Source organism: Populus alba, chromosome 17 (assembly GCF_005239225.2).
Source record: "Populus alba chromosome 17, ASM523922v2, whole genome shotgun sequence".
NCBI classification, from domain to species: Eukaryota; Viridiplantae; Streptophyta; class Magnoliopsida; order Malpighiales; family Salicaceae; genus Populus; species Populus alba.
In genome coordinates, this window is record NC_133300.1 from 5902702 (window position 1) to 5973936 (window position 71235).

At 32.8% G+C, this 71235-nt stretch overlaps 7 protein-coding genes across 9 annotated transcripts in view; 4 read left to right on the top strand and 3 right to left on the bottom strand.

Moving 5' to 3' along the window:
- Nucleotides 1-1400, top strand: part of LOC118054967 (beta-amylase) — a 2873-nt gene extending 1473 nt beyond the window's left edge. Inside the window, exons 4-7 of the mRNA XM_035066735.2 lie at nt 1-233; nt 316-525; nt 718-957; nt 1046-1400. The exon at nt 1-233 is cut by the window's left edge and continues 31 nt beyond it. Of these exons, the coding sequence (XP_034922626.1) occupies nt 1-233; nt 316-525; nt 718-957; nt 1046-1258 (896 nt within the window). The 3' untranslated portion in view covers nt 1259-1400. The remainder of the gene's footprint in view (nt 234-315; nt 526-717; nt 958-1045) is intronic.
- A 2469-nt stretch (nt 1401-3869) lies between these two features.
- On the bottom strand, nt 3870-5344 carry LOC118054966 (protein VASCULATURE COMPLEXITY AND CONNECTIVITY). The gene is made up of 3 exons (XM_035066734.2): nt 5022-5344; nt 4706-4911; nt 3870-4544 (listed from the first exon to the last, which is right to left on the bottom strand). The coding sequence occupies exons 1-3, from the start codon at nt 5118-5120 to the stop codon at nt 4343-4345; spliced, it is 507 nt and encodes a 168-aa protein (XP_034922625.1). The 5' UTR covers nt 5121-5344; the 3' UTR covers nt 3870-4342.
- A 4530-nt stretch (nt 5345-9874) lies between these two features.
- LOC118054965 (histone-lysine N-methyltransferase ATXR3) lies at nt 9875-22797 on the bottom strand. 2 transcript variants are annotated; one of them, XM_035066733.2, is made up of 19 exons: nt 22535-22797; nt 19755-22395; nt 19555-19611; nt 18211-19392; nt 16975-17342; nt 16387-16890; nt 16199-16299; nt 14905-15925; nt 14715-14786; nt 14077-14187; nt 13880-13980; nt 13017-13116; nt 12842-12937; nt 12379-12672; nt 12203-12256; nt 11378-11625; nt 11152-11260; nt 10724-11026; nt 9875-10309 (listed from the first exon to the last, which is right to left on the bottom strand). In XM_035066733.2, the coding sequence occupies exons 2-19, from the start codon at nt 22282-22284 to the stop codon at nt 10133-10135; spliced, it is 7428 nt and encodes a 2475-aa protein (XP_034922624.1). In that variant the 5' UTR covers nt 22285-22395; nt 22535-22797; the 3' UTR covers nt 9875-10132. The 2 variants fall into 2 exon arrangements, with proteins under 2 accessions (XP_034922624.1, XP_034922623.1); XM_035066732.2 differs by having other exon boundaries at nt 18205-19392.
- A 5087-nt stretch (nt 22798-27884) lies between these two features.
- On the top strand, nt 27885-32385 carry LOC118054964 (uncharacterized). Its single transcript, XM_035066731.2, has 6 exons — nt 27885-28187; nt 28366-29233; nt 29328-29518; nt 31146-31182; nt 31457-31524; nt 31636-32385. The coding sequence occupies exons 1-6, from the start codon at nt 28093-28095 to the stop codon at nt 32123-32125; spliced, it is 1749 nt and encodes a 582-aa protein (XP_034922622.1). The 5' UTR covers nt 27885-28092; the 3' UTR covers nt 32126-32385.
- A 12005-nt stretch (nt 32386-44390) lies between these two features.
- Nucleotides 44391-46554, top strand: LOC118054963 (scarecrow-like protein 32). The gene has a single exon (XM_035066729.2). The coding sequence runs from the start codon at nt 44730-44732 to the stop codon at nt 46074-46076; it is 1347 nt and encodes a 448-aa protein (XP_034922620.1). The 5' UTR covers nt 44391-44729; the 3' UTR covers nt 46077-46554.
- Nucleotides 46555-56317: 9763 nt separating this feature from the next.
- Nucleotides 56318-59625, top strand: LOC118054962 (BTB/POZ domain-containing protein At3g22104). Of its 2 annotated transcripts, none has more exons than XM_073405740.1 (3): nt 56318-56730; nt 57851-58957; nt 59124-59625. In XM_073405740.1, the coding sequence occupies exons 1-3, from the start codon at nt 56668-56670 to the stop codon at nt 59550-59552; spliced, it is 1599 nt and encodes a 532-aa protein (XP_073261841.1). In that variant the 5' UTR covers nt 56318-56667; the 3' UTR covers nt 59553-59625. The 2 variants fall into 2 exon arrangements, with proteins under 2 accessions (XP_073261841.1, XP_034922619.1); XM_035066728.2 differs by having other exon boundaries at nt 56319-56730; nt 57848-58957.
- A 10117-nt stretch (nt 59626-69742) lies between these two features.
- LOC118054961 (isoprene synthase, chloroplastic-like) overlaps nt 69743-71235 on the bottom strand; it is a 3489-nt gene continuing 1996 nt past the window's right edge. The window contains exons 3-7 of the mRNA XM_035066727.2: nt 71234-71235; nt 70912-71130; nt 70675-70813; nt 70329-70577; nt 69743-70249 (exon numbers count right to left, since the gene is read on the bottom strand). The exon at nt 71234-71235 is cut by the window's right edge and continues 374 nt beyond it. Coding sequence (XP_034922618.1) covers nt 69947-70249; nt 70329-70577; nt 70675-70813; nt 70912-71130; nt 71234-71235 — 912 coding nt within the window. The 3' untranslated portion in view covers nt 69743-69946. The remainder of the gene's footprint in view (nt 70250-70328; nt 70578-70674; nt 70814-70911; nt 71131-71233) is intronic.

Here is a 71235-nt window from a genome sequence, read left to right on the forward strand (position 1 = left end):
AAGAGGCAGCAAAAAATGCAGGCCACCCTGAGTGGGAATTGCCAGATGATGCAGGGACATACAATGACAAACCTGACTCAACAGAGTTCTTTAAACAAAATGGAACATACCTTACTGAAAAGGGAAAGTTCTTTTTAACTTGGTATTCCAACAAGTTGCTGATGCATGGAGATAATATCCTCGATGAAGCCAATAAAGCTTTTGTGGGATGTAAAGTCAAATTAGCAGCTAAAGTATATTTCGTAACCTTGTTTCTTTTCTTAACTAATGAAGGAATAAAAAGAATAATAAAGCCACATTCTATTTTCAAAACAGGTATCTGGACTGCATTGGTGGTATAAACACCATAGTCATGCTGCGGAGCTCACTGCAGGATACTACAACCTGAAAGACAGAGATGGGTACCGACCAGCAGCAAGGATTCTATCAAGGCACCATGCTATTATGAATTTCACATGTCTTGAGATGAGGGACTCGGAACAATCAGCAGAAGCTAAAAGTGGACCTCAGGAACTCGTTCAGCAGGCAAGATCTATAAATCACAGTCCCTACTTGGACTGGTTAAGATGCCTGTCATTCATTTCTGACAACCTCTTAGAATACCATTGTTAACAACCCTGGTGAATATGATGTCAATTTAAGAATGACAAGTAGATAAAGGTGCACATTTCCGTACTGTATTCATGATTAGTTGATAATTTGCCTACGCAAGTGCAGGTCCTCAGTGGAGCATGGAGAGAGAAGATTGAAGTTGCAGGTGAGAACGCACTTTCAAGATACGATGCTGAAGGTTACAATCAGATCCTTCTAAATGCCAGGCCTAATGGTGTCAGCAAGTCGGGTCCTCCTAAACTGAGGATGTTTGGGGTGACATACCTTCGGTTATATGATGAACTATTTGAAGAAAAGAATTTCAACCTGTTCAAGACATTTGTCAGGAAAATGCATGCTGATCAAGTAAGCAGTGCCTACACAAAAAGAAAGAAAAGTGCTTAGTAATGAAGTCAAGTCCTTGTTTAATCCCAAAATTCCTATTTGTTTTCAGGATTACTGCCCAGACCCCAGCAAATATGGCCATGAAATAGGCCCGCTGGAACGATCAAACCCACAGATTCCGATGGACGATATCATAGATGCAACGAAGCCGATGAAGCCATTCCCATGGAATAATCAAACAGATATGCCGGTTGATGGAGCTGGACAATTTGGTCTGCTTGGTGGTCTGATAAACGGGATCAAATCCATTTTCTTCAAGTGAAAACATGGAAAAATGCAGAGAGAATAATGAGAGTGAAGGAATCAAATTAACTTTCAATGCTAATAAGGATTCCTTCTAGGGCTATGAGTGAGCTTTCAATGTATCTGCTGTTCGAATAAATAATACACATTAATTATCTATATATGGCTCGCATTATCCAAGTTTACTCACCAATAAAAACTGCAGAAACAAAATCCATCTTCAAAGCGGTGGAACCTGCACACATTCTGCACAATAAAACAACTGGTTAACACAAGAGCTTGGTTCTATTACAGAGTGGCTATCTCCACCTGCCCGAAGGTTTCTGGTGATGAACAGGCCAATTTCTTATAATGCTCTCAAAAGGATCTTCACCTTCGCCTCTTCAACATTGGACCACACTGAACTTGTCTTGGGCTTGATCCAGCCTTCTTAGCTGATGTAGTTAGCAAGCAGCCCATATATCACTGATGGGTGCGACTTCCATTTTCATGGTAAGTGTGCTTGCCTCCTCCTCCAGGTGCCCTGCTCATCCAGGAAGATCCGCCAAGCATGAATTTCTTGTCATTATGTGGAAAATTTCTTCACCCATAAAAGTTGTATTGAAATCGTGGCATGTTTAAATTTAACATGTTAAATTATTTTTAATGTAATATAGCATTGACTCGTCAAATTAACTAAATAATCCATAAATTTATCCAATAATTCAGATTATTTTCGAGCCAATTTTTAAATGGGGTGTGATAACAATGCTATTCTCCACTTTTGATTGAATAAAGAGAATTAGTAATGAAGATTAAGGATTCAAGGTTAACAATTTAACAAAAAAAAAAAACCCAGCATAAACAGAGTACATTTTTGCAAAGGGAAGCAGAAAAAGGGCTAAAGCCCAAGACCAATTACAAGGAAGAAGCCTTGTGACCAAGCCCATGACCGTTTTCCCATCACGGTTAGGGGTAAGTAAAAAAACAAAAAATTAATTAAACCAAAAAAATCAAGAAAAAATAACTGAAAAAACCGAACCGTGAAAAAAACCGATTAAACTAATTAAAATTTTGAAAAAACTGACCAGTTCGGTTTGATTTCGATTTTATAAGCATGAAACTAAAAAAAACCGAACTCAAACCGAAAAAAAAAAAACTAGAAAAAAAATCGAGTCAAGCCGGAGCCAAACTGATTTGAACCGGTTTTGTCCTAAAAATTCAAATCAAACCGAAACCAGTCGGTTTGAACCGGTTTTTGGTTTTTTTAAAAAAAAATTGGTTTGATTTTTTTTTTTTATAAAAATCAAATCAAACCGAAAATAATCACTCCTAGTTTAAATCCATCTATAAAAATAAATGATATGTCCTTGAAAAAAGTAGGAATGACATGTCATTCATCCAAACTAGGTTAGAGGCATTCATTAAATTAGAGATAAATTATTGTAATAAGGTATTTTTTGGGTGACACCTATTATAATTTATTATTTTATATGAATGAAAATTTTGATTTATAGATTAGTATTTCTTGCTTTTTTTAGCTTATTTTTTTCGTTCAAAGCATCCAAAAGAAAAATGACATTTCAAGAGAATTGCTTTGGACAGAAAATTAAAGGATTCCAAGGAAAAAAGAAACTCTCAAGCTTTAAGTACATATCATTCTTTAAAAGGACATGAATATAAAGGCAATAAGCACAAATAAAAAATAATAAACCTAATTAATAATATTTATAGAGACGTTTCAATAAATTTGCCAAAATCACGTTCTTGTGCCTCAATAGTCAGCTAGATGGCCACGGGCTAATTAATTTTTTCCTTGGGACATCAAAGAAGCAGGAAAAAATATAATATTTAGATAATTAAAAGATATTGCATGTGAAGTGACTTGAAAAGCCAAAAAAAATAATATAAAATAAGCAATCTATACTTATATTTAATTAATTAATTAATTAATTAAAAAATTTAAATTCTTTTAAAAATTCTAAATTTAACAAATTAAAACTAAAAAAAAAAAACCGAGCTATAACCCATGTCATTTCAAAACAACTAAAAACTTCAATAGTAAGCAAGAGAGAATAAACAGAAAAGGTGATTAAGAAAAGGTTGAAAAAAAAAAACAAGTAAATACATGTAAATCTCTTAAATCCTATGGAAATGACAATAATACCCTTCTAAGCTAGGCCATTGATTTTTAAAATGAGCTAGGGCCACAATGATAAAAATTTTATTTAAAAATAATTTGTGTATTGGAATACAATGTTTTCACAAACTATTATTAACTTTTTTTTTAATTATCTATTCACGTATCTTTAAAAGTAAACATTAAATATATCAAAAACTTGGATCTTCGATATTATTATATAAACATTGATTTATTTAATGATAGCATAGATATAAAGAGCTAAATCTTTGACATAACATCTAATCACAGATTCGATGTGTTAAATTATAAATTGAATGGTCAATTTAAGCTATAATTTATTATATTATTATTATTATTATTATTATTATTATTAAATATTCATTGAAACAATGTTTTTTAAGTATTTTATTTTTTAAATAACACATAAAACAATATTATTTTAATCTAAAACATGATTTAGCACAATAGAACCCGATTCGAACTAAATTTTGAGTTGTGGATCACCAAATTGACGTGATGAGCCTTGAACATGTTCTTTAACTATGAATGATAGGTGAGACCGCGACCTCCTGGATCGTGAGCTATGATTTGGTCAGCAACATACATAAACTGCCTAATTGCATGAAGAGCAAACAGCACAATGTTATCGCGTCTCTAAAACGTTAAATACATCCTTAAAATAAAATAAAAAATGATCATGTCTGCTCAAGGCATCTCCCGGCATGATGAACATGAGAGATGTTCCATCAATTAGCTAGGGTGAGGGTGACGATAAGTTAATAAAATTCAATGTGCACTAAAAGAAATTTTACAGCTTTACTAAGTAAGAAACCTTTTTTTTTTTTTTAATTTAACGTGGATGTTCGGGTCAGTTTGCGTGCATCTCGACTAATTCCACGGGCCCTAAAAGTTCACGATAAGTGAGAAACCTTCTTTATATCATGAAAGGCAAGAGTGATGGGACCCTGAAAAAAGAAAGACCTAAGCATGGCCTCCATGCTTTTCTTCACTAACAGCAGCAGTAGCAGAAACGTAGTAGGCAACGCAAAAAAGGCCATGGACAAAGCAAAGAACGCCTCCAATCGAAAAGAAATGATGATGTGTGAAACCACAAGAGGCTCTTGACTTGTTGTTTGACATTGTGCCAATCACTAGCATGGATAATCCAACAGCCAATATGATCCTGCCCAGATAATTAGATGTAGAAACTTCATTGCTTAATCACTAATACTAAACTAATCCACTAGTTGAAAGAAGCTGATTAGTTCAAGCAACACGATCAAGACGTAATTAGCTTGTTAACTCAGCTGGGAATCAAGAAAATGTTCAAGCAACTTCACTTACCAGGTAAAGAGGAAGCACGCCACAGACAGTTGTCTATTAGGAGATGCTCTTTGGAGCTCTTCTTGAGAACAAATGCACATGCACCCACCAAGCAAGTTAGCAATAACATGGGCTAGTCCTAGAACTCCTGCTGCAGCTAACCCTAGCTTGAAAGCATCCTGGCTTGGATCTCTACACTCAAATATCCAAAGCCTCAAGTGCTTAACCTGTAACAAAAATGAAATATGGCTACTATAAGATATAAGCATGTTCTTGAGGTGTGATATAAAGATAACTTATATATCAAAAAAACATGTTATGGCTTGGATTAACATGCCTTGTTTTGTGCAATATCAGCTTGGATGCCAAGAATACCAGCTACTACATCCATGGCAACAATCAACAGACAAACAAGAACACCTCCTATTTTAACCATTTTTTTCTCAGAAAGGAGGGAAAATGGAGCACACTCGCTAGATATATCTTGTTGAGACTAAGATTTAGATGATGAGAAACAGGATATGAACAAAGTCTAATATAAAGAGTGGTAAAGGGAGAAGAAAATGTGATTAGCTGGGATTATCAAAAGCTTCTTTTGTCCCAACAGTGGAAACTTTACCTTGTGTCTACTTTCTCCTCCTTTTCTTTCTCTCCTTGATTCTTTTGACGGGGGAGCAAGAAAAGAAGGGTATAAACCAGCTCATAGAGGAGCGTGCCTAGGCATCTAGCAAGCAAGCTAACAATGGCCCAGCGATCTTTGTGATTTCTGACTTTACAAGTATTTCTATTTCTTTGTGTGTAGATAGGCAAGAAGGGAACAATTGCTAGCTTTTTTTGCTTAAAATAATTGCCACCATTATCTCCTTACACTTGATTTAAATAGGTTGATTAAAGTAGTTTCAGATCAAGCCTTGCATATATGCTTGAGGTCAAATTAATGAGTATGCTTCCCAAGGTTATTATCTAATTGTGCTTCAATCTAAAATAAATTTATTAGATTTTTATTTTTTTCAATATATCATTTTATAAGATGTGTAAAAAACATGTCTTTAAATTTAAATCTCAAGTGAAAAGGAAGCTTTTTTTCATTTAAATCACAACGTTAAAATTAAGAGAAAAAAAGTTAATTGTTTTGGCAAATAAACACCAAATTGAAGTCCAAATATTATAAACAACTATTTGGTTTTTTGTCACTAAATAATTTTACTCGTAATTCTTAAATAGCTTCATAAATTAACTTTAAAAATCTCATAATTTGAGTTTAATACAAGGTAGATGTTTAGTTAAATTGAATAAAATCTAATTGATTCAGTTAAGTTTTAGTGATCTGATTAATTTAAGATAGTATTTATATTAAGAGATTTTTTATCAAAAAAAAAGAAATTATATTATTTTATGAAAAAAAATTAATCTAATTGATTTTTTTTTTCTAGATTTAGTTTCTTTAACTAGTCTGAAAAATCATGATTTGTTACATGGTGTCATCCTCATTCTTTACTTTTTGAGGAGAGGGAGGAAGCAAAATTCCTGAAAGAAATGGACTAGTCTTTCAAGCTCCAACAGAGGGCCTAGAGGGGGGCCTAGTGTTTGAGAAATAGTTCATGAAAAGACTACAAGTTGCGGCTCAAAACGATGGGATCTTCATCCTCTATCCCATTGTCAAACATAGTTTCTGTGATTATCTGCAACTTTTGTGACTAATCAGCAAAAAGGACCCCATTTTCATACCTCAATCCCAAGAACAACCAGGTATAAAATCCCTCTTTTTGACTCAAGAAACTGCGTGATTTAAAATCAATGCTGCCATGATATGCGTATTCAATAATCTAAGTGGGACACGCCTAAGTTCTTGGATTTTCTGCAACTTTTGGATTCCATGGGGTGGATTGGATTGGCCCTTCATTTTTATATGAACCAAGTAGGAAGGCCGTCGCAGACATGGGCACCTTAGAAGATTGCAGCTAGTTGCTCCAATGGAGGCCAGTAGCCCATCCCTTGCAATTTGTTCCTGACTTCTGCTCTACACTGCTAGTGCCTCTTTTATCAAGTTTTTTTAACTCGTGTTCATGCAAGCTTGGTTAATCGATATATTCGTTTTATATAACTCAAAAATAAAACTTTTTGAAAAATAATTTTTAACTTTTTTTATATTTATTTATCATAGAAAAGTTAGTTAAAAAAAAAAAAACGTTGTTTTATAGACTCTTCAAAAAAGCAATTTAGCTTATCTGTTTTCAGTCAAAAATTAAAAAAAAAATTTAGATGAAAAATTTCTTGTGTGTGTGTGTATATATATATATTCATTCATCATCTTGTTTCTATTCATTTCAAGTCCTAAAAAGAACAAAACTTGGAAGTAAACAAAGTTAAAACCTATCATTAGGCCCTAAAATGCTTTAGATTAGAAGATAATTAGAAGTCTAAAACGTTCCCTTCTTCCCCAAGCAACACGAAAATCATAAACTTGAATTTGAAAACCCACCATTCAGATCAAAAACCCACAAAGTTTTGATCCACATTTGCCTTCAGGACCATCTCCATAATCTGCTCCCTACTGACCATACCCTCCCCATAACCACCACCCCCATCAATAGCACCATGAACGAAGCTATTATAATGATCGAAAGAAGTGGCAGGCCTCGGCTGTACTAAAGCTCTAATCTGTTCTTGCAAGTTCATGATGTACCTACAGGCCTCTTCAAGTACGGTAGCAGTGTCCATCTTTGTAGTAATCCAAGGCATCACCTTTCTTAAACATTTCACCCTCTCAGCGATTCTCTGTTTCGCTAGAACCGATGCTGACGAAGAAGACGACCCGGTACCATAGTCAAAAGCAGACCGCTTCGGTTTCTTCATCTGGCCCGACCGTTTCGGCTTCTTGGTAACAGCATTGAACTTTCCAAGAACCGACTCCAGAGTCTGTGAGTCATTCAAAACGGAGCGAGTTGCTGACTCGTTCGGGACCGAAGAGAAAAGGTCGTGCGGCTGGGTTGGCTCCACTGGCTGCGACGGGATGGAAGAGAAGAAATCATAAGGTTGAGCTGACTCGTGAGGTGGACTGAGTTCAGGGGCCAAGACGAAAGAGTTGCCAAGACCGAGTTGTTCAGAGGCGGGAGGGGTGTAATAGTAGTAATTATCACCATCTTCGTGCAATAAGTTAGTGAAGTTTGATGTCGTCGTGCTCGGAGGAGGAGGCATTGAAGTTAACAGGTCGTTGCTGCTGTAGCAGTAACTGAGAAGTGACGGAGCTAACATGCCTGCGTCAGAGAAAACAGAGTTGAACATCGGTGTTGCAGTGGCCGGAGTTCCAACGTCAGAGAAAACAGAGGAGTTAAAGGTGGTGGCACGGTCGGCATGATCATGTCCGGAGATTAATGGGAATAACTGGATTGCTGGATCTCCATTGAAGACAAAGTCCGAATCAAAATCTTCGATCTCCATTTCCATAACCACAACGAATGTGTTGCCTAAGAGAAAACAACAACCAGACCCAAAGTGAAATGGAGAGGAACCGCAACAAAAGAAGGATGTTGCTGTTGCTGTTTCTCTCTGTGGGGTGGACACGTGTAGGATGATAATAAGTAGTTCGATCGTACACAGCTAGGCAGGTGGTGGCGACACTGGAATCAAGGATGATGCTATTGGAGGTCAGTACAGTAGGGTGTCAGGATACAGAGTACGGTAGGAAATAGCTGGCAGGGCAGGGCAGGGGTTTTAATTTGTTCTCTGCACAAAACGGTGGGATTGCCGTGGTACCTCAGATGGGCAGCGATGAGATGGTACAAGGGTAACGGCATGGAATTAGAATTCATAGTACCTTGTGTGCTTTTTTGGACGACTAGTAGAGGGTGGAACTAGGCTTAGTATTTTCGGTTCAGTTTGGTTTTGGACCAAAATAAACAACCAAATTATTTTTTTTTTTTTTAGTTTTTGAACCAAACCGAATCGAAAACCGGTTTAAACCGATTAATTTTAGTTCGGTTTGGTTCAATTTTTTTTCCCTTCCAAACCGATTGATTCGGTTCACTTTGAGCAACCCAATCCTTATCAAGAATCTGTACAAGCCAGCCAAAATAGGAGTTTGAATCCTTATCAAGAATCTATACAAGCCAAAACAAGGGTTTGCTTTTAACAATTCAATCTTTATCAAGCCAAAACAGGGGTTTATTTTTAGCAACCCAATCCTTATCAAGAATCTATACATCAGCCATAGCACAACCTTTTGCATGTAAAGGATTGTCTCGTTTTTTTTTTTTCTATCACATGAAAGCTTCAATAGCAACTAAAGAATCTGTACATCAGCCATGGCACAACTATATCTCGTTTGAGTTCAATGAAAAAGAAGAAAAAATCAAGGAAAAGTTTATTTGTGAGGTTTATCAAGTGAGTGTTTGTGTGTGTGCTTGTGGGGGAGTTGCTAGTTTAGATCTAGAGAAGGAGAGATGCAGAGAGCAAAGACAAAGGGAAGGCTTGCTGAAGATCCAAAGAAGGAGAGAATTGAGAGATGCAAAGACCAAAGGTAAAAGGAGGATTTGCTTAAGAGAGAACGAGAGAATGGAAAGGAGAGATGCAAAGAGAGGCGGCTAGTTTTGTGTTTAGAAATGCTATTTTAGGTTTAAAGTTAAAATATTTTCTATTTATACTTATATATATATATTTTAGTGTTGGCCTGGTTGAACCGGTTCGGTTCGGTTCAATTGATTTAAATTTAGAAACCAAACCGAACCGGAACTGTTTTGTATTTTTTAATCAATTTATTCAGGGTTTTTTTTTTCGGTTCGGTTTTTTCAGTTATTTTTTTCCTGGTTTTTTTTATTTAATTGGTTTATCGGTTTTTTTGATCACCCCTACTAGGAAGGTGAGAAACCTAGCTGTTCTTGCCTTTGCCATGAGTGATCCAGGTTTGATAAACTCCATTGTGTTTGAACTTGAAACCACAGATTTTACCAACACACAATACAATTTTTAGGAGCTCGGGAGTTCTTTTCGAGCTCGGCAAACAGACGGGCAAAATTGCAGAGTACCAACTGAGACATTCTGCCATCCAAGATTCATGATAAAAGGGTATTTCAAAGCAAATGGATCTTTACATTAGAATTGCAAGCACATTTGGAGGAGAGGTAGGAGAAAACAGAGACAGCAGGATTTGATGGGAAACTTTCTCTCTTTTTTTTTCTTCTTTACTTGAAGTAGAAGGAAAAAAAATGCTTTGCTACCAAATAATGAATTACAAAATCACAAGGAGGAAAGATTGAAAAGAAAGAAAAACTGTACACAAGAATGAGGAGAAAGCAGCTGAGGGAAAGATGTTTTGGAATGATGACCCAACTCCCATGCTAAAAGGGGTAGCTGTGAACTAAAATGCAGAGATCATTCCAGAACACTTACAAGCTGTTGTTGCCTAATTAATAACCCCCCCTGCAGCTTTACCCAATCTGGGGAAAGACCTCATCGATCCCACATCGCTTGATATACTGTAGGTCTGTGCTTCAACCAATGTACCATTTCTCTGTCTAGTGGGGACTTGTTCAATACAGCATCTAGCATTGGGCTCCCAAAAACTTTTGGAGAACTCTTAAATGACCATATTTGGTCCTTGGGCCACGGTTTCTGAGGGTACTTCTCCTGTAAATACGACATCAACAGATAAGACATTGCTTCAGGATTATCATCAGCCGACTTCAAATATTATAGGTCTCAGGCTCATTATCCTTAAAACAGCAAAGTTTCTTAGCTGAAAACATAGGGACAAAGCAGATAAGAATTGTCGGTTAAAAAATAGTTTGGCTAAACTAATTCTAGGTGAAATAATTGTAATTGGTAACTTTCGTTTACTGAAATCAATTTTAAACCATGAGCATCTTGGATTCAGCCTGAAACATTCTCAAACCAAAACATGAAGACACAAGTCTATCATCTCCAGAGTAAGAGAGAAGAAATCTTGGCAGGATCAGTTCAGGACAGGATGGGGCAAAAACAATCATCTTATGATACAAAGATATCAAACAACTAGCAGTATATAATTGTTATGAAACATACCATTCTTTCCAACATCATTTTCAGAGTCTTTGGGCCATAAATGCGCTGCTGTGATGGCTTCTGAACCTTTGAGTAGAAGGACCCGATATCAGGTAATGACAAGCAGCCCTTACTCGCTTTAGCAAGAGTAGAATCAGGCTCAGTGTTAGTCTGGATATGCCAAAATATCAACTGCCCCATACAATAGTTCTCGCCATAGGTCTTTTGATACTTGTGGGGAAGACCCCCTAACTTATCAGCACATTTGGGGCCCAAGTCAAGTGGACTAATGTAGACCGGTGGAGAAGTAAATGCATCATATTCCTGCAAGAAATTAATAGTGTTACTTGAAGATTAATGAAGATGAGCACACAATTGTTCCGGCAAAAGTACAAGGCAAAGAATATAGACATAACCAGTTGGAGGAGACTGGTTGGGGAGGGACTTACCCTAACTCTAAAGAAGCTCTTTGTATAAGCATAAACATGAATTAAGTCAGCTGCAGCATCATGCCGGCACTTGTATGTACATGGAAGACTGCGAACCTCATCCCTCAACCTTCAAAACAAAAAACAATTTCAATTGAATTTGCCTTTTCTTTTTTCCAAGAAATCAACATGAATAAAAAAAATTAAAAAAGAAGAAGAAGAAGAAGAAATATAAGACGCTGCTCACCACAATAATGATTTCTGGATTGCTTTCGGAATGTCATCAGAACCTGATGGATCATGTGCATAAATCTTGGACTTAAGGTCATTTAGCATTTCTCCATCCATATGAGGAGACATGCACTGCAGAAGTTCCTCAACAAGTGATCCCTCTTCTTTCCAGAGGAAGGAAACAGTTTCTTCCGGGGTAAGCTTCTCCAGTGGAGGTGGAGCCAGCTTTGGGTCACCAAATATACACCTCATTACATATCTCACCTGCATATAGAACTTAGAATATTTAAGAATTCACAAATTCCTATTGGTAGAAGAGATCCTAAATCAACATACTCAGACCTCAAGCCTCGAGCCTAGTTAGCCAGACTATATAATCATGTTCAATGAGTTGGAAACAAGGAATGCAGATAGAAAATTAAGGCACTTATTAAATCATTTCTACATGTTAGACTTCAGATTGAGACCTATAATTGTTAGCCCTTAGGCCTAAATATCAGAGATTGATATTTTGCACCAAAAAGTGTAGACTCTATAATCATGTTCAATGAGTTAAGACCAAGGTATGATGGATAAAACAAAGGCAATAATTAAATCAGTTCTAGTGGTTACTATGGGGTGATCTTGCCGGAGGTTCTATATCAGTTACATTTCAGACCAAAACCTAAAATGATTGGCCCTAAGACCTAAATATCAGAGGTATAAATTTTGTATAAAATGCTGTATAGTCCAAAGAACTACCAATCCCCATTGCCTCCAGAGGGTACAATTTAACTTAAGGAAGTAGACCAGTAGACCAAAAATATACCACTTAATGTACACAGTGGCAAGTGGTACTGACCTTGTCAAGTGTAACAGCCAAATTTTGAAGCCTCTGGTTGTAGACACCTTCAGCCTGCTCAGGCCAAAGAAATGAAAACATGAGTATCCAAAGAGTAACTATAAGCATATTCTCTCAAACAGAAACTTCGCAAGAGAATTTCACATGCACATCACAAGCATGCACTCTGCATTTACCTGAACCTCAGCATCACTTCTCTCAACCTCAATGCATATTTCTGCAAAATATTTCTTTTTCTCTTCCAAATTATGCCTTAGAATTTCCTCAGGAAGCTTTGTTCTTTCCAGATTTATAAATCTAACCAGACGAGCTGAATATGCAACCACCCAATCTGGCAACCCACCAAGTAAACAACTACCCAAACCAGCCCTACCCAAGTCCAGATAATCTTCTTCAGACACAGAATTTAATTCACAAGCTCTGAGCATCAAATAATGCCGATCCAGTAATCCATGACACTCCTTCAACACCTGATGATAAGTACAGTTCAGTTGACATCAAATAAAACACCTCAAAAACTTAGGTTAGGAAGTACAGTAATTATTCAACCTTTTGCAATAACAGCTATAAGATATTACAATAATTTTCCAAGATAAAAAAAGATATCAACTAAGAAGAGAATTCAATCCTAGACCATACCTTTTGAAAAGCCCCTTCACCAGTCAAATTTAAGTAGCTGCCCCTGCAAACTTGGCTACCACACAAACAGACAGATGCTTCATATTCTTCTTTACTCTGCAATATAAAAAGTCACCAATCATTCGATATGATCTATTCTACATTGCGAAAAGGCCAACAGGTAAATGATGTGCACCTCTGTCACAGAATTGTAATCAAAGGTTATCTCCTCGCCATGTTGGATTTCACGCACAGAGTAGATTCCAATCTGGTACTGACCACCTACAGCAGTAACTCTGCATTCACGAGATTATAATTAATAACTGAAATATTAAAAACTTGATAACATTGAGCAGCATTTTCCTTTTACAATAAGTCTTATATCTAGTTAAGATGTTTTTTTTTCTTTCATAATTTCTTCAAAATCAAGATCAAACTTCAATGGAACAATACTACATTGAACAGAAAATAAAAAGATGAAGCAGTATCTCAAACTCAACTCAGAAATAATCAAATTCCAGATTCCATACATTTTGATTCATACAAAAGTCAGTCAAGAAAAAAGAAAAAAAGTTAAGGAAAGACATCCAGCAAGCATTTAAATAACATATATATATATATATATAAGTGATACATGTATATAACACCATCCACCAGGTAACTAATTCTAAGATCTGAATATTTGCTTTTCACATATGATCATTCATGGCATGTTTCTGGCTGTAAGCATCTAATTCAATCATCTAACTTCCCAGGATGTAAAATAGAACATTCATATTTAACATCAGGAGAGCAAAAGGAAATACATTAAGATGCATTTTAGCAGTGCCATACAACAGTGAATTAATTCCATTAACTCATTATTAAATACTACTATAAATACAATCATGACACATTTCCATAAACAGAAAAGGATTACGAGTCGCATAGAGATAATATCACTGCACCACTGTCTACTTTATATTCTATAACTGGCAAAGCTTTCCAGACTGCAAGGACAATGCTTTACACCTCTGCACATTAATCAGAAACAGCAAATAAAAGGCAGGAAAAACTCACTTTGCTTCACAATTAGGTTTGCATGAGTGACAGATTCGACTTGCATAGTTTGCCTTGTGCATGGCATCAACAACAACCAAATCATAACCATCAGCATCACCCTGAAAAACAGCAACAAGATATCAGGGAATTTGATGAAACAAGAGGAGAAAATATAAGACAAACCCATATACAGAAGTTTGTTAGTAAAACAACACCTTTGGCCTCTCAAGATAAATGTTGTAAAATTCTGGAGCTGGTTCTTTACTGTCCTTCTGTAATAATCGAATCCCATCTTGCTTCTCAAACCATTTCCACGCAGGATATACCTATAAAAGTTAAGTTCAAGGTGAAGCAAAAGAAAAAGGCTAACGCTTTCCATCATGAAACACCAAAGGTTGATTCTAAAGAAAGAGACCAGGCAGCCAATTCAAAAACATTAAGAAAGCAAACTACGGCATGGTTCTTACCTTCAAATACATGCACTTTCCTATGTTAGAAATGGAAAATTGGCAGTAATTACATGCTATACCAAGTTAACAACAATACTAGGAGTTGCATCATAAGACATCCTTATCTTTTACTTGCATCAAATGTATTTAAGATGTTAAACCGAAGAAACCTCTGACCAACATCTAAAGCAGAGATCTCATACAAAACTATGTAGCAGGATCACACACTGCACGTTCCAATACAGAGAAGATGGTCCTGGCAACACAACTGCAGTCTCCTATCATATCAAAAGATATTGCATGGTTGAAAGATTCTAAAAGTTTTGTAAAACATTATTTTACAATACAATCAAATAATGACAAATATTCCTTAAACACCATTTTCCAACTAATCAGATTCATACCTCTCCCAAAAACTCCACAACAAAGTCATCATCTCGAAAACCAGCTTCTTTGTTGCATACAACACCAAGCCCCTGAGGATTAAAAGAATGGGTGTAAAATAACCATAGTGGCAGTAAAACTTACAGATTTATTTTTTTTGTGCATGTCTGTGTTTGGAGTGGAGGATTCTATCAAGTTCAGATGCTATACCTTCCGGTAAGCAACATATTTGTCATCAGGTCGACTATCTATGGCTCTCAAGATACCCCGGCAGATTTTCATTGTTCTTGTGTCACAATCCTCCATAGCAGCTTGTTCAATTTCTTCAACAACAGGCTGTAAAGGATATGTCATTGGAGTGTTCCCGGCGCCAGTATAGTGCCTGACTTGCTTATTCAGAGTACAGAGTAACACATCTTCAATAAACATGTGTTTTTGTGACAGAGGCCAGTCCACTTCTTCAGGCATGGAATCAAGTAAAAGATTGTGGGTATAGGGATCAATTCCATAAACTTCCTGTTCTATAACTTCATCCCCAAGCTGTTTTCTAGGTTTGTAATCCTTAACTTCAGGAAGTTCCATATCCAGTTCCTCAGTGCCATTTTTCTGTGCATCAAGCTTCTCAGCATAGTCATCTGGCAAGGACACAGACATTTTTCGCTGGACATCCTCCTCATCTGCTACAATAACATATTGGTCTATGACTTCATACTTCCTAGTAACAGGTGGAACCAGACTCGCATTTGTCATGCGAGCACCCCATTCACGTTCATCCTCATCTGTCATAAAGTATTCATCTCCTCTTGACTCCCCAGGTCGGCCTTCTGATCGGAAATCCAAATCGCTTTCTGTATCTGAGGCAGTACTCCCACCACCACTCCTGCCATCTTCAGAAGACCGGTCATCAGAAGTTTCACTTCCTGAATCCATGGATTTTCTATTCAGTTTGGATATCCGCTTCTTAATTTCCCGATCAGATGCATATTCTCCAAAATCAAAACTACCATTAGCAACTATAGTTCCATTGCTCCTATTCATGTACTTCTTTTCAATAGCTTTCTTCTTATGTTTAATTGGAGCAGAGTCCAATGCTGTAGATAAATCATCTTTCCATGACTTCATGAGCTCATCTCTTTCGTAAGAAAACTTAGAACTCTCTTCCAACCGAGAGGCTAGCTGGAGAAACAATGTAATGATGTGATTCATGTCTCCAGCACCCCGATTCTTCACTCTGCAATTGAAGATTTACATAAATAACAGATAAAGATGATTTATGGTAAGAAAGGAATAGAGGTATGCGTTGGGTATGGTGAAGAACAAAAAAGAGGCATGCAAGGTGGTTTCATTCCTATTATAATGCTGGCATGCAATATAAGAGATCTGCATTGCCAATAGTCCAACACAGAAAGAGCAAAATACAAAGGATATACAACACAGCAGCCAAGCTGAAGGAAATCCTCGCAGATATAAAAACACATAATAAAACCATTAAAGATAAACTTACTTAATTGCATCCCTGCACATTCGACTAATATCCTCCTTGACAGCCTTCAATCCATGCCCAACATAATAGCCACTCTTCATCCTATCCTCAATTTCTGTCAACTAATAAAAATACAAAAAAATGGAATAAGAACTGAAGCAAATATGCAGCCCACCACATACGAGTACAAAAAAAGCTAGTAGCAGTACCTTAGGCACAAAAAAATCAAAGGTATTTTCCTTCATTATGTCCTTTAAACCTGAAGCTAGAAACCCCTCCATCCTTCTATAGCTATTTTCAGATTTCTTGACTGCCCATCGCCTCATACGAGCATCCCTGGGTAGAATGGATGATGACTTTCTAGCATCAAACACTTTTGAGCGTTTGTACAAACTTCGACGAAATAATTGATTGGCTGAGTCTCTCTTGTTCACACTATCAAAATACTCCTTGAGTTCCCCAAAATCATCTCTCTCACTGATTTGTTTAAGACTCCTTAATTTAGAATTTGACTCCACAGAGATCCTGGTGCGGCTCTTGAGCCAGCTAATATTTGGAAATCGAAAGGCCAACTCCATGAACTGGGTGCAACCTCTAATATCTATAGAAGATAAACATGGGAAAGAGCGAAGAATTTCTTCAAGCATGCCAGATGTGATATTCTTACAACCCGCCAGCACCATTGCATTAATTTTTTCTTTGTTATAACCATTCTGCAAAAAAAAAAAATTAATTTCATCCTCAGGAAGGTAAAGACGTGGCTATAGCCTGTAATGCCAAACATATATAAAACTTACCATGATACTCCTCACCATCATGTCGGTACAGTCGGGGGGCCCAGAGGAAAGATCAACTTGAATTGATATGCCCTTGTAAAAACTAACAGCAGATCTCCACTTTTTACAAGTCAAGGAAGCAAAGACTAGGGATTTCATGTCAGATCTCAGGAAATGAAAGACTCGTGCCAGCATATGACCATCCAATAAACCCCAGCTTCCCGCCTCAATCTCAGAACGCATGCTCTCTTCTCTGTGGAAATTGGTATCACCACATAGTTGCTCAAAAGTGGTTTCATCCTTATGCAATGTGCCTTCCTCCATTTCATAATCCTCGTCATGTTGGGCAGGCTGCATCCGGGCTCTTTTTCCAGCACGTGCATCTATTTCTGCAACTCAACAGTCCCAGAGAAAAAGCCTCAGATTGAATACCACATATAGTTAATTAATTAATTATAGATCGCATGCAAATATATGATCAGAAACTGAAGCTAAAAAGAACAAGAGTCAAAGCAATGATCTAAGATACAATTACCAATGATGCAACAGGCAAAATTCATTAAGCATAACCAAAGCAATAGCTTTCTTGTAATGATATTCATTTGATTGACCTTTAATATATCGACAACATACAATCCCATAAAAGGCACAGCAAAGAGAAAAGGTTGAAGAAAAACGTACAAAAAGAAGCAATTAAAAAGAAAGGAAGCAAAAATCGACTATGCATGAAGAAAGAGAGGTGGTATTTGAAAGACAGGACAGTAGAGGACACATGAAAACAAACTTGAAGCATATGTAAAGAGGAACAAGGTAATAGAGGAAAAGTAAGTTCAGGTTTCACACCTATAAAGACGAACAATCAAATATAAGGATTTCTGTGGAAAATATGGATGTTGACCAACCACAAGAAAACATGGAACAAAAAAGTTATGGTCCAAGGAAAAGTTTCAGATAGTACCATCCATGTAGAGCCTTAAACAGAACACATAAAGACCATCTAAACATTTACAGCAAACATCAATTACTTGTGACAAAGTCACCCGAGCCTCAAAGGCATGAAATATTGATTAGATAGTGGACACAATAAGAGAAATTTGAAGGAAGCAGGAGAAAAATTGTTACTGCTTCATCTCTCAGCAAGGCACTTGTGCAAAGTAAGTGCAGTAAGATGATCCCGATTTGAGACACTTGATCATGAAATTCCTATTATTCAGTTGTAGATACAAAACGAAACCTGGATGATCAACTCACCCATACCTGATTTGAGATACATATGTTTATCGATCTCTTTTGGAGGCCGTTTTGCAACAATCCAAGGATCCAAAGCCTCATTTATGGCAGCTGCAAACTCCCTGTTTTTGTATGATTTCATTACCAATTCATGTAGCTTCCCACGGGTAAAACCAATGAACTGTGGATGAAGGTTGTGAAATGAACTGGAACTTCTGTTACTCTCAATGGTGGAAGCAGTCTGGGATTTTGAAAGGGTTCCTGAAGAACCAATAACTGGCTCAACATTTGACTTTTGAATTTTGACACTGGCTCCAAAAGTCTCGGTGGCTGAGGTAATTGGAACCCACACTCTATCAAATTTCCTGAAAACACTACTATACTTTTGGATGGTACCTATATCTGCCAAGTTCTGAAGCTCTGAAAATGATGATGGCCCTTGTTCATGCCCAGCACCATCTAAGTAGTACCACTCACCCAAATTCAATTGTAAGTCATCTGCTGTACAGAGACAGTCTTTGGGAGTATTAAGGGGCGCAGTAGACTTCCAACAGCCATGTGAATCTGGGTCACTGACAACTTTGGATTGAGAATCACTCTCTACTGATGATCTCTTCACATCAGTAGTTGCAGAATGTGTCCGAGCAGCTCTTGAATGATATCTGTCCTTCCCTCGAACTTTAGTACGGGTTTCAGAAACATGGTCCTGAACCACGCATGCATTTATCCTAACTACTGGTAGCACGGTTCCTTTCACTCCCCTTGTTATTGGAGGTTTATTGAGAGTTGATTTACTGACACCACCAGTATCATTTCTCTCATCTGTACTGGAGAAAGCCCAAGGAGGGAGGTCAAGCTTCCTGCTTTGAGAAGGAAAATACAAATCATCTTTTCTCTGCCATCGTGGGTCCTCACACCCAGACTTTGTCATGTGGCATAATGGGAATCCATCATTGAGAACAAGTTTCCTTCTGGTAAATCTATCCTGGACAGATTCATCATTCCTCTTCCAGTCCCCACCCTTGCAAGACCATCGACCAGAAAACCAGTCAGCGGAATCAACAGAAGAGGCAAAGCCATCATCCTTGTCAGCAAGAGAACCTGGCCATGCTTCAACAGCGTCTTTTGTTATCAAATCAGAATGTCCTAGTAATTCATTACTGTTTTGATCCTGTTGTTCAGCAGTGGCAGCTAGATGCCAAGTAAAACCTGTAGATTAAAGATGACACACTGGTCAATTTTTCTGCCACATCTGTTATGGCAATTGATTTTTTCTGTAGAATATTGAGAGAGCCGGAGAGACTTTTTAATTATGAGCAACACTGAGATAGAGATGACCCAAGAAAAAGAGAAAATAAATTAATTAATTACCTTCTGCTTTTATCCATCCCTCCCATTGCGCATGTTCAAATTTCATTTGCAGAGCTTCTGCTTGATGATAAAGAAGAAAAGAGATTGTTAGAAATCTCCAAACAAGAGGGGGGGGGGGTAGCATTAAATAACCAGAACATTATTTAATTCTAGAAAATGAAAAGTAGAAGAAAGGAAATTAAAAAATAAAAATAAAAAACCTCCAACAGTCTCTATCTCACTGCCAGGAACAACAGAAAAACCCTCCAGCAGGGCTCCAACTCTTTCGTCAATCTGGAGATCTTCTAGAGGCTCAGATGCGACTGCGCTGTGATTAGGGCAGAGCAGTGGCTGCAGCAAATTCCCTGGCACTCCCTCGCCAATCTGAGAACAAGATTGCACGATATCTCCAGTATCTGCCAATAGATTACCAGGTGCCTCTGGAGGGCTTACTAGCTGAGTTATAACATCTGGCACAACTGATGGGAAATTCACAGTCACCAACGGTGAAACTGCATTCTCAATAGTTAACCACCTATCACTATCCAAGTGCTTGATGAAGTGATCAGACATAAGAATTCCTTCATCAACAAGCGCCTTAAGCTCACATAACTTCGAAGGGCCACATTCCACACCAAAATGATCTAGGTAAAACCATCTACCAGTCGATGTGTCAGCTACCACAGGGACATGTGGTGGCGTATCACATATATCCATATCTTCCTCCATTGATAGCAGCTCTTCTGGAGGAGGTCCATCAACTTTAGGAGACGATTTGGCATTTATAACGGGGCTCTCAGATTTCTCTTCTAAGCGAGTTTCACTGCTGGCATTCTTTTCATCCAAACCATCAAGATTATGCACACTGCTTTTATCTTGAGATTCTTTAGCTGAGAGTTCAGTGTCCTTTACTGCAGGATCCTTTTGGCTGATCTTATCATCCTGCTTTTTATTACCATACTGAGAGCTCCGCTTCTCATGTGCCCCCCCCTTTCGACTTGCTTCTCTGTGATTAGTGGGCCTAGCCCGATCATGTGGGGATCGCTCCAAGTAACTTGGTGTCCGATCACTGCGATCATGGTGCCGGGTTCGATCCTGTGGGGACCTTTCGAAATAAGCAGGACTCCTTTTTCTATGCTCATTATAGCTGCTTCGGTCATATGGTGATTTCTCAAGTACATACGGAGATCTCTCTCGTCCATATGGGGATTTCTCACGTCCATAGGGGGATCTATCATGTCCATCTGGGGATCTGTCCCGCCAATATGGTGACCTCTCACGTCCATATGGAGACCTTTCTCGCCCATATGGAGATCTCTCGTGTCCAAATGGTGTCTTTTCTCGGCCATAGGGAGATTTCTCATAACGGATTGGACTTCGGTCCCTGTGATCATAGTATCGGGGCCTATCATGTGGGGACCGGTCAGAATGACTATGCCTATCATAAACAACCTTAGAGGACAAAGTGGGTTCGTGATGCCTGGATGAGTACTTGTCTGATGAAGATACTCTCGAATAAGAAGAGCTTTTATAGAACCTCTCTACTGAGTGACGTGAATAGTGCTCTGAGTAAGCATAGCGAGAACCATCCTCGGAAAGTCTCCTGCTTTTAGAAATGGCATAATCCCCGTAATATTTGCGCTCGGTATTATCAGAATCAGTGACATGACGCTTCAATCTGTTACCAGAAGCATGCTCTCTTTCATGGCTCTTGCCATTGCTGTACTCACTCTTATATGAACCTTCTTCGTCAACAATCTTTGAGCTTATCCTCGTACTCCTTTCCTGGCCACTCTCCCACCTCATACCCCCACTTCTACTCAACTCTTTCCTTCTGTAAACATCCTCACTAGAATACTTCCCAGAAGGCGGCGTACGCTCGCTACTCATGTCATACCTGCCACGAGACTTGCTGTAGCCATACTCATCTTTAATATTCCACCTGTCTGGAATGAACTCACCTTTCTCAATTTCATCTCGAACAGCTTCCCCTTTCCGCCATTTATTACCAGAAACAATCTCCCCTTTCTCTATATCCCCTTTCTTCCATTTCCCACTACCAATCTCTCCTCTTTCAATCTCACTTCTCCTTGGCTTCTCTGGTGTAGGAACGAACTCTCCATTCTCAATTTCCCCTTTCGATGGCCACCTCAATGTCCCCAATTCCCCCTCTTCAACTTCCTCTTTAATATTATTACTACCACTCTGTACCTTACTATCCCCAGAACCCAAACCATCACCATTTTCAACTATCTTGCTATCACTACTACTCTTCAATCCTGATTCTTTCTTCTCTGCTGCCACTTCCTTGCTCTTCTCTTCCGTCTTCAACCCTGATTCTTTCTTCTCCAGCACCACTACTTCCTTGCTACCACTACCACCAACGCCCTTAACTTCTTTGCTCAATCCCACTCCTTTCTTCTCCCCCAACACTACTTTCCTCACCACTTTTTTCACCTTAATTATCCTCTTCACCCTCTTCAGCTTCCCAGTCACCCCATTGCTGCTACCATTAACTTTCCCATTATCCTTTTTGTCACCACTACTGCCATTATTATTATTATCATTATCAGCACTACTGATGTTACTATTGCTGTTTACAGTTTTCCCACCTCCGCAAGCTGTCGTAGCCGTCGTCGTCATTGCCGCTGCTGCTGCTGTAGGCTGTTCTTGAACAGGAAATCTTTCTTCCATGATGATATTATTACTACCGTGTTGCAAAGGCATACATGCGACACCTCCACTACCCATGGAATTCAAAACCTGAAATCTTCACCACTCGAAAACCCTAATTCTCCCCTTTCCCGGGGCTATCGATGCTCATACTTCAACCAATTATATCCTTCGCTTCAATTCCAAACCCTAATTTTCACAAATCCACAAAAAAAATCACCGTTAATTCATCAATGTAGGGTTAAATTAAATCAAATGAACAAAAAATACCTTCAACCAATAATCTTTACAAAAACCTAGGGTTTGTAAATAAGCGAGAGAGTGTTACCGGGAAAAAAATGAAAAGCTGAAAAGACAGATCGGAGATTGCCGTTTATTTGCAGATCGAAAATGGAGAAGGAAAGAGAGAGAAATGAAAAGAAGGAGCTTCTCCAAGAGAAATAATCTCTCTCTCTCTCTCTCTGCTTCTTTTTCTTTTTCTTTTTCTTTTTTTCTTTTGGGTTAAGTAAATCTTTGTTTCTTTCTCTCTCTCTGTCTCGTATTTTTGGTCTGAACGACGACACCTTCGTGTGATTTTATTTTTTCTCTCTCTTTTTCTTCTTTTATATATATATATATATAATTTTATTTGTATGGGTATTAATGAGGGGCGACTTTGGATATGAAATTATAGTTTTGTCCTCGAGGTGGCGGACATTTATGCGAACGAAACAAGACCGCCGTAGAGCTGATATCTTTCGAGTCTTGACCACCTTTCACTCGGAACTGTTTAAAAGTTTTAGGCATAACTATTACTTGCGCATCGAAAACAAAAACAAGAAAAAAATATTTAAATCATAAAGATTTATTTGAAACATTATTAAATTTGATTTTATAATCTATTAAACATGATTTCTTATTTAGTTGAAATTTAAAATTAATATGCGTGAAAGCTTTTTGATGTGATCTCATTAAATTAATAAATCTAAAAATAAATTAAATAACAGATAAAAAATATGGTTGGACTTAAAAAAAAAAATTCAAGATGACATCTATTTCTTTTTAATATTTAGTCGGTGATATATTGAGATTGTTTGGTAATATGGTTGTAGGTAAGGTTCACCCGAGCCACAAATATTATTGTTTGGTTAAGGAAAAAATGCAAGTGCATTCATAGTAAGACCCACCAGAAACATGGTTGTGCCGCAGGTTTTGTAGAAGCATAATTTTGTTGTTTCTTGTGGAGGAGGAATCACTGAACAGTGGAGCCATGCCTTCACTATTCAGTGGAGCATGGCTCCATTGTTCACATGAATAGTGGAGACATTCTCAATTGTTCTGACCAGATTAGATCAGGTTCAAAGCTAAAAATACATTGAACAGGGTTCGACCTGGTAAAATAAAAATAAAAAAAAATATTTTTTATTTTTAATTGTGTTTTATTCAAAAAAAAAACTAGTATTAAACATTATTCAATGACACTACATAAATTAGACAGAGATCACTTGATGATGTAGCATTTGTAGAATTTGATTGTAATTCTAATTTCATTCCTAATTATATTTTACTTGATGTTGTTGCACTCTTAAAAAAATTTGTGAAAACTGTAGTATTTTGCTGAATGTATTTCATGCGTGATGGAATTGTAAATAGTTTAATGGAATAATAAAATATATTTTATATAAAAATATTATTTATTTCATGATATAATAGCAATAGTTAAATCTATAATATTTAAATTAAAAACCATCAATATTAATATATATTTTTTAAAATTATTTTATAACCTCAATTTTAAAAGCATTATTAACTAAACATGTTAAACTATTTTTTGTTCAACTTAAATTTCAACCACAATTTTAACCAAACATATATTTTCTCAAATCAACCTTAACTAAAAATACTTTTTATAAAATAATTTTTTTCAAACCATAACCACAACAAGTTACCATAATACCCAATACACCTATATCTACCAAGCTTTAATGACTGAACTCATCAAACCTGTAATTCAAATTATGGGCTCTACTGGGTTTAACCTTAATATTATAATAACAAAAACATGCACTAGCAAAATTAAGCATGATCAAATATATTGATGTTTATTCGAGTTTGCGATAACTTTATAAAAAATAAATTAAAATAAATTATGAAGATCAATTCAAAACCAATCAAATATTAAATGATAAAATTATAATATATATGAAAGTGATTCAAAAGAAAAATAAAATGGAAGATTGAATTTAAAAGAAAAGGAAAAGAAAAGTAAAAAAAAAGGATCTGACCCAGCAGATCAACCTTAAAACCTCAGATTTAAAATTAACTAGTGTGGAAATTACCCCAACTTGACTTAGTCAATTTGGCATGTCCAAATACAACTTGAATAACTAGTAGCTTCAAAAAAAATTAAGATAACATCTTTTTTTTTTAATTTTAAAATGACTGGATATTGGGTCGATGAGGGCCTCATAACTTAATTTGCAAACCTTCAACCTTGGATCACGAACTCTACTAGATTTAGCAACTTTTTATTTTTAAGTATTTTTTACTTAATGATTTGATAACAAAAATAAATACTCGTAAAATTGACTATTAACCAAACATCAGAGTGTTTGTTTGGGATTATAATAATCTAATAGAAATAAAATTGAAAAAAATTATAAAAATCAATTTAAAATTAATGAAATATTAAAAGATAAAACTGAAAAAAATAAATAAATAAAAGATTTTTTTTTTAAAAAATAGCAACTCCTTGAATGTTCATGTGAGCAATAAAGGAGTCGGTTTTCCCTGTTTTTTTTAGTATAAAAGTTAATTGTAATGAGAGCAACCGTGGAAAAAAATCTGGATTGCTGAGTTAACTTTAATTTGTTGTTTTTATTAAATTAATATTATTTTCTTTTCTTTTTTAAATAGTGTTCATCTCATCAAGTTTAAGTCAGGTTATCCATGTCAATTAATAATGACTCGTGCTTCTCTCTCGCTGTCTCATTGTTTCTCTCGCTTCTTTTTCTTTTTTTTTATTGCTTCAATCGTCGAAAGGCAGGTATAATTAGGCATAAAAGGTTGCAGCCTTTGTAATTTAATGGGTTTAGGTTAATTGATTTGTTTATTGCTTGATTTATTGATTCATATCTAGCAGGATGGCATTGATGTGGAACAACTTTGTATAAAGTCCTTTTCATTTTCTAACTACAGAGAATGTCACTCATATCAGAGCTTGTTGTTGCAATTATTTTTTAAACAAAAATTTCAAGCTAAAATATATATCAATATTTTTTTTAATTATTTTTAATATTAACACATCAAAATAATTTGAAAACACTAAAAACATATTAATTTGAAATAAATAAAAACATAAAAATTTCCTAATTTTTTTCAAAAACATTTTTAAAACACAAAAATAAACAGGCCATCAATTCATGATTTAATTATAAGATTTTTATCATGATTTGAATATGAGATTTTTAACATGATTTGCGCATTCACTCTAAATTAAAACAACAAGTTCATTGATTTAATTAATTATCACTTGTTATAATTTATATGGATTTTTAATTGAGTTTTTTTTTTCAACTCATATACAGATTTATTTATCTTAGAATTTTTTTTTCTCATTAACTACTTTGAAGGTCTTGGATTAACATTATTTTAAAATTCAAGCTAAAGATCAATTCTTGGTAAAACTTAGGTCACGAGTTAAAAATGGTTAAAATTAAAAATTAAAAATATCACATGTATTTCATTAGCATATATTTCAAGCCATATCAAATTGTTGATTTCATTACAAAACTACAATGTGCTTTCAAGTTTATTTCAAGCCTTAAGCTTGAAGGGGGACGAAGAGATATGTGTTTCATGGCACAAAGATTAGTTTTATCTTCATCAAGACTACCTCTTCATCATCTCCTTAATATCTTATCACTTATTTTGATTATATAAAATATGTATTTACCATTTAGAATCTGCAGTTACCTTGTACATAAAGGTGAATTACTTCCTGTTTGTTTCTGCATTTCAAAAGCTCTTGAAAAAATTTAAAAATTTTTTATTTTTTTTTATTAACTTTAAATTAATATGTTTTTAATATTTTCAAATATTTTGATGTGCTGATGTCAAAAATAATTTTTTAAAAATAAAAAAAATTATTGACATATATTTTGGCACGAAAATCTATTTGAAAAACAATCACAATTACACTATAAACAAGCAAAGCTACAATATTTTTTAGTATGACTGTTTGACATGGTGCTTCAATTCTTTCAAGTTATTATTAGATGTTTACTTATATATTTTGAATTATGTGATGAAAACAAGTATGTATGTGTGTGTATGCTTACCTATTGTATTGAAGTGTTATGAATGGCAAGTTTATAGCTGAACATGGTGTAAATGAATCTTTAATAAAATGTTGTTATATAATTGTTGAACATTCTTGTAGATAGATTCTTTTGTAATATTTGGATTAGAATTGTTGATGGTAGGGCCCGAGGCCCTAATCATGATCATTGATGTTAAATGAATATGAAATTGGTTAAGATGATTCGAGCGTGTTTGATATTGTGATTGCTATTGTGGTTGTAGTTTGAAAAAAAGTTGTTTTGTAAAAAATACTTTTAGTTGATGTTGGTTTGAAAAAATAAGTGTTTAGTTAAAACTGTGTTGAAATTAAGGTTGAATAAAAAGTAGTTTAATGTGTTTGGTTAAGAATGCTTTTGAAATTAAGGTTATAAAATAATTAAAAAATATATATATATATATATTAATATTGATGGTTTTTAATTTAAATATTGTAAATTTAACTATTGCTATTACATCATGAAATAAATAATATTTTATATAAAATATTTTTTATTTTCATTAAACTATCTACATTTCCATCACGTATGAAATTGAGATTGCGATCAAATTTTGTAAATGCGACATCATCAAGCAACCTCCGTCTAATTTATGTAGTCATTGAATAATGTTTAACACTAATTTTTTGAATAAAACACAATTAAAAATAAAAAAAATTATTTTGTTAGGTCGGACCCGGTTCAATGCATTTTTAACTTTGAACTGGACTAGTCCGGCCGGATCAGTTTCACTATTCATAGAAGAAAATGGATGAACAGTGGAGCTATGTTCCACTGTTCATCCATTTTCCCATTACAAGAAGCAGTCGTGAGCTGCTTCTTGTAACCTGTGGTTACAACATAGTTAATAGTGGGATCCACAATTGAAAAATTGTGGTGAGAACGTTATCAAATGATAAAAATTGTAGCTGCAGATAAATCTCATTTGTAGCCACAATACCAAATAGTCACGAAATATACAGGTTTTTTAAGGTGAAGAGAAGAACTGTAAAGGGACTTAGATATAATAAACTTAACCAAAATTTTCAATGGGAATTAAGAGATATAAATTATAATTATATGATTTTTGAGGTGCATGTAACTTTTATGTGTGTAATTTACCCAAATTTTTTACGTATATGATTATTGAAATAATTATAATTACATCCAAAAGTTTAGGGTTAGACATAAATTATAATTTTTTAATTGTTATAATATAATGATATTAAAATTAAATTTTTATTATAATATATTGATACTAAAAATTATTTTTAAAACATAAAAAATATTATTTTAATTTAGTTTTTAATAAAAAATATTTTAAAAATAATTTTACCAAACTTCTACACACTTTCTAAATCATCTTGGAACCCAGCCACCCACCGATCTCCCCGTACCCCCTGGAACTTTTGTCGTTTAAGACTATACGACGCCGTCTCTTCCCTCTCTTGCTCTCCCTCCTCCCCATTCCATTCTTATAAAAACAAAGAAAGAAAAATTCACCTCTTTAGAGCTTCGATCACGAGAGAGACAGACAGAGAGAGAGCTTGGATTATTCGAGAGTGAGAGAATGTTGAAGAAGAAAACGGCGTCGACTATGTCGTTGAAGGACTTTCACGGTGGTTCTATTCCTTCTGATCTCCCTTTACCTTCTGCTCCTGGCCTGTAATCTCCCTCTGTCCTTCATCTTTTTTTTTTTTTTTTTGTTACTGTTGTGTGATTTTGAATTAGGTTAATTACTCTACTTAATTAATTTATTTTTGCAATAATTCAAATAATTTGAACAAATTTTAAATCTTTTAAATCTATTTATTTATATATTCTTCTTTGTTTGTTGAATCAGTATGATGAAGGACCGAAATGCGTCGACGAATTGGGGAAACAACTCGATGAGGCCAGATCTCCGTCCACGGCCCAAGTCATCAGGAGCAGCTCGTGGTTTTGATGAGAAAGCTTCGTTTTTGTCTCACCCTGCACCTATAGGTAGAAACTTTGATGAGGACGAGCGCAAGCCATTAGATGCTTTATCTGCTCCTCGTCGTACTATTAGTGATGAAAATGTTCGCGCCGTTCATCAGCCGGAGTATGTTTCGTCTATTAGGGTGCCTGATAGACCGGTGTCAAGTCCGGTACCACAGTCCCCGAGTGCTTTGTCTCCATTGAGGTCGGGAAGAGGTTCAATTGTGGTTAGCTCGCAGAATGCGGGTGGTTGGGGGGTGAGTAGTAATCCGCCGAATGCTTGGGGGGCGAGGAGAGATGTGGTGGGTGTTAATGACGTGAGGGGCTCGGCTGTGTTGTCAGCGTCGAATACTGTGACAAAGTTTGCTCAAGCAAGTGCACTGGAAAAGGTATCTTCAGGATTGTGGCAATCAAAGAATCCTGGTGATCTTTTACCGCATCTGATTTATTCACAGGAGAGCTGTGCGAGTCATAGTGTGGATGTGGGTAGGGAAAGGGGTGATTATGATACTGCAAGGGGAAGTCAAGCTGAATGTGGTTGGGTCACTGGAGATAGAAATCAGGGTGGGGGAAGGACATTGCCGAATTATAGAAGGGATCAATCTCGAATGCACTCCGAAGAGGTTCCTACTGGAGGTGCTGTTGGGTCTCAAACTCGATCAGTAATGCCCCTAGAAGCATCAGATCGACCTAAGTTGAATCTTCTTGCAAGAACTAAACCGTTGGAGAGACCAGAAAATGGCTATATGCAGGTATAACATGGGTTTTTTTGGTGCTGTTTTAATGCTTTCTGCAAGTTGATTGTTTGTTGATTATGACGGGATCTCCATTTTTTGATAAACATAGGGGCACCAGCAGCCTATAATATCTGGGAAGATTGAAGTTGCCCATGAGTTGTATGGAAATGAAAATCCTTCAAAACCAGGGTTGGTTGATGCTAGTCAGCTAGCTGAGAGACCAATTGAGCGTCCCAAATTGAATTTGAAGCCTCGCACACAGCCTCTTGAACAATCTGATGGAATTCTTGAAAGAGAAAGGTTTGTAAGCTCTTTTTTTTAATCAAATGAAGATGCACCTTTCTTATTTCTTGATATTTTTTAACTAAGGAATTTTCTTGTTCTTTTAGTGATTACAAAGTCATTACTGAATACAGGGTGATACTTGGTTTGGAGGAATATGTATTCTTAAAGAAATTAATATCCAAGTCTGCTTTAGAATTTTGCTAAATAACTGCACTGAGCAGATGATTACCACAACCACTCGTCTCCTAGTTCATGATTGAAACTTGGAAGATACTCAGATTGGATTGAATGTTTTGAGCATATAATGTTAATTGTAGCAGTTTTATTTATTTATTTAATTTGGGGAGGGGAGGGGGAGTAGGTTTACGGTGACAAATTATTTTCATACTCCTGTGCCCACTGTATGCATGCATCTCCTACTGTGTCTAATAAGAAAATGTCTTGAAAGCTTCTTGACAATGATTTGTCCAGCTTGTTGCATTTTCATTGGTGATCCAATATTCTTCCATTTGCTCAAAAGTTGATCACATATATGATTCGTAGCAGCTGGTCCTCTTTGTTAATACATCTGTTTTATGGATGTGACCTTATTTTGGTTGATGCCTGATTAATGCCTCTTTTTCTGTGAAATTCAGTTAACTTTTGAGAATTAGCAAGTGATATAATTGCTATTTGTCTATAGTCAAAAGTCAAAACATTTAATGTGGTTGCACACATGAGTGCCATCCTTAACTGCGGTCAACTTTGCTTGTTATTTTTGTGTCTGTTTCCTATCTGTTCAATGAGAAAATGTAATTGCTATCCTAGCTATAAGTTATAACTGAGGAAGCAGTGGCAAAGATAGGATTTTCTCCAGAGTCACCAAGGCAGAGAAAAGGGGATAAAGGGTGTTTAATTGAGGGAGAGGGCCTGTGGTTATTGAACCAAGGGGTCTTCGGAACTTCTAAGGGCAAGGGAGCCACAATCCTCACTGTCACCCAGCCTCTTCAAGAGTGAGGAAGGTGCATGGCCATGGTTGGCTTTGTGTTTATTATGGAGAACTTTTTTGCCATTATCCTTCCAGAAACAGTAATGTATGTTTCTGCACTAACATAACTCCAAATATGTCGTGCTTGGGGTCCCCCGATGTGATGGGATAACACTTGCATGCTTTATTTGCTGATCCGTTGCATTAGTCCAAGGGAACTATTAAGTAGCTTTGCTAATTTATTTTTACTTTGGGAAAAGTTATTTTCATACTAAAGTGAGGAGATAAGCATTTTGGTTGGAATTGGCAGGTTGTGGTTTGTTTCCTAGTTTACTACAATCTCCCAATAGTTGCATGTACCCCTCAATCTCCCAATACTAAATCATGCTTTCTGCAAACAGAGGCTTCTTGCCTGGTATTTCTGTACTGTACTAACTGTTCTGGTCTGGGATGCTTGACTTTCATCATCAAATCTACCTTTTGTGGTAGTTGTACAGTTTTAGGGTTTGTAAGCTGTCAAGTGCATTTCATGTCCTGTATCGGGCTCTATCTGTCATGTTTCTTTCACAAATTGCAACATACACTAACTCATCACTTTTGCTGGGTAGGTTGTTGCGGGTTGGTAGTTATCTGGCAATATCATTATCTATCTAATGTCTTCTTTGACTGATGCAGGAGTACATTGTTTGGCAGTGCTCGTCCACGGGAATTGGTATGTATTCATCTTCTGTCTTTTATTATGATTATTCCATATTCATGAATCTATGTTATTCATCCATGCTAACACCTTCCTTTCTGAAGTTTTTATGCTTCATTTGCAAACTGATGCCTCCCCTCCCTTTCCATTGTTTTGAATGTCTTTTTAAGATGAATTGTTAGATTTTTATTCGTCTTCTCAAAATTGGTCCATGTACATCCCTTTCACTTTTAGCTGAGTTGTTCAGTTAATTGTTTTAAGTTTGCAAATAACTTTGCATATTTCACAGGTTCTCAAGGAACGAGGTGTGGATGACATAGCAATTAATAACCTTGACCTGAATCATTCGCCCAACAGGTATTCACTTTCTTCAGTGTATTTCAGAGACATGGTTACCTTTCTTTGTCAAACTTGGTTATCTTTCTCAAGATAAGTAGTTGCTAGTGATGATTGAATTTGTGGATGAAGGATGAATTCTCCCAAGAATGAGACCACATCAGAACATGTGGCTCCAACTGCTCGTCAGAGTCAGAAAAATGACAACCGAGGGGCTATCGACAGAAGAAATGGGAGGGATTCTGAGAGGAAAGATCAACGGATGGACCATGAGAAAACCGATCTGGAAAGGAAAAACTGGAGGAATGATAAATGGAAAAGCAGGAAGGATGCCAAAGAACAGCGACCTGAACCTGAAACTTGGCGCAAACCTATTGAAGAGCCAAAACCTGCTTCATCTGACTCCACAGGAAACCGCCCTGGTAAAATTGTATCTGCCTTGGAGCTAGCTCAAGCATTCTCAAAGTCAGCCTCCGTCCCAAAGATTCAGAATATACCTTCTTCTCAAAGAGGCATGCCTGGCCGCAAGGATCAGCCCTTCTCACGATTGACAGACACCGGTGAGCATTACCCATCACCAACCACAACACCAATCACACGACATCGAATAAATGGTTACTGAAACACAAATTTGACACCAAACACGCATCATCGAATAAATTGTTACTGAAAGACAAATTAGATTTTGTTCATTGGAGAGATTTTAATCTTCGGGGAACTGAATCAATCACCTGGTTGTGCCCTTTTTCTGTAATTTGAAGTTCTTTCAAGTGAGACCCATGACCAAATAACAGAAGCAGAACGCCCCTGTTAAATTATCAATTGTTGAATGACAGACAGCAGTAATGTTACTTGCATTAGCATCTGATTAAATTGCAACCATTTTTAAATCTCTTTAATTTATTTTTACTAGTTTACATGTCATGCTAGGCCGCAGGTCAGATTGAGATTATTAAAAATGTTGGTTTGCATGTCATTCCTGAAAATCTTCCCGTTTTGATTTCCTGCTTAAAATTAAGAGTTGCCTTGATATGTTTTAAATAATTTGATGGGTTTAAAGTTAACTCGAATAATTAGTTAAAATAAAATTTAAGATACTGTTGATATATTTAGTTAGCTTGATTTTCATGGTAAACTAAAAAAAATTTATGAAAACAAATTTAAAATAAATGGAATTGAAAAAAAATAATTGATAAAGGCGGAAGGGGGAGTCGAAAGAAAAGAAAGCAAAAAAAAAAAAAAAAAAAAAATCTGCTGCTTGTTCCTCTTCTCTCTGTTTTTTTTCCCCTAACTATATGTACATCCATGAAGTCATATAAACATTTTCTGAATTTCAAGAGGGAAATTGGGTGAATCTGATTCCCAGATTACCAAACCACATGATGGGTTTGGATTATATAAATTCCTTTTTAATGAATAACAAAAGTTTTAAAGGATTCTCTTGAAAATCCATGGAAGAGAATGAGAGAGTTTTGTTGAATAGAATAATGCGGTTTATTAGTTGTAGAGTTATTTTTTAAAATGTTTTTTATTTAAAAATATATTAATATATTTTTAATTTATTTTTTGAACATTAAAACAATGTTAAAATATAAAAAAATTTAAAATTTAATAAAAAATTGATCCACCGCAACCCCCGAATAAAACCGAAAATTAAAGAAGAAATAAAGAGTATTAAAGAACAACATCAAACCATGCAGCCATTCCACATTATACAATTACGATTGATGATCCAAGTTTATTACAAGAAGCCACTAATCTCGAAAACTTTATTAAAACATAAACGGTGTGGGAGAGAACCCAGAAAACGACATCTGCACTCTAAAACTTAGACCCTCAGGTTTTATCTTCAGTTTGCCAGTCTGTGTTTTCTTCTCAGTATTCTCAGCTGGTTTCCTCCGTCTATACGAAACCGTCCTGTCTTCCGATATAGCTGAAAGGGCCGGTCGCCATGATCCACGTCTTCTCGATCTGCTTCTCCTTCCACTAGCCGGAGTTAACAGTGGAACATCACCATTAGTCACCGTGGTTGCTGACCCGGCCAGCTCCTCCACCACATCCACGTCCTCCGCCTCAGGAGCTGCTGCCATTGCTGTGGCTGATAAACAACATGAACCCAAGTGTGCTAAAAATTTCATGGTTTCTTTCTTGTGTTAGGTTCCTTACAAGAAATTAGGCTGGAGAGCTCTTTATAATGGCGCTTCCCAACCTAGGCAGGATTTGTGTAGGAAACGGCTTCTTCAATCCGTGAGTTATATATATATATATATATATATATATATATATATATATATATATATATATATAAACGTTTTACAATTTATAGGCAGGACTTGTGTAGGAGATGGCTTGTCCAATCCATGCGTTATATCAGGTTTTTATTTTCTTTTTAATGTTTTCTAGAGAAATTTTTTTTGGCAACGTATGCTTCAAACCCAAGTTATATATTAGGTTAGTATTTGGCTTTATGTATCTCTATATCGTTGGATCAATTTATACGGTTAGATATGCTTTAAATTAATTATTAATTTAATTTGCAGTTTTTTATTTAATTTTTATTTTTTAAAAGAATCTTGTGAGCAAATGATAGCACCAAAAATTTTTATAGTACTTAAATAATAACTAATAATATTCTATTAATTATTTCTTGAGATTTACTTTGAAGAAAATGATTAACACTGATAATTCCAACTTGAATTTTCTATTTACTGGGTGGCACCATAAAATTACTATGTATTTTATGGTGTATTTTAGAAAATAATTATTAATTACGCCGGAGCACCATAAAATTACTGGGTAGCACCTCCTTTTTGCTGACTTCATTTTTTTTTTATTATTAAATCTAATGTTTATCAAGCACTACTACACATATGAGTGCTTTATTTATTTTATTTATGTTTGGTTTTACTTATTTGCCTTGTTTATTTTTTATTTTTTACAATTTCTCATTGAAAAAGGGAAGATAGCAACATCCTTGAATTCTTGGATAGCTAAAATTAATTGCATTAAATACTCAGTAAATTATATCATAAAGTGAAAGTTCATGTGGAACGTTAATTATAAAAATTAAATTCAGTTAATGTTCTCATGTGACTTTCTATAGATATTTTTTATGAAGGAATTATTGTTCAATATTTTATGGTCTTAATTTAAAAGAAATTTAATGAGTAAACTAAATCTAAAAAAATTTATTATAATAATAATAAAAATGAGTAAACAAATTGACCATTAGCTAAATTACAAGGTCCTATTTATCTAAAACCATTGCACTTGTTTGTTCATTCAGTTTCATTTTTTACAAGGAATTCTTGTCATTTATTAGTAAAAAAAAAATAAAAATGAGAGTTGCTATCTAGTATTTTGATCATTAGAAACCTTAATTGGTTACAAAATCTGGGTAAAGGGACTGATTATTTAAATGGAAAAATATTAATACCCTTAGTACATCTTACTTAAGATAATCTATATTATTTATTTGTCTAAACTAAGATAATATTGTGTTTTCTAACTGTTAGGGATGTGATCCAACCATCAAAGAATCTATTGGAGGTTCCAGTTGGTCCAGTTACTAGGCTTAGGGCTAAGAAGTTCAAAGAAGCTTTCAATGTACTTCTTCAAGATACATGAGTTAAGGTGGACTCAAGAGGATTTGTAATAATAAAAAAGCAAGCCTTGATTAATCTGACTCATGTTCAAGAGGGGCTTTCTGGTGGAATCAAGACCATTATACAAGGATTGAGAGAAGAAGACTAGATTCAGACAGTTTGACCTTTCATTACTCTTTAGGTCATAACTGAAGCTATAGATAAAATTTTGATGTGATTCTAGTTGGGCTAGAAACTAGACTTCCATACATTTCCAACGGTATATGGTACACCTTTTAATTCATTAAGAAGAGAGGTAACTATCCGTTTTAAGTTGGGCTTTTGCTGTTACCAGATAGAATGCAGAAACAACGAACTTGTCTTATTTAATTAGTTGGGTTATCAAACTTTATTTATTTTAAGAGGAGACATTTTATTTGGGTCTTAGACATGTTTATTTTGTTTATTTTAATTAGTTTGGACTAGTTTTATCTTGGGTTGATTATTATTTAAATTGGACCTATATGAGACCCATTAGGGAAACTAAGGTTTTGACTTGGAGTTTAAATACTATTAAGGAATAATTTTAGGGAAGACTTTTGATGATATTTTCAGCATTGTAGCCAAATTTGGTTGTTCAATCTTGGTTCTTGATTTAACTTTCAACTCTTTAAGGAATTGACCATTCTTTGTTGTGAATTTATACTTTTTTTGCCCATCTCCAAGTGTAAGCGTTGTGGTCGAGTTGATATTTCTATGGATTTTATTTTGGGTCTACCTAGGTCTAGGAAAGGGAGAGATTTTATATTTGTTGTTGATAGATTTTCTAAGATGACACATTTCATTGCTTGCTATAAAATCAATGATACAACAAATATCTCTGACCTATTCTTTAGAGAGGTCATTCGGCTACATGGTATTTCTAGAAGCATTGTATCCGATCGAGACGTTAAGTTTTTGAGTTATTTTTAGAAAGTTTTGTAGGGTAAGTTGAAAACTAAACTTTTATTGAAATATAACTAAAACAGATCAGTGTTTTATTGTGCAATCCACAGTAAAACACTGATCACAGCTGTATTCCGTTTTTTTTTTCTTTTTTCTTCTTCATTTTTTTCTTTGTTTTTTTTTTATGGTTTTTTTTAAATTTTTTTTGTTAATGTTCAATTTTTTTGTATCTCAAACTTTTATAACACGTATTCCGAATTTAACGGGTTAACTCAATTTTTTTTTTTATGGTTTTTCTTTTTAATTAATTTTTTTGTTTAATTAATTATGGGTTAACCTCAATTAATTTAGAATTTTTTTTTTACTTTTTTCTTTTCTTTTTCTTCATTTTTTATTTTTTTTTAATGGATATTTTTTTAAATTTTTTTTTTTGTTAATGTTAAATTTTTTTCTATCTCAAACTTTTATAACACACGCATTCCAAGTTTAATGGGTTAACTCAAATTTTTTTTTTTTCTGATTTTTATTTTTAATTAATTTTTTTTATTTTCACAGTAAAACACTGATTTCTTAGGCGTTTTTTTTTTTTTTAAGTTGTCTTAGTTTTTTTAGTTGTTTTTTTTTATGTTTTTCGGGATTTTTTTTTGCTTCTTCCTTTGTTTTTTTTTTTTTTAACAAATTTTTTTTGTTTAATTTAGTTTATTAATGTTTAATTTTTTTATTTAGTTGTCAGATTTTTATGACACATTTACCGGATTTAACGGGTTAACTTGGTTTGACAAGTTAAAATAGAATTTTTTTTTTTTGCTTTTTATTCTTTTTAATTAATTTTTTTTTTGTTTAGTTTAGTTTGTTAATGTTAAATTTCTTTCTATTTAGTTATTAAACTTTCATGATACATATCCCGAGTTTCACGGGTTAACCTGGTTTCACGGGTGAACCCAGTTAATTCCGGGTTGACCCGTCAATTTTTATTATTATTATTTTCATAAATGTTTTTTTTTTAATTTGGTTTGTTAATGTTAAATTTTTTTTATTTAGTTATGAGACTTTCATGACACGGATCCTGAGTTTAACGGGTTAGCATTGTTTGACGAGTTAACCTGGATTTTTTTTCTTTTTAATTAAGTAATTTGTTTAGTTTGTTAATGTTAAATTTCTTTATATTTAGTTTTTTTTTTCTTCTTAAAGGTTTTTTTTCTTTTCTTGTTTTTTTTAATTAATTTAGTTTATTAATATTAAATTTTTTTCTAAGTAGTTTTCGGCTGATGCCTTTAGTTTTTTTTTTTTTTTTTTTATGTCTTTAACTGTGGACTGCAGTTAACAGTGCAGTTTCACAGTGAAAAGGCTGATGCCTTTTGTTTTTTTAATTAATTTTTTTCATTTAATTTAAATTGTAAATGTTAAATTTTTTTTTATTTAGTTATCAAACTTTCATTACACGGATTCCGTGTTTGACATGTTAACCTGGTTTGACGAGTTAGCCCAGTTAATTCTGGGTTAACCCTTTAATTTGTTTTTTTTTTTTAATTATCAAACTTTCATGATGTGAATTCAAGGTATGATGGGTTAACCTGGTTTGAAGGGTTAACCCAATTAATTCATATATTTTTTTTCTCATTAGTTTTTTTCTTCATGTTGGTTTTTTTTTTTAACTAATCTATTTAATTATCACACTTTTATGACACGACCTTTTAGCCAGACCCACGTCTAATGCTATTAGATCTGCTATTGTAGTCCAAACACTTTTATGCTAAGGGTTAACCCAAGTTTAATGTTATTATTAATATTATAAACATTACTCTTGGATCAGGCGATGTAACAAAAACTGAGACTCTTGGGTATAACTTTACAAAAAAATCTAACACTTTTAGATCTTGGCTATTTTTGAAATGCAAAAAATAATTGACCCGCGGCATCGCGCGGGCATATAACTAGTATTCTACTATTTGTCATCTACAAATGGTTAATATTTTGCTCTTCAGGAAAAATCAAAACAAGGTTGGTAAAGCAGAAAGTGGAGGACAAGATGTGCTGGCGTTCACATGCTTGCTTCATACAAATCATCATCTATTTTTAGTTAGCTACTGCATATTTTATCCCAAAAAAAAATACTGATAAATCTGTAAAAGCTTCGAGAAGCTCTTTAACGCTGTATATTAATTTGTACGTAATACAAAATTATGGGAGGAAAATAAACTCGAATACCATCATAACCAGGGGTGAAATCAGGAGAAGGCAAGCAAGGCCAAGCCCCTATAAAATATTTTAATTTTTTATTTAGTATTTAAATATAGAATAATATGATATTTTTATTTAAATAAATAAACCTTTTAATAATATATATTGACTATTGTTACATTAATTTTGACCTCTCCTATTAAATTTTACCAGCTTCGCGCCCTATTCATGACACGAATATTTTTAACGTGTGTGTATATAAACAAAGAGATAACTTGTATTAAAAATAGATAAATTAATATTATAATTTTCTTCATTATCACGTAACATATAACAGTTTTATCAAAAAGAGAAATGGAGACATGACTCTAGAACGAACAAAGCAAAAGCTTCCCTTTACCTGTAATGGAACGCACCATCGAAATCACCGGATTCTTGTTGGATTTTCTTGAAAAAGTGACAGAGACATATCTTCATCTGTGGCAAAGCCACACAGCTTTGCTGAAACAAATAATTCATTCGAGATTTTACCAATACCAGTGATGTTTCAAATCAGAATCATAGGATCTACGTTTTCTTTCTGCTTGTACTTTTTTTCCTCTAGGGTTATACATCAATAAGAATTTTAAGACTCTAATTGATGCCTGTCTTGTGTAAATTCGCAGAAGTTATGATTTATCAAGTTATGTCATGAAAGCTAGCTAGACATATGATCATACACCTTCTGTGCAACCGTAGTACAGCTTGCTGTCATGCTTGCTTTACACAAAAATATGCAAGAATTTTTTTCCTTATTTGATTTAAAATGAGCTCTTCATTACATGAAAATTTTTGTTCTTGCATAACTATGTATAGCTTACGTAAGTCATCATAACATGTAAGGATGTTTTAAAGAGGCCAAAAACTGAATCTGTCAAACATAATAATCATATCAGCTGGACATATTCTGTATCTCACTAGTGGCCGTTTGGGAGTGTGGTTGCGGGTGAGGTTCACCCGCAACCACACATGAAAGCGTTTGGTTAAGGAAAACAAAATGCATTTAGCTGGTGGGACCCATTAAAATCAGATAGTAAACCGCAGGTTATGAGAAGCAGCATTTTGCTGCTTCTCGTCGTGGGAAACGAACTCAACAGTGGAGCATGGCTCCACTGTTCAGTGAACAGTGGAGCCATGCTCCACTGTTCACTGAGTGAACAGTGCGGGTGAATTTTAATTCACCGCACTGTTCACGTGAACAGTTTTTTTTTTTTTTTTTTTTTTTTTTTTAACCAACACCCAAAGTTTTTTTTTTTTTTTTTTTCGAAAAACTAGTGTAGTTAATTAATTGCACTCATATTATTTTTTTAATTTTTTAAAAAAATTAGTTTAGGTGAATTAAATTTACTTGTATTGTAATCTTAATTTTATTCATGATAATATTTTACTTAATTTTATTGCACGCAGGATAAATCATGGAAACTGTAGTTATTGCCGAATGATTTTTATACGTACTGAAATTGTTGATTTTTTTTTAAATTGTGTTTTACTCGAAAAACTAGTATTTAATATTATTTAATAACACTACATAAATTAGAAGGATATCGCATGATGACGTAACATTTGTGAAATTTGATCGCAATTCCAATTATGTTCTTGCCGGGTCCGGCCCAGTTAAAAAAAATTCAGTTTTTATTTTTATTTTTATTGTGTTCTATTCAAAAAATTAGAAGAAAATCGCTTGATGACGCAACAAAAAATTCAGTTTTTGTTGTTGCGCGCTTAAGAAACCATGAAAAATATAGTCATTGTTGGATAGATTTCGTATGTGATGACATTGCACATAGTTTAATGGAATAATAAAAAATATTTGATATCAATATTATTTATTTTATGATATAATAACAGTAGTTAAATCTACAATATTTAAATTTAAAATCATTAATATTAATATATATATATATATATATATATAATTATTTTATAAATTTAATTTGAAAAGCATTTTTTTAACCAAACACATTAAACTACTTTTTCTTCAACCTCAATTTCAACCACAGTTTTAACCAAACACCTATTTTTTCAAATCAACCTCAACTAAAAGTACTTTTTATAAAACAACTTTTTTCAAACCACAACCACAAAAGCTAACCTGCAATTTACACTGGGTCAAATATTTTTTTTCAATAAAAAATTAATTATATAAGCGTTTTCAAAAATGTTTTTGGATATAAAAACATTTCTCAATCCTAAATTAAAATATACTTATACATGTGTCTAAGGAATTAAATTGATATTTGATCAATAAATAACAAAGATTAAAATATTTGACCTCGTAATATAGACTATGTACTTAGTCATGTTTAATAATTTTGTTTTTTTTTAAAAAAATTAAATGTTTTATTTAATTAAATTATTATTTGTGCCAATAAAAATATATAAAAAAAGTCGTTAACAAAAAAGAATTGAATAAAACTATAAAACTCAATTATAAAACAATTCAATATTAAATGATAGAACTGAAATTTTTTTTTAAACCAATCTAATTTTAAAGAATAAAATTAAAAAATAAATATTAATTTAACAAAACTAAAACAACCTGGACGAACCTCCTAAACTTGGGTTAGTCTCTAAAACTCCAACTCGTGAAATCTTATACCTGAACTCAATTAAGAAGATAAGTTACAAACCAATTTAATATTGAATGATGAAACTAAAAAAAAATAATCAGAAAACTATCAAAGTGAAGAAAATAGCAATCAAAAGAATGAGAATCCAATGTTTTAAAAAAAAAATATCCAAGGATGAGACTGTAAAAAAAATCAATTTTAAAAATTATCTCAAACAAAAAAAAAATACCAATCGAATGAATGGAGATAAAATTTGAAAGATGAAAAAACTAAAGAGGGATAAAATTGAAAAAAAAAACTAATTTTATAAATTATTTCAAATAAAACAAATAGTAATCATAAGAATAGGGATCAAATATTAAAGGGTTACTTTGATATTTTGAAGGGGCAAGTGCAAAAATCGATAAGGATATAGAGAAGAAGAAGAAAAAAGAAATGGCCTTTCAATACCAAACTGGACAGCCTTTGAACACACAAGTCTCCTTATCATGGAGGTGACGCCAATACGATTCAATTGCAACCGTGAAAGGCGGTGCTTGACCAATAAACAGTCCCACGCGCGTCAATAACTGTTTTTAAATAAGATTTGTATATATATATATTAAATTACACAATTTCTCCTAAATTAAACTAACATGATAATAACAAAAAAAAGATTAATAGCAAATATAAAAATACCTCTAAATGTAAGCTATAGATAATCCACTTCTTTGAGCATAGAAATCATTTGATTGTTCATTAAAAATAAAAATAAAAAGATGAAAAATCTCATGAATGTGTAAGCTTTAAAAAACTTTGAATCTAAGGATACAAGGTTCATTTCACTGTACATTATAAAATATACAAATAAAAAATATAATTGCCCCTTTTAGTTTTAAAATGATAAATGGATCATTGTGAAATTACTTAATTATCCCCAAAAACATGTTTTTTTTTTAAGAGAAAAATAGGTATTTCATTTTAAAGTTTAAAAAAGCCACCCATTTTCTCCATTGTCTTTACTTTAGTTCTCATATCTTTCAATCTCATCATCCCCTAATAAATTATTCTAAATTGACCTACAGATTGATCTTATAAACAATGTGTCCACAATATTATTTTATGAGAGGTTCTACAATACGTTTTGCTCGGTGATCAATCTCCTACATGATTTAGTGTTTTTCTTGTAATAACGCAAGACATCAAAACTACGATTTTGTTTTTTTTTTAAATAATGCAGTAAGCACAGAAACATTTTATAAAATAGTATAATTGAAGAAAATTTTTAGAATATAACATAGTTTATAGTTTAGTTGGTTGCGCTATTGGAATTAGCATATCTAAAATGCGCTGCTACAAGAAGTACAATTCAATTAGTTGTGCAACTCCTAATAATGCAGTCAATTGATTTTTTTTTAAAAAAATTAAAGGATTGCGCTGCCCCTAGCACAACTCTTAAAAATATCAATTTTTTTTCTTTTTATTTTTTGTATAGATAAGTACTAAATTAAGCTAAAGATTCAAAATTAAATAGAAAAATAATAAAATTAGCAACTGAACTTAATTTGAAGGACTTCCCTCCTTATTAAATTTGAACTTAATCCAACAGTTAAATATAAAATTAATGGCATTTTCATCAAATAAAATGTTTAGAATAACTAGATTTTTTTTGAGTTTAGACCTGTATAGTTAATGCTAGCCTTATTAATATGGTTCGTCGAAGACAATAAATTCATATGATCAAAACTGAAAATCTTAAAACTTGCACCGCTCCTGATAGTGAATTTCAACCTTTAAGGATTTTTAATTTTAAAAGTTATATTACTGGGAGGATAGTTTTTAGACCTGACCTGATATAAGATCTAGATTCTGAGTTTTGATCAGATCATTGGGTTTTAACTGGATCACCATGTCGTTTGGGTTAATTTTTTTTTTAAAAAAATCAAAATAATATCGTTTTAGTAGAAAAATAAATAAAAATCAACGGATTACAACTGAGTTTTTAATCGAGTCTTATCTGCTTGCCAGGTCAATCTATCGAGTTACACCAGGTATTTTTATTTTTTTTTTAATCTGGTCTGATTTTAGTTTTGGGGTGGCTGGATTTTAAAACTGTATGGAGAGTAGTGTAATTTTTTTGGGATTTTAAAAGGAAAAAACCCCACATGTTATTATTTTAGGGGAATGATCATGTGGCTAAATTGGTAAGTTAGAAATCAGTACAATAAGTTTCGTATTTTATTCTAACATGTTATATACTGTTCCACACGCATCTTCCTATTCGGTGGGACAATTTTGGGCACAGCAAAAATGATGCGTGCATGGAGTCATCACATTTTATGGGAAATTAAGAGGTCTAATTTGTCTTTAGCTGCGGCAATACATGGTGCAGGAAAAAAAGGATGGGAATGAAAGGTAGCCATCAATCACTAATTAAAACCAATTATTCATCCGATTTTGTCTTAATTGCCATTCCACGAGCACAAATCGGACAAAAGACCGGCCGGAGAAGGCAACTTTCTTAACCTATGCTCTGCCTGAGTAGTTATAAGAAATCACATTAATCACTAGTTAGGGAAAATGAGTGATGAGGATTCTTTCGAAACATGACAAAATAGCTTATATAAGCTGCATATCGATCCAAATTAGCTCGTATAATCATCTAATATAAATTATAAATTTTATTTTATTTAATAAATTAAGTTTTTAAATTGAATTATTTTTTTAATATATTATCAAAATTTTAATAATTAAGCGATTATAATTTAAAATTTTATATTTAAGAATAAAATGTTACAAATTTACATAAATTATATTATGAATCCCACTTTGACAATTTAAATTTCTATTTCTAGAGTGATTTTTTTATTTATTTACGTGAGTGTCCGGGTCAGCTTGCGCGTACCACGACTAATCCCACGGCTCACTAAACATCCTGCAAACCCGGTGAGCATGTAAAGCACCGCTGAGGTGACAGACGTGCACGGTGAGGTTTGAACCCAGGATGCAAAGGAAGGGAACAAGTCCCTTTAACCGCTAGGCCAAGACCTCAAGTGCTGATTTTTTTTTTTTTTTTTGACATTATCCTTGGTAGTGGTAGATTAGTACACTAAGAGAATATATACGAGGTGTCGTTGACTTGGCTTCGTTAATTCGATCTCTTCTTTGTTGCCTAGTGTAGCTTGATTGCAGCTAGATAGATGTATATGCCATGCAGATATCCTTAACAGTGAAAGGAACAAGGAAGTGATTTATTCAAGGAGCTCCAAAACCCTTTGAAAAGAAACATCCACCTTAAGTATTTTGATGGTGAAATGATCCATGCTTTCTTAGCCGCCATGCCTATGATTTCAAAAGGGAAAAGAGTTATAAAGACTAATAGAGAAGTGAAAATTAAGTGTAGTGCTTGTCTGAATGCTAATTACCTCTGGCGATACTGTTCTTATTTTTAGTGACTCAAGCTTCATTTATGCGTAATTTTTGGCTTTATTCTATGTGGATAATTATTGAACAAGAAACTTTGCCTACTGTGTGTGTGTGTGTATATATATATGGTTCAGGTAGCAGATAAACTAGCTCCCAACTCTCTCTCTCTCTCTCTCTCTCTCTCTCTCTCTCTCGTTCCCTCTCCAAATACCAACATATTTAGAACACTAAAGTTAGCTATATATGGATTCGCAAAACATATATAGACCTCAGATTTCCTGAAGAACTTTGCATCCACAATTAGATAAAACCCTAGATCTTCAACCCCATCTACCAATATTCACCAGACGAGGGTCAAATGAACAACTTCAAAGGGCCTCCCTCTCTAGCATCCTCTTTCCTTTGAAGCTGCCACACCTTCAGTGTTAATTAAAATCAACAAAACCCTAATACTTCATCTTCTTCCTTATTGAAGCTCCCTTTTTGTTAGTCTATCACAGGCATGAAAACTGAACTAAGAGGAAACACTACCTCCATTTCTCTTCAAAACCCTAGTCTCTTCAACACCCCTCAAAGCTCTCTCTCGGGTGCACTTAAAGGGTGTCTTGGTAGCCTTGATGGAGCCTGTATAGAAAAGCTTCTACTTCATTGCGCTAGTGCCTTAGAGCACAATGATGGGACTTTGGTTCAACAAGTGATGTGGGTGCTTAACAATGTTGCTTCTTTGGTTGGTGACCCTAACCAAAGGCTCACTTCTTGGTTTCTCAGGGCACTTGTCTCTAGGGCATCCAAGGTTTGTCCCACCGCGATGGATTTTGATGGTAGCAGTAGAATTCAGAGGAGGCAAATGTCGGTGACCGAGCTTGCCGTGTACGTTGATCTAATCCCTTGGCACAGGTTTGGATTTTGTGCATCAAACAGTGCCATTTTTAAGGCAATTGAAGGTCACTCTAAAGTTCATATCTTAGATTTTAGCATCACTCATTGTATGCAGTGGCCTACTCTTATAGATGCTTTGGCTAAAAGGCCAGAAGGGCCTCCTTCACTTAGGATCACAGTTCCCTCTTGTAGGCCACCAGTCCCTCCTTTTCTTAATGTATCATGTGAAGAAGTAGGTCTCCGTTTGAGCAATTTCGCTAAGTTTAGGGATGTTCCTTTTGAATTCAATGTGATTGATGACCCATCTTATTTAGCCTCAACTGAAATTATGCCCAAAGAATCTTCTCATGACTTTCATTTTGAGTCATTATTGAATCACTTGACTCCTTCAGTGCTTAATCTTAGAGATGATGAGGCCTTGGTGATAAATTGCCAAAACTGGTTAAGATATTTGTCTAATATTGAGCAAAAGGGAAGAAGTGTCCAAGATTCTTCCTTAAGAGATGCTTTCCTTCGTACAGTAAAAGCTTTCAATCCTTGTATTGTAATTGTTGTCGACGAAGATTCTGATTTAAGTGCACCAAGTCTCTCATCTAGGATTACTACTTGCTTCAATTATCTATGGATACCATTCGATGCTTTGGAAACTTTCTTGCCTAAAGATAGTAGCCAAAGGATTGAGTATGAGTCCGATATTGGTCACAAAATCGAGAATATTATCAGTTTTGAAGGGCTTCAGAGGATAGAGAGGTTAGAACCCGGGATTAAAGTATCAGAAAGGATGAAGAATGCAGGATTTTTGAGTGTTCCATTCTGTGAAGACACAATTGGTGAAGTTAGATCCCTGCTAGAAGAGCATGCTAGTGGTTGGGGCATGAAAAGAGAAGAAGATCACATGTTGATGCTCACATGGAAGGGTCACAACTCAGTTTTTGCCACAGCTTGGGTCCCAAGTGATTTGCAGGATTAATTGGGTCTGGTCTTGACGATAAATGACAAAGAAATGTGACATATTAGTGGCTAGATAATTTCGGGCAACATTGTGATGGGGCTGATTTTTCTTTTCCCTTCATTTAAGATGGTCCAGATGAAGATGCAATGACAAAACAACCTCTGTCTTCGCCAAGAGTCTGCAAACGGGCACAGGCAAGTAGGGTATCAGCAGTGTTATGAGAATGACCTAATATTTACCTATGTATTTGCTCTCTAGGTATGAGCACATGGAAGACAAAGAGAGAAATGTACGTATTCTTTGTATGAGACAAATTCCTCCACCACCTTGTTCCCCCGTCCTTTTGTTTCAGGAAGTTGAAAACAACTTGCTAGTGCCTACCTACGCCCTTTCTTAATCAACATTGCTGTTATTTTTCCTTAATAAATGATATCTGATTTACAGCACCTGTTCTTACCAGGTGAGGTTTAAATGATTTACAACAAAACTACTGACCATGTTGTTTCATTCTGGTTAAGTATCTCTTGTATGAAAATCTTCAATTTTGCATGGTGCACAATCATGGTTGAAAGGTAGATCAATTATTGGAATCATAAGATTAACTCAAATAATGCTGCTAGCTTGACTGGGGGCATATATGCTTCAAAAATATTCAAGCTGCCATAATTAGTACTTGACTAGGATCATTGGGTTTAATATCATTATTCTATTACATATTATTAACTAGTATTTAGTTATTCTCTCGAAAACAAAAAAGATAAAAATAATAAAAAATATATATATTAATCTTTATTTTTTCAATCAAATATATTTTTATAATTTCTATATCTGTTTTGTCTTCTCCGAAACACTAATTAGACACCACCTTTGTCTTTATGAGATGGGAGGCAATCAAAATGTATAGTTTTTTTTTACATATATAATAATCAATAATATTATAAATAAAACGTTCTTTTAAAAAAATAAGGGCTACTAAGAAAGATTACATGAGAAATTAAAAAACATAAAGAAAATAAGAAATTTATAGTCCCAATTAGTTAATCCAGTTCATGATATATTTAGAATTTTTATAAACTGAAATTTTTAACAGAGAATAGTAATCAAAATGTATAGGTTTTCTAAATATTGACATTATAGATATCTCACAGAGTACTTGATTTTAATTTTCCAGCATTTTCCAACTTGAGATTTTCTTGCGTGTTACAGCTTGAAATCCACTAGTTCCAGTTTGCAAAGCTTCAAGAAAGAATTCAAAAGAAAACAAAGGGAATGGCTCAAATATCAACGAAAAGGACCACATTGGATGATCAGTCACCTTCATGCCCCAGAAGCACAGCTATTTGGATGTGGCAACACAAGATGTGAAATATGAGACTTGAGTCCACATCTGAAAAAACATGTTGAGTCTCCACTCACCACTCTAGTCAGTTCATTCAATGGCATAAAGCACAGAAGAAACAGGAGAAAATTTGGACTATTTGAGAGAGAGAGAGAGAAAACGAGGGCTAAACTTTATTTTAATTTGTCATATAGATTCATCAATATTCTATTTCTCAATTTATATCTACGTACGGTTTTTAATAACTTATAACAAGGTTAACATTTTTTTTTTTCAACTTTCCCCTCAGTTCGTCCCACTTAAATCCCCTGCTTTCTATATTATCTCACAAAAACCACTAAAGAATATAAAAGAACTCGATAATCAAATTTAAAACGTTGGATTTTTAATGAACATATGAAAAATTAGATTTTTTTTTTATGATATTGAAATTTTAATAAACTATAAAAATAAAAGTGGAACACTAATTAACCAATAGAAGCTACATTAAATAAATTTTACCATAAAATGAGAGAGGAGTGGTAAGTATATTCTCAGGTGTAAACTATGAAAACTACCTCCATAAATAAAAGCTATTCCATAAATTTGCTTTTTAATTAATGGATATGTTCAGATCGCTGAAAGGAGAAAAGCTATTCAGCAGAGGTCTAATGTTTATAATTTGCTTTATTATATACGTGTCTGTGTGTATGCTATTTTATTATTATTATAAACATTGAATTGAATATATTTATACATTCATTTCAATTATTATAATTTTAACAATAGTCCACTTGTAACCTCTTAAAAACAAAAACAAAAAACAAAAAACAAAAGTTCTTTCAAACTTTCTGAAAGAGAAGTTTCATGGCACTTATGGGCCACTGTTGGATCTGGATATATATATATATATATATATATATATATATATATATATATATATATAAAGGCTCTCTAACCTGTTAAGTCATTGAGTGTAGAATTTTCTTTCCCCTTCACGTGGAATTCTGAAATCTATGCTGTGCACATTTATTTTGTTGCTAATTTGTGCCTATAATTGAATATTCCTTCTTTCTTTCTTTCTTTATCATAAGTACCACATGATTTGCCTACCATTTGGTGACATGCTAGATGCATTTAGAAGTTAAAGGAACAGATTGTTTGGTTAATTTCGTTGACCACCTCCCGCATGTATAATGTACCGTCCCTTTATCGCAAGGGAAACCGTGCCCGGAAAGGGCACTTACCCTACACATTTTGGCTGATCAATTGCTTCCTCGATAGGTTTGAGAAAACCATGTTCTCCCTTTTCTTTTTCTTTTTTGTTTTTTTTGTTTTTTAGGTAAATTGGAGGGCCAAATCTTGGAAGAGGGATGGCAGGGTTTTGAACCTGAAATGTAAACATGTAATGGAAGTATTACTTCTTAATTAGTGGGATTTTCTTTTGTTTTGATCAATTGTATACATTATTGGAATACTTGGTTGCCCATATAGCACATGACCATGGCAAGGTTAGGTCACTGCCATGATAGTATTTGATAAAAGAAGGAAAGAAATAAACTTCATGTAAGATAATTAATCTACTGTGCATTCCAAAATGTGTGTTTTCAGAAGGTCATGTAATGGCCGAGTTTGAAATTTGAAACTATGGGATGCATTTGTCATTTCTTCTGCTAAAATCTTTCAAATAATTGGTTTTGTCTTTGCAAAGGGTAACATCAAGATCCCACAAATCGGATTTTATCATATATAATTGAATATAGAGATCTAGACACAACCTAAATTGGAAAGATCATTCCCTGATTTTATAGCAAAGTTTTAGAGTTTTTGTAGACCTTAGAATAATGGAATTTTTTCTTAGATATAATATTGTAGCCAATCAGTTTAAGCTTGTTTATCTTTAATTTTCATCAAATATTTGATTAATGAATCTAAAGTAAAGATAAAATCTTTGAGATAAAAATGCTTCATAAATAAAATTATAAAATTGTTATAATTATGGGATTCTTATTGCATTAAAGCATTATTTCTAAATATTCATGGTCAATATTCTATTAAGACTTGACATTAATTAGAGTTATTAAAACTGATACATATTACGTTTTTTTTTTTTTTATGAATGAAGCATTTGTTCTCATAAACTGAAATATGAGGGACATCTAAAACTATTTTATAAGTGTTTGTCAAATGACGTTTACATTGAACTTACTCGCATGAGAATTTTATATGAAGAGATCACATATACCTATGAAAAGGCTTATGTGACGGCTATGTAAGTGATTCTTAGACTTTAAGATCACTAAGATATCTTATATAGAGAGTGTTATATTTTGATTTTGTTACATGTTGTCTTAATCAAAGGTAACAAATAGGTAGATTTTTGGTATAACATGAACTATATGAAGGTATTTGATTAATCAAAAGAGGATTCATTACCCTCGACAAATTAGAGAAAATGTTTTATCTATTCTCAAATAGTATTAATTGTAAATCCTTGTGCAATATGGAATGAGATTTGAAAAGAATTTCAAATCTTATTCAAATAATCAATGATTATGGTATTGAAAACAAACATGATTTGATATAGGAGACACACTCCATGTTATAATATCTAAATCAAAACATTGTTGGTGAAGGGGTAATAATTATACTGAGAAACTAGTTATTGAAAGATTAAGTTAAATCACTTATGACTTTTCTAATATTTAGAGAATTATGACAGATTATTTGATATTGTATTTGATCTTCAAATATAAATCAATCAATTGATGAATTGATAATAAATTAATTTATTTAATCCTATTTTATTCATGATTGTGATTTATATTTGGACTAACTTATTAGAAAACTTAATGGGTCACTCGCATAGGAATCATTGGTCAAAAATTAAAATGGGATGATTAATCAAGTATGACTTGATTCTAAATAAATTTTAGAAATTGAGGACTAGAGTGTAATTTATACAGGGAATTATAATTTTAGATCTAGAAAAATTAAGAAAGGACTTGATTGAATAAATTTATAAAATTAGCCTAAAATAATATGTGTGATATTATTTAAGAAAAAAAATGATATTTTACCATTTATATGGTTTTTAGATTTCATATAAATAGAATATTATACATTTTATTTCCCAAGAGAGAAGTAGATGGTGAAAAAGATAAGTAGAGTGTAGTACTGAAATACCTAAAATACAAAAGAAAAGAGCTAACAATATAAGGTATAGCAATCTCTCTCTTCTAAAAGGGTTTAAGAGATTTCTTATTGATGATTTATTTGGATTATCGTTAAAGGCCAAACAACCGAACAGCTTGTGGTTTGTAATAACTCGACCTTTAAAGAAAATATTAAAGTTGAAAACAACATCTGATCTTTAGATAATTTTTGTATAAAACTTTAAAACAACTCTAGATCTATCTAATGAAATCATTAGGACTCCTAAAAAAATTTAAATTTATCATTTTCATTGCGTCTATATGTTTCGAGAAAACTAACAATAACACAGTCTAGTATAAGGTTGTCAAATCCGTTCTGATAGGCGTTTTATTTTCTTAATTGAATTATACATTTAGTTCTAGAACATTTTAGCATTTTGTTTTGAGGTTCTATATTGTATGTGTGTGTGTGTGTGTAATTTAAAATATTAATTCAACATATATAATTTCAATTCAATTTCAAAGATAAATTAACTTGAATTTATGCAATTCAAACACTATGTAAAGTATTTAAACATAAACATTCTTATTTAGTAACTATACTATAAACATACTGTTATACAATAAAATTAATAAATAAATAGTCTAGGCTAAAAGACAAGAAAGATCGACTTCATGATGGGTCAAACTTTATAAATATGTAATGAATTAGTTGGGGCCAAATTAAATAAAATAGAATTTTGTCATGAGTTGAACTAATATTACATAAGGAAAGAACGAAGATTGGATTGAATGAAAGGAAGATTACGATATAGAGTATATATGGTCTAAATTTGTCAAAAGAAAAATAACAGGGTACTTAGAGTAATGGAGAAGAGCAGTTGAAGTCATGAACCCTAAAAACCATGAAGAATGAATAAGATGGGTAATTACTAGATGTTTTTTGTTATATATATAGTTTTCCCTATTTAAAGAAGGCTGAAGAGAGAATAAGAGGACAATGAAAAAAAATCAACAACAATTGCACTATAGTTCAATCAAGTTTACAAGAACTTCAAAACTTGTTTATTAGTAAGCAGTAATCATTGGGTAATAATCAATAGGCAAGTAATTTGTAGACGATAATCAACAGGCTTGCAATTTTATAGGCTTGTAATTTACATTACCAAAAAACACTAAAAATATCAATTCATATTCTTCTGTCAAGGCATTCCAATGTGTAGTTGTAATAAAAACAAAGATTATTCGATGAATGTAAGTTCTTTAATCTTATATTATTAAATTTCTTATTTAAATTTAGAGCATTAAAATGTTTATGAGTATGGAATTATTCTGGCATTTCTATAAGTCTGAAATTACACACAGTTTAGAAAATATTTAGGAAATCAGAATATTTTTCAAGTCGCATGTGTTAAATGCATCTCTTTTTAAATTATAAAATGGTTTGAAAAAAAAATTAAATTATTAAGAGAGAAGATAAAGAAAAGAAAGAAAGAAAAAAATTTCAAAGACACATCGAAGCTCTGATAATGACGTCACTAATACCATCAGAAAGATCTTGACGAGATGAATCCAACGACGTCAGAGAAGGTCACCAACGATGATCAGAGCGGCCCACACAAGCTACTCAAAAGCAAGTGAGCTTCGTCACCTTTAGATATCTTGTGTGGCCTACTCTGATCTCTATTAGTGACATTCTTTAGTTTTGTTAGATTCATCTTGTCAAAAAAAATTTAAAGATACCAATTATGTTGTCATCGAAGCCCCTATGTGTTTTTGATGTATTTTTCCTTCTATCTTTTTTTCTCTCCTCTCTCTTTTTAATTTAATTTTTAGTATACCATCTTATAATTTAAGAGAGTCACATGTATCGCGAGTCATATATGTCATATGTGACTCTTTTAATTATGTTATTTTTCTAAATGTTTTCTACACTGTTATTTCTCCAAAAAAATATATACTTGTGCTAAAGTCCAAAAAAAAGTTGCTAAGTTTTAACTTTTATCAAAAGGGAAATGACTAAAAGAATTTATAATTTAACAAGTGAGGATGGATTGAGATTGTATTTTGGATTCATTATTTGAAAAAAAAAAAAGATATTTAGAAAGTAAGTAATAGTAGTTTGAGAAGTAATTATTCATACTTGATTTCAAAAAAGATAAAATATAACAAAATTCTTTGTGAGATAAAATAAAAAAAAAATATTTTTCAATTTAGATGAAAATATTATTGAAAAATTGATACAATACTAATATAATTAACTATAAACTAAAAGGCAAAGGCATCAATCTTTTACTGTGGATTGCATAATACAATCCATAGTAAAAAGGCTAATGCTTTTTAGTTATAGGTTTTTTTTTTCTTTTTTATTTTTAATTAATTTTTTGTTTTGATTTAGTTTGTTAATATTTAAAAAAAAAATTATTTAGTTACCACACTCTCATGACACAGATCCCAAGCTTGACGGGTTAACCTGGTTTAGTGGGTTAACCAGTTGATTCATATTTCTTTTTTTTTTTTAACTAATTTTTTTCATTCAATTTTATCTTTTAAAATCAATTTGATTGAAAATTAAATATCATGGTTTGTTTTGTTTACTTTTTATTAGATTATCGCGATCTCATGAAGGAATTTTATTGTACCTCTCCTTGCAAAGAACTATTCATTGGAATAGAGCTTTTCCTTATTTTTTTTCTTTGTTTTTTCTTTTTCAATTAATCTTTTTTAAAATTTTATTCTTTAATATTAAATTCTTTTCTATTTAGTTGTCACACTTTCATAACACAACCTTGTAGCTAGATCCACGTCCAAGAATCTTGGGTTTGGTTTAGTTACCACACTTTCATGACACGGTCTGGTATTGCAACCAGATCCAAGATTCTTGTGACTGTAACACTCACTTAAACTTGTATCATACAAGTTAAATATTATTATTAATATTAAAAATTATATTATTTATATTATAAATATTATTATTTTTATATATCTAAATCCAAACAAAGTCAACTTTAGATTCATCTAAAAATTAGTAAAGAAAGTAACAAAGGAATTAGAAAAATAAGTAAAGATATTCTATAATTGATATGCTTTAATGCAAGTTCTTTTGTAGTTACAAGAATGATTGTTCGGGAAAAAGAGGTAGTGCTTATGACTGTATAATTGATTGAAATAGTCTTTTGATAAAAAAGAGAAAAAGCTAAAGAGCAATGGCAATGAGTAATGAACTCCTTTTGAGAGGGAACGACGTCGGTTTACTTTTCTCTTGGATTCCAAAGAGAGATGATTGGCTAATGATTCCTCGATCAATTTTTTTCAATGTCATGTCATCATGAGTTCCAAAAAGATTAATCAAGTTTTGTCTCCTGCAAATTAATTACCCTAAAACATAAGGAGCCGAAATGAGTTAAGTTTTAAAATTAACATATTAAATTATAAAAAAAAAATTGTAGAATAATACTAGTAAAAAACTTTAGTGAAATATCACATTTTTATTTTATCGTGTTTATAAAACATAATATTTATTAAATATTATTATTTATAAGTGTAATAATTCTCAACCAGTCAACCGATTGGATATGGTTATATAATCAATCAATTTATTTACATAAAAACTATAATTCTAAGATTTGTTTTTTAAAATATTTTATAAGTAAAATTATATATTTTTATCCTACTTGTATTCTAATTAAAATTTTAAAAAGTTATTGTTCAAGCAATAATTCTCATGAATTATTTTGAAAAGTTAAGTGTAAATCTGTTATAATTAGATGAGAATTTACATCAAACAAATAACGTGAATGGTCCAGCAGATATATTTATAGATCAATGGGATAGGTCTAGGCTCAACAAGTGGTTTGTTCACGTCAAAATAAACATAACTTTTGATCCGATTATTGAATTATACTCCAATTTTTATAGAAATTTTTGAATGTTGTTTTTCTTAATAATGGCTCGATGAAATTGTTACTTCGATCATCGAATTTTTATATTTTAAAATTTTCATTTTGAAATCCTGGCTTTAGTAATTTTGTAATTTTTCATTTAAACCTATTAACTGATTAAATCTGAATTTAAATAAATATTATAAATATAAATTATTATATCAATTAAAATTTTATAATGATTCTCAATTACAATATAAAAACATATTATTTTACTAAAACTTTTTGTTTATATATCATTTCATTATTTATTTGGATAATTACCCAAAATTTTCTGTGAAATGCCACTTTGCCCCCTGAAACAACACATGCCCATAATTACTGCGAAAAAGCTGTTTAGACAACGGAAATAAGATATATGTGTAGGGGTAAAAATGTCTTTCAACTCCCGTTTGCTTATCCTCAATGATTGAATTAATTTTGGTTACATTTGTGAAAATACAAAATTAAGATAAAAGTCTTTTGAAATCCCTTGATATAAGCCAGGTTTATACGCTAAAACTAGTAACTTACTACTGGTAGCAAGTGCTTGAAACTAATGAGTGCAAAATAAAATCATTAGAATTTAAAATTACTCTTGTTGAGTTAACTCAGTTTATTATTTTTATTAAAATAATAATATTTTATTTTTTAAAATTAAAAGTTTATCTAATTGGATTTGGATTGAGTGTGATTGGAGAAACTAAACTTTTATTTGGTATTATTGTCCAATTGTATTTTTTTAATTTTTTAATTTTTATAAATATTTTTGTATTATTTTGATGTGCTAATATCAAAAATAAATTTTAAAAAATAAAAAAATATATTATTTTAATATATTTTCATACAAAAAAAAAATCTTTTAAATAATAATTTTTATCATATTTTCAAACAAACCTTAAATTACTAAAAACTTTGCTATAATTTTATTTTTTTTTTGTTAAACTTAAAACTCAATTCTAGATGGTAGATTTTTTAAATCAACATGTAAAACAGGATTGGATTGAACAACTATGATACAGAAACAAGATTAGCATCACAAATGGGAAACAAAACGGGCAAAATTCATCAACACAATCCATGGAGATAGTAAACTCTTGGGAGGACCACTCATGGGGGACCAATGGAAAAGGAGTTGAGTCCACCCTCACACCCTCCAAGATAAAGGTTCAAATGGATATGATTCAGTCACTATCCATCACCTCTTGGATGCCCCCATTAATCTGCAACCTCAGATGAACAAGTAGAAGTGGAACGATATGCATAGGCATAGTTTCCATAATTAAATCCTTAGATATTCTAGCCTCATGTTTATAATAATTATAAGAAATTAAGTGAACCTAATGGTGTGATCTAACACATAATATATTTCCCGACTAAAATCTGATTACAAAATAAAGACTTGTGAGGCATGAAGGGGCATGGTATCGAGATTAAACTTATTTTTTATTAAGTTTTAAATTATTTTTATTTTAAATTAATTTTATTTAATATTTTTAAATTAACAACCTTTAACACAATCTCATAAACATAATAATGAAATATGGATTAAGAAAGAAGCAAAGCCAACAAGAAAGCTTTAATCCTAAGCTTAGGTTCATCTTTCCCAAGAACACCACCATTTTGAGTCTTTGACGAATATAATAGCATTTTTGTTCACATTTTGACGAATATAATGCTTACTACTACTTTTTTTTAATTTATTGTTTACCAAATACTAATTTTTTATTTTTTATTTTTCTGTACCCATATATTTTTTACAGGAATGTCAGGTTGGGGTGAGTGACTAGCGGTCACACACATACCACCAGGCCACCATCTCTCTCTCTCTTCTCTCTCTCTCTCTCTATATATATATATATATATATATATATGATCAGTATGTAGAAGTCTTTGGTGTCTTTGCACAGCTTGTTTGCTTCTTGCACTTCTGTCTGAGATACCGCATTTGCTTGCTTATGCATATGCAAAGGCAACCAAGTGAGTAGCCACCCCATTTTGTCAGACCAAAGTCAGCCAGTTACCTCTTTTTGTTTGTCTTCTTTCCCTTCTCAAGAACATGGCTTTATATTCTCTTCTTCACCATCATTATGGCCTTCTTGCATCTCTTCCTGTTTTCGGTTGTTAATCTTTTCTCTTATATTACAAGTTTGAAGAACAAACACTAAAAAGAAAGTCTTTGTTTGAGGTGGGTTTCTAGTTTGTTTAATTGGGTCATGGCTGTTTGCTGTGATCTTGAAGTAGATGTCAATGGTGAAGAGACTTTCATGGTGGACACGGTAAAAGAAAATATAGTCTTTTTTTGTCTTTTTTTCATTTCTTTGTAACTCTGCCTCTTTAGAGCTTTGAAGTTTTGATTTTTTGTGTACTCTGGTTACTCTTTTCCCTCTAATTATCCTGTTTAACTTAATTTAGCCTTTTGTGACTTTGATTAGTTTCTGTATTTACTCAATGTTGTTCACTTCGTATATGTGCTGATCTACTTTCAGCTTGCTTTGTGTTTGCTTTAGTGTATAATTCACAAATTCTAGAATCTTTTTCTCGGGGCTGTTAATTGTGGAAATTGAGTACTTTCAAGGTTTTTGCATGCATTGATTCTCTTGTGGTGATTTTCATTATCATCTGTTTTGCTATATTCCCTCAATGATTTCTATGGTTGTACTGCAACTTCTTTAAATTTACGGCTACATTACAGTGTTGTGGGACATGGTTTCTCATACTAGCTTCTTCTCTTCTATTTTGAGTACTTGCTAAACACCATACTGTAGGGCTTTGTCTTCTGATTTGGTCCTTATCATTTATTGCTGTTGTTATGGTGGTTTAATGTTTCATACCTTTATTTGTTTGTATTCACTCCTTTTGAGAAGGACCTACAAGTGGCTTTCATGGCATTTAATACACTGTTCAATACCCTTGTTTGCTGGGTTGCTTGGCAGGCATCTTTTCCCTTGATTTGCCCTTGGGCAATTTATTGTCTATAACGACCTCACACCCTTCTTTTGCAGATTGTATATGCCACTTTAATCTCCTTTTATGAGTCTTGCTAAATTCAATGAGTTCATTCTTTTGGTGGCTTTTTAAGGCGCTGACATGGTCTGTGATGAAAGTAATTGACGCTCGTCTTTAATGCACATTTCCTTGGTCATGACTAGTTAGTTATCTAACCTGATTGAATCCTTGCTACCTTTTCAATTCATTGAATTAATTAGCTTTCTCAGTGGTAAAAGCAAAGTTTTAGCTCATCTATGTTTCAGTTCTTGGTAAATTCCGCTACTCTAGTTAGTTCTGTGTTCTAGTTTGTCATTGTTTCTTGAATGAATTGGTACTAACTAGTTGTACATTGGTTCGTGTGTAAAGATTTGTATTCTCACTTTGGTTCCTTACAAATATTCGCAGAAGATCATCGCTTCATATTGTGGCAGACTAAGCAAATTATTTGGTAAACCAACAGGTAGTGGAAGAAATTTGAAAGTGATATTCAATGACTTTCCTGGTGGGGCTGAAAGTTTTGAACTCATGTCAAGGTTCTGCTACAATAATGGTAGAACTGCCATAACTCCTTCCAATATTTCTTTCCTACACTCGGCTGCACAGTTCATGGAAATGAACAATTCTGTATCTGGAACTCATAACTTATTGGAAGAGACCGGGAAATCACTTGAAGAGATGAATTACTGGACATGGTCTGAGCTTTTAATCGCTACAAAGAAATGCCAAGATTTGCTTCCATTTCCTAATTCTACGGGTATCCTTGAAAAATTTGTGGATTCTCTTATTGGAAGGATCACTACTTCTGGTGAGCCTAGTCCGTGTCCATCTACTTCTTCTCCAGACAGCTCTGGAGTTCGGTTGTCATGTGACACTAGAAGCACTGAGAGTTTGAAGAACAGCTTCTCTCGAGCAACATGGTGGTTTGAGGATCTTTTGGTTTTGAGCACTAATTTGGTTGGAATGGTGTTCAAATCCATGGTCTCACAGAAGTTTGATCATGTTATCATTAGTAGATTTCTCTTTTATTACCAGAAATCAAAGTGCTATACTGGCACGTCTGATGAGAAGCGTGAAGTTGTTGAAACTGTCATAGATATGCTTTATATCCTTGATTGGAACTCTGTTTCATTCAAGAGTTTATTTGGGATTCTTCGAGTTGCTTTGAATTGTAACATAAGAAAATGTAGCAGGACCAAGTTGGAGAGTATGATAGGTTCTCAGATGGATCAAGCAACTCTAGATAATCTGCTAATTCCTTCTCCATATGGGATGAATTACTTGTATAATGTGAATCTTGTTCTAAGGTTCTTGAAAGCTTTTCTTCATGGAGGAATCAGTCAGGTGTTCCCTATACAATTGAGAAAAGTTGCTAGCTTGATGGACTTTTATATAGCAGAAGTATCCCCAGATCCTTGTCTAAAGCCTTCTAAGTTCTTGGCCCTAGCCATGGCCCTGCCAGATTCTGCCAGAGAATCGTATGATGGAATCTACCGTGCCACTGACATGTATCTAGAGGTAGTCCTTTGATCTCAAACATTTCATGTCATTAGAATTGCCAGTTCTTCAGCTTATTGAATCCTGTATGGGTATATTTCTTTTGGAGATAACATGTGGCATCTTTAACTATGCTGTTGTTAAATGTCAATTTCACTAATGATATTATTATATAAATTTCATATAGGTGCATACCGGATTATCAAAAGAAGAGAAGATGAAGATATGCTGCGCATTGAATTACGAGAAGCTCTCAGCTGAAGCTTGCATTCACCTTTCTCAGAACAAAAATTTTCCATCAAAATGTGCAGTCCAAGCTCTCATGTCTCAGCAAGTCAAGCTCAAAAGCTTACTCAAAGCCACTGGCAAAACAAAATGCTATATTGATTCATCTTCTGGTGTTAGTGAAACTAGTAAACAGAGTGTGCTCTATGCTGGGAAACTTGACCTTCCAACTGATAATGATAAGCTTAGAGCACATCTGCAAGGAATGCAGTGGAGGGTGACGGAATTGGAGAGAGTTTGCCTGAAAATGCAAGCACCGATGACAAAAATCATGAAGTCAAGGGTATCAAACCATAGGACTTCCAGATCCTTACCCAAGCTATGTTCATGATAGGAATCTCTGCTCAATATTAAAATATGTAATATATATTTTCCTTTGTATAGTATCATGGGGTTCTCTTTTCTTTTCTTTTCCTTTCTTTTTGTAGTGTTTGCAGCATTTTTCTTCTTCTTTTCTGCAAAGTTAAAGGTGACCAAGTGTATTTTCTTCATGCGGGGATTCGAGATCTTGGCTGTACAGTTCTACAGAAAAAAGGCAGAAAACTTTTATGGGTTTTGTTACGAGCAGTCTCTATATATTCTCTGTATTGTTGAGTGGAAAAAAAGTACTAGAAGGTTAAGTCCATTTCCCAGCCACCCTCACACCGCGACAGCCTATAAAGCAAGTTGCCAGATGTGATCTGCAAGGGCATGGAGAGAAATTTTGTGGGGGGAACTCAAAAGCTAAGCTGCCTAAGCTTGTCACCTATGTGCTCCTTATGTTCTTCAAATTCAATGGCAAAAGAATTTTCCTTTCTGCCTCCTTTTTGGTCCCTTCTTGAAATTCGCAAGTTTATGCCAAGCATCCTGGCGTGAAGGCAATGCTGTTGACACTGTAAATCAGTGAACATGTTTCATGTGATTGTTTAATCTCAAAAACATCAGCTTGTCTGGTGTGTTCAACAGTTAGTCAAACTGATAAAAACAAAAGTTAGTGATCGATGGTTTAGGAAAATAACGTCAATTTATTAGTTTCCTGAGTCCCAAAAACGTGAATTCTTTAAGAGATGCAAGTGTCTGTTGACTCCAGCTAGCATGTAGCCAAGAAAGAGGAGAAGACAAAAACTATAGCCGCATCATATGGCATCCAAATCGATTGTTCCGATGTTCTGTAATCTGTTAAGTTCATGATGAAGCTTCGAAGAGTGCAAGCTCTGCTTGTGATGAAAATTGGTGCATACTGCAACCTTTTTTAGCAAAAAGAAAAGATACCCTTTAACGCTGTCACTGCTTCTACTGCAAGTATGGTCCCAATGAAACAGTTGATAAGATCAAAATTCTTACCAGAAAAATTGGATACAATATGCTAGTCATCTATGTAAACCAATAGAGTTTAAATTCATGGGTTGGTCTAAGGGATTGCTTGAATTGGGGGGTTAAGAACACTTCTTAAATTAGTATCCACCAAAACCAGGAGTAAATAATTCCATGTTTGAGCAATGCAATCGGACTTTGATTCAAGATTTGCTTTCAGCACACTTGCCAATGTATTCATAGAATTATCTGCTTCAAATGGTTCCAATACCTTCTTTATCAAAAAAAAAAAAAAAAATAGCCAATGAGCTTATAAATCAATTAGCACCAATATCCTCATTTATTGAGAGATTTCAAACACGATTCCAGAAAAGTAAGAAACAAGGTCTGCTCTACTCTTTTCTTCATACGCATTTTTGTTTTTCATATTACGGTAATTTTTATGATTATGATTTGTTAAAAAATAGATCTAAAAAATTAATAAATTATATTTTTAATTTTCAACCAAAATTTCAAGAGAATTTCCATAAGATTATTGCAAAACTATATTACATATTAATCAATCAAATACTTTTAAATATATAATTGGAACAAAATATAAATTACATCGCATAACATTGCAAAAACAAATGTAATCTAAAACCGATATTATCAATTTAATATCTTATCAAGTAAAAAAGCAATTTAGAAGTAATTTAAAAAGGCAAAAAAATATATATCTCTTGTATGGTCATTCTCTTAACAACCTATATTATTATCCAATCTTTCAATCTAAATCTTATCGGCTGAGAGCGCAAAAGGCTATCGATAAATCAATCGATAGGATATATCTTTGTTCAAGAGTGTTCTTTCCCCTTCAATTACTGATAATACTAGTTAATTAATGAGGTAGGGTTCTCATTCTCAACAATTTGGCAAGAAATGAATTCCTATAACATTGCTTGGTGATCTAAATTATGATCTCATTCAAATCAAGCATCCTAGTGGGGGCAAAAGGATAGAAAACATTACCTTGCAACGCAAGTTTAATTTGACCTAGAAAATGTGAAAACACAAAGTCAGATTGCATGTGTGTGTGCCGTAACAAATGAGAAACCACTCTTTGCGTGATCTTGGGCTTGCAGCTCGTTGGAGAAGACGGGTGAATATAGTATGATTAAACTCTATTCATTTTGCTGTATCCAAGAGAACATTATTGCCAGAAACAAGAGCAAAAGCCTGGAAGAATTTCCCTTAGACGCCACTCTTCTTTGCATTTCAAGGTGGGCACAGAGATTCTGCTTCAATACCCAACTGCTCGGTGCCATTGATGATCTCATGGAGAGTATTCCAGTTTCAAGTGCTGTTTTCAATGCTGTTTGGATGCAGCCACCAGCCCCTTCAAGTCAGAAGAACTCCCGAGGCCGTGGTCAACTATCTCTCTCTCTCTCTCTCTCTAGGTCCTAGCTGAATATCCAGGGAGCAAGTTGTTTTCATGATTAAAATGTTTTATTGACCCAATCAAAGCATGTGATTAAACTCGATTGACAAGACTAATATTCTTGGAAAAACTCAAAAACAAAAACAAAAATTTGACCTTTTGATCGTTGATTTTTGTACTTGAAAAAGAAAAATAACATATGATTTAGCACTCTGCTGAAGAAGGACTTGTTAAAGAAAAATGCAGCAAAATGTTGTTTGATGAGGAGACACAAAAGCTAAACAAAGAAATCCATTTTCATGATTTTGGTTTTATTATCGTAGTTTGAACATTTATCGGATAAACATGGGTGAAGGATCAAATATATTAACCATGAGTTTTTTTGGAATTTTTTTTAGAAGATTAAAATAATATTTTTTTGAATTATTTAAAAAAAATCAAGTTTTGCTTTCTATGTTTTTTTTTTTTTCAAATCATACAAGGTCAACTCCTTTTCATTTTTTTAAAAGTCAGCCTAGTAATAAATTATCCAAGTTTTAGTGAGCGTTTAGAAACACGATTGTATTCACGTTTTTAAAAAAATTAATTTTTTTATTTTATTTAAAATTAATATTTTTTATTTGTTTTGGATCGTTTTGATGTGTTGATTTTAAAAATAATTTTAAATTTTTTTTATTTTAATGTATTATAAAAAAAATATACTTTAAAAAACAACTATAATTATACATAGATAATTTTAAAATCATAGCATCTAAGCTAAATTATGCCATGAACTTGCATCTTTGTCCATGCAAATTAATCCCACAAAAACTAACACTTTCTCGATTTTTCTCAACCAAAGGTCCAATGAGCTTTGGGCAACTCAAAACAAACCCCACAATGCAAGCATCTATTTGTTCCATTTATTTTCCACCTTAAAGCTTTTCTTTCTCCAAGGGGATAAAAAAAATCTAATAATTCTACTGAATACTAAATATGTAAGTTAAAGCTTGAAGACTCCACTTTCCTTAGTTCATTATTCATGTAGATTTTTAATCCATTATTCGTTAAATTTCAGAAAAATATTTAATTGATTTATATACTAAATAAAATGGTTTGAATTTTAAATAGTTAATTGGTATTTTTCGACCTACGTATATGTTATTAAGTGGGATTTTAGTCCTGCATTTTTTGTATTAATAGCTTCAACTTACAACTAAAAGTAAAAGTAAAAAAAAAATAAAAAAAAACAAACGGATGAATTTTTATTTGGCAAATGATAACCACATGATCGCAAGTAATTAATTACAAATTGATGTCAATTTAATATTTTTAACGCCAATCGATTGATTATACATGATATTATTATATTCATATAAATATATATTTATTATTAATAAAAACTTAATTTATTTTTAATATTCCTGTAATATTAAATTAATGAATTGAGTAAAAATAAAGTTCATAAAACAAGTTCTTATAATTATGATATTCATAATACTCTTATAATTATAAGATTTATATACATAAAGTATTGTTCCTACAATGTTTATGATCAATGCTTTTTTAAAAACTGGACATTTATTAGAGCTGTAAGGAATAGTATATATTATGCTCTTTTCTTTATGAAAAAAAAAAAAAGATTATTCTTATAAGTTAAGGTGTAAAGGATACCTAAAACTAATATGTAAGTGTTTATCATAAAACATAGACACTGAACTGACCCGTATAGAAATTTTATATAAAGAAATAACATATATCTATAGAAAGACTCATTTGACGGTTGTATAAATAATCTTTAGACTTGAGATCACTAAAGCATCTTATATAGAGAATGTTATACTTTGATCATGTTAAATGTTATCTTGATGGAAATAATGAAAAGGCAGATATTAGGTATAATATGAACTATAAAAAGGTACTTGAGTGATCAAAAAAAAAATTATTACCCTAAGTGAATTAGAAACAATGTTTTATTTATTCGTAAATAATATTGATTGAAAAATCATTAGCCAAAATGGAATGAGATTTGAAAAGAATTTTAAATCTTATCCAAACAATCGATGACTATTATGTAGATAATAAACATGATTTAACATGACAAGTATATTCTATGTTTTAATATTAAATCGAAACATTATTGATGAAAGAATATTAATTATACTAAGAAATTAGTCACTGAAAGGTTAAACCAAGCCATTGATGACTTTTCTAATATTTAGAGGATCATAACATGTTGCTAAATGATACACCGGATCTTCAAATATATATTAATCAACTTTTTACTCGATAATAAATTAAATTGTTCGGTTCATTTAATTTTATTTAATTATAATTATAATTTATATTTAGGTCAACATATTAGGAACCTAATGGGTTGCCTACATTAAGAATCATTAGTTAGAAATTAAACTGAGATGATTTAATCAAGTATGTCTTGATTAAAATATATTTTAGAAAATTAAGAACTATAATATAATTAATACATGGACTATATTTCTAGATTTTAGAAAAATCAGGTAAAAACTTGATTGAGTTAATTTCTAAAATTATCTTGAATTGATATATGGATATTATTCAGAGGAAAAATTGATATGTTGCTAATTTATAGGGTTTTTTAGATTTTTCTATAAATAGTAAGTTATGCCTCTTATTTTTTCGAGGTTGTCTGATAAATAAAAAAATCACGTAAACACAAAATTAGAGCTAGAACTTTAGACACAACAATTCCTCTCTTTTAAATAGAGATTTAGGAGATTTCTCATTAGTGGTTTGTGTACATTATTATTAGAGGCTGATAATTGGACGACTTGTGGTTTGCTATAACCCTGCCTTTAAAGAATAATTCGAAGTCGAAGAAGATCAAATTTTTAAGTAATAAATTCCTAAATAGCTCTAGATCAGTCTAACGAGATTATATAGACTCTCACATAATTTTGTTTCATAGTTTCCGCTGCATGTATGATATTCAAGAAACTCAATAATAGTATTAAAGCTATCGTTAAACAATTAGATTGTAAATTGCTTATTTTAATTGTTATTGATATTAATTTTAAATTAATTTTATGTGCAAAAAATCTCATGTTTTTTTGTTAAAAAAAATAGCTGCTATTTTAAGCATATTTTAGCGATTATTTGAATCTGGCTAAAATACAATATCCTTGCCGGAATCCACCACTGATTTTTAAAAAAAAAAAATGGTTTTAAGGGGCTGCTACAGCCACCAAGCGGTGTCAACGTGGCTGGCACTCTGGCTGTGCTACAATGAACGTACGACACTCACGAGATCTAAGGTTGCATTGGACCTTCACAACCAGAAAAATATCAATTTTACTGTTGAAGATATTCTTATCCTCTGATATGGGCCTGAAGGCCTGACCCAGTAAATGCAAATCCCAATCTAACTGAAACAGTGACCCAAGGAATGCCCACTTTTTGTGGAGTTAAGGTCTAGGTACAGCTTATATAAGCCCACAATCAATCTGCCCCACAGCAAAGATATCCTATGGAAATTAATGGCCCTCTTTCTGACATCGTAGCCTAGCAAGATTTATTTTATATGGAAACCTACACTTTTTTTTATAGTGAAACTTTTAAGAACCCTAACCCTATTTTCTCCTTAAGGAAAAAATAGGTGGCTTGATTCAACAAAAAAGTAACATTGTGAATGAGGTCATTTGTTGGAGGTGTTTCTGTAGTTCTTAAAAAAACACATGTTAGTATCTCTATATAACTTTGTTCAAAATAATGGTCCAATTCGATATAAAACCGACCTGAAAAAATACTAGAGTTATTACGAGTTAACTCATGAATTATTATGTAAACTCATATCAATTATTTTTATTAAAATAACATATTTATTTTAAATAAAAAGTTGACTTATTAAGTTTGACTAAGGTAGAATGGTTTTGTTAAAAAACTAGTCCAATTAACTGATTTTTTTATGAAATTAATATTTTTTTTATTTAATTTAAAACCCAAATTGAGTTAGGTTTTTAGTTAAAATTTTCTCAGATCAACCTATGAAACAAGTTTAGTAAATCTTTTCTAATTGGTAATTCTTTTCTACCATGTTACTTGTTATTCTGGACTTGTAGCCGGATATATCTTCGCACAAGGAGATAGATAAAATGATTGTATTCGGATTGCTTTGTTCGACGAAGTAAATTTTTAGCCTCAATAACTGTAATTCTTCAATTACAATAACATAATAATGGTAGAGACACAACTAATCATGTGATTATTTTTAATTTGGTTTAGTTTTTATTAAAAAAATATTTTTTAAAAAAAATTGAACCGAAACTGGTTCAAACCGATCTGTTTTGATTTAGTTCGGTTCAGTTATTATAGAATAAAAACTGATTTTTTTATTTGGCTCGGTTTTTCTGGTTTGACTCTGTTTTTCGATTTGAATTTGGTTCGATTTGATTTTTTTGATTTCAAATCTATAAAATCAAACCAAAACAATTGGATTTTTTAAAATTCTAATCGGAATAATTCATTTTTTTCATAGTTTAATTTTTTCAATTATTTTTTTATTTTCTAAATTTAATCAATTCTTTAGTTTTTTAAACAAACAACCCCCCTAGGGCATAACTAAGGCAATCACGATGGCAGCGCATAAAGGAGGTCCTTTTTATTCTTTCCTTTTATTTATTTTTATCATTTAAATAATTATAATTTTAAACAAACATCCTATATTTGGTTATACTTATTCTTATTATCATATAATTAAATAAAAAATTATTAAATCTAGTGGAATCCATGAATTAGGTAAGCTACGAAACTTGATCCGATTTAATATATTATTGTTTTAATATTAAAAAAAAACATGATCATGAAAAAAGAATTAAAGTTAATCCATGTTCGTATCGTTCATCCCAGTAACCTTTGAACTTGTCAAGTCAACTAAGTTTTTGTTGTAGCAAAAAAATAAAGTTATTAAACCTTAAAAACCTCATAATCTGAATCATGGGTTTGATGGATTAAGCCGTAAAATCTATGTAGATCTAAACTATGAACTAAAGAAAAAAACCACATTTCTTCTAGGTATTAAATTCTAATCCAATTACTAATTTCTTAATTTATTATATTTACATTTCATTAGCCAGGTTATAAAGGTAATTTGAATTTAAATTTAAACGTTGATATAAATATAATGATGGTATAAAAGATGTTTTTAATAGATGTTTGATCTGCCATACATTCTAAAAATAGTAATATTTGTATTTAATTATAAATATATTTTGGATTAGTTTATATGTTAAATGAGATTAATTTGCATGTCTTATATCAATTTAGTATATTTAAAAGAATATGATAAACTTTTTTAAAACAATTATCTCAACATTTGAAATCAAAAAATAAAAAATAGCAAAAATGATTAAAATAAACTAACCATTTAAGATCAAAATAATAGCATATAAGAAAAGTAAAGTCTATAAAGAAATATAATGTCAAACTCACCCTTCCAATTGGTTGACATTTCCCACTTTTTCCACTAAAAGAAGGTGGCAGTCTGCGATTTGGGCAAGGCACATTTTGGCTTTATTTTTTTTAGTTTTATAGAGAATACTAGCTTGCATGTTTGCGGAACAAGATCTTTTTTAATGTAAGAAAAGAAAGTACAAATTTCAGTAAATATTTTGGTATTATTATCAAATCTAAAAACACAATTATTTTAAAAATATTTTTTCCATCAAGATAAATTTTTAATATGAGTATTCAATAAAATAAATCAAGAATTATATATATATATATATATATTTATTTATTTATCAAGTCTAGTTTTTTTAAAAAAAGTATCTATAGTTTTTCTTAGTGAACACAAAGTTTTTAATTAGAATCATTTTTTTTTGTTAAAAACATATTTTATATTTGTTAAAACAAGTTAAAAAAATATCAAAATAATATATTCATATTTTATATATATTTGAAAGCTAAAACAATTATAAACATGATAAAAAATTATGAACAAAATATTATCTATTTTTTTATATATATAAAAAACCATTTTGAATTGAATTTTCATCAACAATTTATTATAAATATTATTATTATTTTCCTATAAGATATATAATAATTAAATAAATAATTATTATAAATTAGATAAAATTATGATATTATTTAAGAAGAGCTAAATAAATTATGTCAAAAATATCAAAATTAAAAAGTAATTCAATCAACATGCTAAAAAAAATTATGATTCAATCAACATGCTAAAAAAAATTATGTCAAAAAGAGCTAGACAGAAAAGGGTCGGGCCCGATATTTGTTCTCCTAGCAGCAGGCTAAACCTATGTGTCGGACCTTTGCTTCTTTTTATCTTGTGAAAGGAATAGACATTTCATTCACCTTTTATTTTTTTAAAATAAAATAAAATAAAATGGACTCTGCATTGTTTGTTGCAGTAGATAATGTGTCGTAGGTTCGTCCAATTTCCAGTAGCTAAAGTGGAGGGATCTAGTATAAAGGCATGCATGTGTTTTTTTTTTCTATCAAAAAAAATCTATTTTCAATTAATTTTTTACTTGAAAACATCTAAAAAAAAACATTTATCAAACTGTCATAAACCCACATGTGCCCTTAAAGTAGCAAAAACTTAGTTAAAATTCAAATCAAGACTACAAATCTTTCTAATCATTACAATATTTTTTTCAACAAGATAAAAGCAAAAAATCATAATCATCAAACATTTCTCGAATGAAATATTTTAACATAAAACTTAATTATTTTAGCTGTAGAATTATGACAACCAAATACTTTCTATTTCTATAGCTATTTTTAGATGATTGTCTCATATATAAATACTAAAAAATAACAAAAATAAATTTTAGAATCAAAATTAAAATTGTAAAATTTGGAATTAAGCATATATCATCTCCATGTCTTACATTTTAGTCTTTTGTCTTCTAATTTTATAGGCCTCCCATAATTCCTAGGTGAATTTCATCCAATGTTACACTGGAGAGTGATTGAATTGAAAAAAGAAGAAGTTACTGTTCATATCACCTAACAAATCAAAAAGATTGGGTTCTGTGATGGATGTTCACTGTTCATATCATCTAAAAGATTGACAGTGAAGCTCCATCACAAAACCCAGATCTTTTAGATGTTTTTAGGTCATATCAATAATTCTCGTAGTAATATCTTTATATCATCATACAAATTGGGTGATTTAATTAAATATGATAGGGTTCAATGTGCGGTAATTTAAGCGCGATATTCTAGTTTCAAAGTACCGAAGATGATTACGTGAAAAAATTCCTGAAGAAAGCACCTTAGAGAAATACCTGGCAAGATCCTGCTCTTGGCTTCGTACATTTTTGTGGGTAAAAAACTAGTAGGTAAGAAATTTCTGATCTGCCAATATACAGAAATGTAAGCGAAGCACTTCAAAAATCTGCAGAATTTGATATAATGGTAGCTAGTAACATGTTACAAGAAAGCAGGCTCTATCAGCAGACAGCAATAACATGATAATTAGGATGTTCTGGAGCAAAAGCAATTTGGTGGTAGTTAACTAATTGTCTGGAACATGAAGAATCAGGACACCAGCCTGTTTATTTCTTCGTCAGGAATGTAAGCAAAGCACTTCAAAAATCTGAAGAATTTGATCTAATGGTAGCTAGTAACATGTTACAAGAAAGGAGACTCTATCAGCAGACAGCAATAACATGATAATTAGGATGTTCTGGAGCAAAAGCAATTTGGTGGTAGTTAACTAATTGTCTGGAACATGAAGAATCAGGACACCAGCCTGTTTATTTCTTCGTCAGGAATGCCTAGTCCACTTTCTTACATAAGCAAACACAGCTGAGCAGCTGAAATGCACTCAAAATAAGAAAATGGATATATAATCTTCCTTGTAATCTGAATCAAAATATACAATACTCTCCATCCACAATACAGGAGGGTACTTGCTGCTGCAAAAACTCCGCCGGACATGGAGTTAAAGCCTATTTACATGGCTTAATTTTCTACGCAGCATATGTTATTTGTTCTTGCAGACGACAACATGGAAAACCTGTTACTTATCTCTCAAAGGGTAGAATAGGCTCTGTGATTACTGACAGGACACGTTTCCTAGTTAGCTCGTCTGGTGAAGTATGCGCATCTCCGTTATGATAAGTGCAATGGGATTGCCGTGCAAGGTTAATAGCTGTTTCGACAAAAGGTTTTGCAAACAAAGAGCCACCAAGCTTTTCTTTGTTCATCTTTTTCCAGGTTTCGTCGATCAAGTTCATTACGGATTCAGTAGCAAGCTCCTCAGAAATGCCTTTTGTACGCATGTAGCATGATACAGAATTCGCAGTTTCACCTCTCGCTATCTCAGCCTGGATAAGCAAACGGGAATGTTAAAATGCGGGAACGGATAGCTACAGGCCTGTACATTCAGGCATATGAAGAACTTACCGATGCTGAAGCCAGGTCGTTGCAAAGACGAAAGATGTGGGAAGGCCTACTGATGGTATCATGATACTTTTGTAAGTTTTCAATTTCCTCTTTCTTGATGTTTTGAACCACGGCAAAGTAGGCAAAAACTAGTTGAAGAGGCCCCGAGGACGATTTCCATGCATTTCCGAAATAGTCATCAAATGTTGGTGTGGACTTATTGTACAACCATTTTGCTTCTTGTAGGAATGCATTGCATAAATCTGCCCACTGTAGGAACGAAGACATTACAACAGAAATCGATTAGCAATAGAAAATTGCAAGCCTGCTATGTTTTCTGCAAATAATGATGAAATTTATACTGTACCGCTTTTGTTAGGTATGGAAGAATGTTTTCCCCCTTGTCCTTCAGATTCTCATAAGCTATCTCATTGATAGTGTTGTAGAGAGCTAGGAAGCAGAGCTTCATATAATCCGGAAGATCATTGATGGCATTAACATCCCATCTGAAACAACCAGGAATAGTGAGGGAAATAAAATGATTAGCATCATAACAACATGATGAACCGAAATGGTGAGGGGTTAATTCTTTCTTGGTACAAACCTCTCAACAGCATCTGTAAATAGCTCCAACTCGTCCAGAGTACCATAAACATCATAGATATCATCAATGATTGTTACAAATGAAAACATTTTTGCTACTGAATTACGGCAATCACTGTATTGAGGTTCGAACGCAACTCCAACTGCCCAGTAAAAGCTTTCAATTAACCTGTCTCTAGCAAAATGCAACTTTGTTGCAAGACCCACTCGCCTCCACCACCTGAGGGACACAGCAGGAGCAAAGTTATTTTCCACTGACAGAAATCTAATTGACCTGCTTTCTAGACCTTGGTAAGAACATGAAATTTTGTTCTTGGACTGACCT

Excerpts from the sequence above, each read along its gene's own strand:
- LOC118054965 (XM_035066732.2), bottom strand. The coding sequence starts at position 22,284 with ATGGGTAGTGGAGGTGTCGCATGTATGCCTTTGCAACACGGTAGTAAT. Across the intron at positions 14,787-14,904 it reads AATATGTTGCTTACCGGAAG|GGGCTTGGTGTTGTATGCAA; the intron begins GTATAGCATCTG and ends TTTAATCCTCAG. Across the intron at positions 12,673-12,841 it reads GTGAAGGGGCTTTTCAAAAG|GTGTTGAAGGAGTGTCATGG; the intron begins GTATGGTCTAGG and ends ACTTATCATCAG.
- LOC118054962 (XM_035066728.2), top strand. The coding sequence starts at position 56,668 with ATGGCTGTTTGCTGTGATCTTGAAGTAGATGTCAATGGTGAAGAGACT. Across the intron at positions 56,731-57,847 it reads AGACTTTCATGGTGGACACG|AAGATCATCGCTTCATATTG; the intron begins GTAAAAGAAAAT and ends AAATATTCGCAG. Across the intron at positions 58,958-59,123 it reads CCACTGACATGTATCTAGAG|GTGCATACCGGATTATCAAA; the intron begins GTAGTCCTTTGA and ends AATTTCATATAG.
- LOC118054964 (XM_035066731.2), top strand. The coding sequence starts at position 28,093 with ATGTTGAAGAAGAAAACGGCGTCGACTATGTCGTTGAAGGACTTTCAC. Across the intron at positions 29,234-29,327 it reads CAGAAAATGGCTATATGCAG|GGGCACCAGCAGCCTATAAT; the intron begins GTATAACATGGG and ends TGATAAACATAG. Across the intron at positions 31,525-31,635 it reads CTGAATCATTCGCCCAACAG|GATGAATTCTCCCAAGAATG; the intron begins GTATTCACTTTC and ends TTGTGGATGAAG.
- LOC118054963 (XM_035066729.2), top strand. The coding sequence starts at position 44,730 with ATGAAAACTGAACTAAGAGGAAACACTACCTCCATTTCTCTTCAAAAC.
- LOC118054966 (XM_035066734.2), bottom strand. The coding sequence starts at position 5,120 with ATGGTTAAAATAGGAGGTGTTCTTGTTTGTCTGTTGATTGTTGCCATG. Across the intron at positions 4,912-5,021 it reads CTGATATTGCACAAAACAAG|GTTAAGCACTTGAGGCTTTG; the intron begins GCATGTTAATCC and ends TTTTTGTTACAG. Across the intron at positions 4,545-4,705 it reads GCGTGCTTCCTCTTTACCTG|GATCATATTGGCTGTTGGAT; the intron begins GTAAGTGAAGTT and ends TTATCTGGGCAG.